Source organism: Acomys minous, assembly GCF_964271855.1.
Source record: "Acomys minous genome assembly, chromosome: 9".
Classification (NCBI taxonomy): domain Eukaryota; kingdom Metazoa; phylum Chordata; class Mammalia; order Rodentia; family Muridae; genus Acomys; species Acomys minous.
Genome location: NC_140490.1, coordinates 80,256,744 through 80,323,636, shown reverse-complemented (window position 1 = coordinate 80,323,636; position 66,893 = coordinate 80,256,744). Strand labels below are relative to the sequence as shown.

At 56.3% G+C, this 66,893-nt stretch overlaps 5 protein-coding genes across 13 annotated transcripts in view; 2 read left to right on the top strand and 3 right to left on the bottom strand.

Annotated features, from left to right (window-relative positions):
- FSTL3 (follistatin like 3) overlaps positions 1-3,077 on the bottom strand; it is a 5,236-nt gene extending 2,159 nt beyond the window's left edge. Inside the window, exons 1-3 of one of the 2 annotated variants that reach the window (XM_084795594.1) lie at positions 2,910-3,073; positions 1,568-1,753; positions 307-522 (exon numbers count right to left, since the gene is read on the bottom strand). In XM_084795594.1, the coding sequence (XP_084651720.1) occupies positions 307-522; positions 1,568-1,753; positions 2,910-3,006 (499 nt within the window). In that variant the 5' untranslated portion in view covers positions 3,007-3,073. Of the gene's footprint in view, positions 1-306; positions 523-1,567; positions 1,754-2,909 lie in introns of both variants that reach the window. The other variant, XM_084795595.1, reaches the window with a different exon arrangement.
- An 8,331-nt stretch (positions 3,078-11,408) lies between these two features.
- RNF126 (ring finger protein 126) lies at positions 11,409-18,522 on the top strand. 4 transcript variants are annotated; one of them, XM_084795572.1, is made up of 9 exons: positions 11,409-11,636; positions 15,523-15,581; positions 15,686-15,749; positions 15,927-16,171; positions 16,627-16,695; positions 16,762-16,831; positions 17,214-17,307; positions 17,389-17,504; positions 18,074-18,522. In XM_084795572.1, the coding sequence occupies exons 1-9, from the start codon at positions 11,559-11,561 to the stop codon at positions 18,221-18,223; spliced, it is 945 nt and encodes a 314-aa protein (XP_084651698.1). In that variant the 5' UTR covers positions 11,409-11,558; the 3' UTR covers positions 18,224-18,522. The 4 variants fall into 4 exon arrangements, with proteins under 4 accessions (XP_084651698.1, XP_084651699.1, XP_084651696.1 ...); XM_084795573.1 differs by having other exon boundaries at positions 11,603-11,727; XM_084795570.1 differs by lacking the exon at positions 11,409-11,636 and having other exon boundaries at positions 15,473-15,581; positions 15,905-16,171.
- Positions 18,523-19,615: 1,093 nt separating this feature from the next.
- FGF22 (fibroblast growth factor 22) lies at positions 19,616-22,059 on the bottom strand. 2 transcript variants are annotated; one of them, XM_084795627.1, is made up of 3 exons: positions 21,831-22,056; positions 20,451-20,554; positions 19,616-20,365 (listed from the first exon to the last, which is right to left on the bottom strand). In XM_084795627.1, exons 1-3 carry the CDS (start codon positions 22,015-22,017, stop codon positions 20,168-20,170), a joined length of 489 nt encoding a protein of 162 aa, XP_084651753.1. In that variant the 5' UTR covers positions 22,018-22,056; the 3' UTR covers positions 19,616-20,167. The 2 variants fall into 2 exon arrangements, with proteins under 2 accessions (XP_084651753.1, XP_084651754.1); XM_084795628.1 differs by having other exon boundaries at positions 20,176-20,342; positions 21,831-22,059.
- Positions 22,060-32,499: 10,440 nt separating this feature from the next.
- Positions 32,500-42,839, top strand: POLRMT (RNA polymerase mitochondrial). 4 transcript variants are annotated; one of them, XM_084795486.1, is made up of 21 exons: positions 32,500-32,639; positions 33,306-33,404; positions 34,501-35,036; positions 36,074-36,204; positions 36,308-36,494; positions 37,617-37,766; positions 37,899-38,063; positions 38,148-38,318; positions 38,588-38,809; positions 39,048-39,836; positions 40,151-40,273; positions 40,460-40,582; positions 40,679-40,858; positions 41,033-41,119; positions 41,292-41,405; positions 41,497-41,549; positions 41,638-41,736; positions 42,177-42,249; positions 42,354-42,445; positions 42,527-42,603; positions 42,690-42,839. In XM_084795486.1, exons 1-21 carry the CDS (start codon positions 32,552-32,554, stop codon positions 42,737-42,739), a joined length of 3,609 nt encoding a protein of 1,202 aa, XP_084651612.1. In that variant the 5' UTR covers positions 32,500-32,551; the 3' UTR covers positions 42,740-42,839. The 4 variants fall into 4 exon arrangements, with proteins under 4 accessions (XP_084651612.1, XP_084651611.1, XP_084651610.1 ...); XM_084795485.1 differs by having other exon boundaries at positions 41,280-41,405; XM_084795484.1 differs by having other exon boundaries at positions 37,563-37,766.
- Positions 42,840-42,852: 13 nt separating this feature from the next.
- Positions 42,853-63,636, bottom strand: HCN2 (hyperpolarization activated cyclic nucleotide gated potassium and sodium channel 2). Its single transcript, XM_084795500.1, has 8 exons — positions 63,054-63,636; positions 54,165-54,588; positions 52,806-52,967; positions 50,490-50,708; positions 48,793-48,939; positions 44,875-45,115; positions 44,574-44,738; positions 42,853-44,106 (listed from the first exon to the last, which is right to left on the bottom strand). The coding sequence occupies exons 1-8, from the start codon at positions 63,596-63,598 to the stop codon at positions 43,424-43,426; spliced, it is 2,586 nt and encodes an 861-aa protein (XP_084651626.1). The 5' UTR covers positions 63,599-63,636; the 3' UTR covers positions 42,853-43,423.
- Between the last annotated feature and the right edge of the window lie 3,257 nt (positions 63,637-66,893).

Sequence of the window (66,893 nt, the reverse complement as noted above, 5' to 3'; positions counted from 1 at the left end):
TCCCACCTGACCTGACCGGCACTTTTGCATAACCCTGCCCCTCCCAAAGGCTGGGTGCAGACACGGTAACTGGAGAGAGCCAATTTAACAACTTTTGGATCAGACTTGTGCAGGCACCGCCCCCGGAGTTCTGGAGTCCCGCCCCTGTTTGGTCCCACCTCCCACCGAGCCCCGCCCCTCAGCCGGTCCGACCTTGTTCTAGACACTGGGCAGGCCCCGCCCTCCCTAGGCCCCACCCACCCGCCCTACCTACTCTCCCGGGCCCCGCCCACATAGGCCCCGCCCCTCCACGGCCACGGCTCTTACTTTGGCAGCGGCCGCGGTACATGACGCGCAGGTCCGGGTGTCCGCGGCAGCGCGCGGTGCGCAGCTCGCACTCGTCCCGGTAGGTGGCGCCATCAGAGCCGCAGACCTGGAAGCCTGCGGGAAGCCCTTCGCAATCGGGCGCGCACTCGCAGTGTGGACGACCCCCGAACATGAGACATGCCTTGCCGGGGCCGCACTCCACTCCGTCGCAGGAATCTGAGGACACAGGACACGCGCAGGTGATTCTCACTTGTCACCGGCGTCCAGGCGCACCGTGATGCACAATTAATAGGTGCATACGTATTGGCGCTTCCACTAGGACCACCCCTTGGAGGCAATGGGGAGGGGCTCATTCAGCGCATCTTCGTATCTCAGGTGGGGGTTTCAAGTAACCAAGGCTAGCTTCTAATTTGCTCTGTGTCCAGGGCTGGCCTTGAACTGCTGATGGTCCTGCCTCAACCTCCCAAGAGCTGAGACTGGGACCTGCACCACCACTTCTGGCCACCTGTCTCTTATATTGTTCAGCCACTATTTTACACATGAGGAAACTGAGGCTGCTTACAGCTGTGAGCACAAGGGGACCCAAAGCATCCTAGCTTGAGGACTTCCTGCTGGACTGAGAATGGACACCTTCCCTCTGCCAGCTCAGTTGCTGGTGGGTCTGGAGAGCAGACCCTGGACTCTGTGGCACCCGTACAGGGCCCATCCTCACTCCCCAGGAGGGTGGGGAGGGCAATCAGGCCCTCATGCCAGGCCAGGTGATTCTTGAGATCCATGCTTTTCCCAGAAGCCAGGGGTGGGGTCTGGAAGAGATGCATGTGGCAAAGGGCTCAGGCTGATCAGAGGTTAATTCTACCCCAGAGGCCAGTGAGGAGGGCTCCTGGCCTTGGCCTTTAGGTCTGCAGCCCTGCCTGATGGCGCCCCACCCTCCTAGACTGACCCTAGACCGAGTGCACGCTTCCTTATGGGCTCCACCCAGCAAACTCCTAATCATCTCCCAACACCCCAGGTCTAATGCCCATTCCCTCCAAGTCCCTCCAGGTCCTTGCTGGCTCGGCCCTGAGCCAGGGGTGCCCTCCAATCAACGCTTCCTCCAAGGCAGAGGGTGTCTGGACTGTGGCCCATTCTGTTCTCTGGGGGTGGGATTTACGGTGCTGGTCCTTCCCACCAGGTGAGGTGGGATGCAGGCTCCCTGCGTGATGAAACCAGGGGTCTTCTCAGCCTTCTCACCCCTCCCCAGAGCCCCGGCCGCGGGCATCACCTTTGCATGGGAGGCAGTGGATAAGGCCCAGGAATGCTAGCAGGCTGATTTTATTGTCTGGGTGGGTGAAGTTGGACCAGGCCATGTTGATGTTGCCTGAAGCGCAGCACTCCTCCTGGCTGACATTTGTCTTCAGCACCAGGCTGCAGGTGGCCTCCCTGCCCTGCTGCAGCCAGCACACACCACCTAAGCGGAAGAGGAGGAGGGTGACTCTGTACCCCCCCATCTCCACCTAAGAATTTTCCTGTACCAGTGTTCTTTCAAAGTGTTGCAAAGTCCCAACCAACCCCAGACACCTGTGACCTAATGCCCCCTCCAGTTCAGAGGTGGCCATAGCTGTCATGGATGTCCTGCAGCCCTGGACTTAGGAAGGAGAGACAGAAAGCCATAGTGACGGCCCTGGCTCTGCTGTGTGGGGAACCCTCCTCCTCTGAGCCGCACCCCAGTGCTCCACCACCAGCTCCCGCCCGGCCTCCAGGCCTGAGAACTGGCACCCTGCCCAGCCCCTTCAAATGCCAGGCGCCTGGCATGTGAGGGTCTGTGGGCCTGCACTGGCTTCCCGCCTCTGCCCTCTGTCTAGACAGTGCCCAGGGCAGCCGAGCCCCCGGCCTGCAGCCGCCCCCCTTGCCTGATCCGCCTCTTACTCACTCCAACTGGGGAACATTCCCTCTGCGTGAGCTCACTCCCCTGGGATGGGGACGGGGGACAGGCCCTAGGGGAGGGGGCTCTGCTCCCTTGGAAGCTAGCAGCCCTGTGGGGCGGGCGGGGTAGGTGCTAGAACACAGACCCCCTCGGCTCTAGTCGTCACTCTGAAGTGGGGACAGCTGCATCCCCCGTATCAGAACTCATCCCTGTTCAGGAGACACTGCTCAATACCTCCCACGAACTGGACCCCAGCACCTCAGCAAACGCTTTTACAAACGGGAAACTGAGTCTAGAGCTCTCTCAGGTACACCGGTCCAAAGGAGACAGTCCCTCTAGGGGACCCTGACGCCCTCCAACCAGATGGCATGAGCTGGTCTAGCCATGGAGAGATTTCTCTCTGGGCTTAAGGGAGCCCCCCAGTGTCACTGAAGAGGTCCGTGACCCCGAGCCTCAGTTTACCCATCCTAAAAAACAGGGATGGAAAAGTTCTCATAAGTTTTGACTCTTTGGATTCATGGGAAAGCAGGTAAACAGTAAGAGCTCAATAAATATAAATGTCAGTCCTCTTTTAAGGCTGGAGGCGTGGAGCCCCGCACTCGCCCACCCAGCCAGAGCTTACCACAGACATCCCCCTGCCGCATTCCGCAGGCCACGTGGGTGGCCCGCTCTCCCGCCCCTTCCGCCCAGCCCCACTCACCGGGCGCAGAATCCCCCGAGTCCATCACGGCGCCTACGGATCCCACCGCCCAGACCAGGGCTCCCGAGAGCAGCGGCCACAGTGCCCCAGGACGCATGGCGAGTGTGGGGCAGCAGCAGGGACTCGGCGAGTGCTGGCGCCTCGGCCTATAAAAGCCCAGGGCGGGCGGGGCCGGCGGCGGGCGGGGCGGGGCGGACGTGTCCCCGAGGCGCAGGGCCTGCGCGGGGGTGGCCACCCGGGGCAGGCCCCGTCCCATCTGGGAACCAGACTGTTGTCTAGGCGAGACAGTACGCAGTTGGGTCAGGTCACATAACTGTTACCCGGAGGGCATATTCTGGGACATGGACACCCCCAGGGGTTCCTGTGCCTTTGGGGACTTTTGGTGGCGCCCAGGTGAGAGAACCCACCCGAGTGCGTCTGGAAGTCTGGGCTAAGCAAGACACTGGGGCTTGCCGTCTGGTCCCTTCAGCCTCCAGCCTGACCTTCACCCTGACAATACTCACGCTCGCAGTGTCCCCAGCTGCTCCAAGCTGCTTAAAGACTCGTACCTATCATTGTAGAGGTTGGGAGGCTGAAGCAGGAGGATTGCTGTGAGTCAAACTAGAGGTCCGTCTACAGCTAGCTCATGGGCATGTCTGTGGCCATGATGGGCACACCTGTCAGTCCAGCGACAGGAGGCGAAGACTGGACTATCAAGGAGTTCAACATCATTCTCAGCTACATAGCCCAGGCTAGCCTGGGCTACCTGAGACCTTGCCTCAAAAGGAGCAACCAAACCAAGCCAAACCAAGCCAAACCAAGCCAAACCAAGCCAAACCAAACCAGGGTTTAGGAGATGGCTCAGGCTTTAAGACCGACTGCTGCTTAAACAGGAGGGCCTGAGTTTTCAAACCTCCAGCATCCATGGAAAAAGCTGATAGTGTGGGGCAAGAGGGCCTGTAACCCCGAACTGTGGGGTGGAGACAAAATGGTTGCTGGGGCTTGCTGGCCAGCCTAGCTCCAACTTCAGTGAGAGACTCTCGGCTCAAAGGATTAAGGACAAGGGTGAGAGAGGATAGCTGATGTCTCCTGGCCTCTGTGGGTACATGTGTGCACATATATCCTCACACACCCAAGGAGGCACACTATAGAATCCCAGCACTTAGAAGGGCTACAGGTTCATAGGGAGCTCCAGGCCAGCCTGATCTACATGGGGAGTTCCAGGCCAGCCTGATCTACATGGGGAGTTCCGGGCCAGCCTGGTCTACATGGGGAGTTCCGGGCTAGCCTGGTCTACATGGGGAGTTCCGGGCCAGCCTGGTCTACATGGGGAGTTCTGGGCAAGCCTGGTCTACATGGGGAGCTCCGGGCCAGCCTAGTCTACATGGGGAGCTCCGGGCCAGCCTGGTCTACATGGGGAGCTCCGGGCCAGCCTGGTCTACATGGGGAGCTCCGGGCCAGCCTGGTCTACATGGGGAGCTCCGGGCCAGCCTGGTCTACATGGGGAGCTCCGGGCCAGCCTGGTCTACATGGGGAGCTCCGGGCCAGCCTGGTCTACATGGGGAGTTCCGGGCCAGCCTGGTCTACATGGGGAGCTCCGGGCCAACCTGGGCTACATGGGGAGCTCCAGGCCAGCCTGGGCTACATGGGGAGTTCTAGGCCAGCCTGGTCTACATGGGGAGTCCAGGCCAGAAAGTCTCTGTCTCAAAAACAGTCAGAATGGCTCAGCAGCCTGGTTTGGTGGGCCACCCCTGTAATGCCAGCTTTTGGGAGACAGAGGCAGGCAGATCTTGTCTATATAGTGAGTTCCAGGCCAGCCAGAGTCACATGGTGAGACCCTGCCTCAAAATAACCACCACCACAACAAAATGGCTCAGAGGGTGAAGGCGCTGGCAGGCCCCACAAGCTGAGTTCCAACCCCTGGATACAGACACTCGGGAAACACCAACCCCTGCAAGCTTTGTCCTCTGATCCCTGCAGCTGGCTGTGGCACACGTGGAGCTGACTCTCACTTCCCTCTCTCCCAGCTACAGCACCCAGCTTCTGGGGCAGAGAGAGCTTAGGGGCCATGGGGCTCTCATGGCTGAGGCAGTGTGCCTACAGCTCATGGGGGTAACCTCCCACCTAGGGGCCTCCTTTAAACACTCGCGTGTCCTAACACGCTGCCAGTGACCAGGGCTGAGCCACTTCTGCCCTCACCCAGCTTACACTTCAGATGACCAGCCTGGAGAGCTGGCTCAGCAGTCAAGAGCTCTTCCAGAGAAGCAAGGACCAGTTCCCAGCACCCACAGAACACTCTGTGGCTCCAGTGGCAGAGCATAGTGTCCTCTTCTGGCCACCTAAGGTACTGCACAGACACGGTGCACAGATAGGCAAGAAGCTGCTCGCGCATGTAATCCCAGCACTCGGGAGGCAGAGGCAGGCGGATCTCTGTGAGTTCGAGGCCAGCCTGGCCTACAAAGTGAGTCTAGGACAGCCAAGGCTACACAGAGAAACCCTGTCTCAAAAAACAAACAAACCCAGCACTCGGGAGGCAGAGGCAGGCGGATCACTGTGAGTTCGAGGCCAGCTTGGTCTACAAAGTGAGTCTAGGACAGCCAGGGCTACACAGAGAAACCCTGTCTCAAAAAAACAAAAATAAATAAAAATAAATAAAAAATAAAAAGAAAGAAAGAAAGAAAAAGAAAGAGAAAGAGAAAAAAACCAAAACAAAGAAAGAAACAAAAAAACAAACACCACAGGTAAATTCATTTATAACTGGAAGTACGGGGGCGGGAATGACACTGGGTTTCCTAAGGCCACCCTCCCCATTCGTATATCCACTACAGACCCCCTCAGGTGACATGTTCTCCCACTTGACATCACACAGTGAAGTCCCAGCAGATTCATCGACAGCAGAAACCATCTCCCCCCGCCCCCGCCACTGTAGCTACCCAGTGCCAGTGAGGGAAGATACTGACCTGGCCCTGGTCCCTGGCAGTCTCTCAAGGATGCTCCTAGGTTGGGCCAGGGCACAGGAGCCTGTGTTCTCACCAGGAGCTTATAGGAGGGAGTGAAGAGCAGGGACAGCGCTGACCTTGGCCGAGGCCTGACCCCTCATGCTGGACTGCTGTGGCCTAGGCCGCGTGAATCAAAGGGCCATTGTGTCATTGGCAGAGGTTCAAGCCCCGCTCTGTCCTGCTCCCACGTACTGGGAACCCATGAGGTCCCCAGGGACACCCTTGGCACGACAGTCCCGAATACAGCCTTCTCTTTCCTCCCGCCCAGCCCTGAGAGTCAAGCGTTCTGGGCACAGGATCCATGCTGTCTGCTCAGCTTCCCAGGCTCCCCTGTGACCCAGACTTAGGGGCTCAGAGGAAATGACAGGCCATGACCTCTGACAGCTCGCAGCACCTGGAGTGTGAAGCCATGCTTGAGGCTGGTCGGAAGGCCAGAGCCGACAGATTTGTGTATGTGTGTATGTGTGTGAGGAGGCCGGAGGCCAGCAAGCCCCAGCGATCCTCCTGTGTCTATGTCCCCAGCACTCGGTCACGTCCACACACCCAGCCGTTTCTACGGGTGCCGATTGCTCTACCGTGCAGCCTCATCCACAGCCTTCATTTCTTTTGATATAAAGTCTTGCTCTGTAGCTCAAGCTGGCCTGGGTCATTCTGTTATAATGAGGCACAAAGAAAGGATCTGTTAGCTGGCCGTGGTGATGCACACCTTTAATCCCAGCACTCTGGAGGCAGAGGCAGGCAGGTCGCTGTGAGTTCGAGGCCAACCTGGTCTAAAAGAGTTCTAGGACAGCCAGGGCTACACAGAGAAACGCTGTCTCTGCTGGAGTGACAGGAAGCCCTGGGTTCCATCCCTGCCCACCTGCTAGACTAGCATTCAGGAAACAGAGAACCCATGAGTGCAATGTCAGCACCAGCTGTATTTTGAGTTCAAGGCCAGGCTGGGCTACTTGAGACCTGCTTTCACATTTTCCTTCTTAAACTAGGCCTACCCCAGCCCCTCTAAGTTTCTGGGGGCTGGAAGGCTGAGGGCACAGCATCAGGTTGCTCCTGCCAGGCAGGACACAGAGCCAGTCGGGGCCGTAGCTGTGCCCCAACTCCTCCTCTGTAAGCTGATGTCAGCCTATGGTAAGTTTCTGCAGCACTTGCAAAGAATTGCTTTGCATTTTATTTCAATGGAGTCTTCTTATTTTTATTTATTTATTTGTTTGTTTGTTTGTTTTTGAGACAGGGTTTCTCAGTGTAGCCTTCCCTGTCCTGGACTCACTTTGTAGACCAGGCTGGCTTCGAATTCACAGTGATCTGCTTGCCTATGCCTTTCGAGTGCTGAGATTAAAAGTGTGCGCCACCAGGCCCGGCAAGGAACTCAATCTTAAAACAAAAACAGGTCTGCTTTAAATTTTCCTTAGGTGTATATCTCTATGGGTATGTAATGTGGGTGCAGATATCCACAGAGGCCAGCAGGAGGCACCAACACTCCCAGAGCTGGACTTAGAGGCAGCTATGAGCCACTTGACGTGAGTGCTGGGGGCTGAATTCAGGTCCTCTGCAAAAGTTGTATGTGCTGTTAACCAGCGAGCCATGGCTCCAGTCCAAGGGACCCCCCCTTTTTAAATTTTTTTTTTTGAGGGAATGTCTATTACAGAGAGCAGATCCTGTCCTCAGGGACAAAGGTTAGTTAAAGCGGATCACTGGGTCATCAGTCACCTGCTAGTCACTCAGCAGCGTGCCCCTGAAAGCCGAGCTCTGGCCAACGACAGGAGGGATGGCTCAGGAGGCGTAGTACCCAGCCTGCGGTGTCTGCACTGAGCGAAGTCAAATCACAAGTGTGGCCTTCTGTTTTGTTGCAGTGACGGACTTGCAAACTTTGTTTTCCATTTTATTCCCTGACAATTCTGGGGACAAATCTCAGAGTCTTTTTGTTTGTTTTTAAGATTTATTTATTATGTATACAGTATGCATCAGATCACATTATAGATGGTTGTGAGCCACCATGTGGTTGCTGGGAATTGAACTCAGGACCTCAGGAAGAGCAGTCAGTGCTCTTAACTGCTGAGCCATCTCTCCAGGCCCCAAACCTCAGAGTCTTGCTGAACAGAAATCAAATTTGTTGGTGTTCTTAGAGTCGTTTTTCTTATATTGACATGTGAATGTGTGTGTGTGTGTGCGCGCGTGTGTGTGTACATGGGTATACACGTCAGAGTGTGCCTGGGAGGTTAAAGAACAAATCTGCAGGGCTTGGAGCTCCCTTTTCACTAAGAGGGTCCTCAGGCCATCAGGTTGGGAGTATTCAACCCATGGGACTATTCTACAGGCCCCAATTGTGGCACCTTTTGTTTTTCTAGCACTCAGGACTGAGCCCACGTGGTGCATGTGGTCCACCCCTGAGCATACCCCCAGACCTCACTGGGGGATTCTGGCAGGGGCTGTAGCCCTAAGCAATGGTCCCCCATCCTCACTGGGGTTTCTAGGCAGGGGCTCTACCTCTGGGCCACACCCATGACTCTTTGCTTTTATTTTAAGACACAGATTCGCTAAGTTATCCAAAATGCCTTGGACTGGTGATGCTTTTGGCTCAGCATCTCCTGTAACTGGGATGACCTGTCCCCCTAATAAAGCAACTAAACAGGGACCTGCAGAGCTCGCTCAGAGGTTAAGAGCACTGACTGCTCTTCCAGAGGTCTGGAGTTCAATTCCCAGCAACCACATGGTGACTCACAACCATCTATAATGTGATCTGATGCCCTCTTCTGGCCTGCAGGTGTACATGCAGGCAGAGCACTGTCTACATAATAATAAATAAATCTTTTTTGTTGTTGTTGTTGTTTTTTGTTTTTTGAGACAGGGTCTCTCTGTGTAGCCTTGGCTGCCTTGGACTCGCTCTGTAGACCAGGCTGGCCTTGAACTCACAGCGATCTGCCTGCCTCTGCCTCCCAAGTGCTGGGATTAAAGGCGTGCGCCACCACGCCCAGCTCCAATAAATAAATCTTTAAACAGCTTCCTGCAGAGGTCGGGCGGAACGCAGCTGCTGTCAGGTAGGGTGCTGAGCACCTGGGCTCAGGGAGCAGGGAGAGGTGGGTGAGGAGTCAGAGCCGATGTTCCAGATACAGCTTTTCTCAGAGAACCCTTAGTCCTTCTGGGGCCGGGATACTTGTCACATGGGTAAGGCGAGCTTAGGGAGACAGTGTCCTTCTGCAAACGACTGCTCGGGAAGGTAGAGCTTTTGTGCGGCTGGTCTGAGGGAGAACGCAGACAAGCCCTTTAGCCTGAAGAAGGAAGAGGCCCTGAGGGTCTCAGGCTCTGCTCTGCAGCAGAGAACTTTGGAAGTCTTTTCCAGCAGGCGTCAAGGACCTAGGCAGGCACCTGTGTCTCTCGGTGACCGGTGGGACTAGACTCTGGGGATCTTCAGAAGCCTCGAGATTGTTCCCTCCTCCACAATCTGGTTTTAACCAGCCATAGAATTCACATGGCAAGCCGGGCGGTGGTGGCACACGCCTTTAATCCCAGCACTCGGGAGGCAGAGGCAGGCGGATCGCTGTGAGTTCGAGGCCAGCCTGGTCTACAAAGTTAAGTCCAGGACAGCCAAGACTACACAGAGAAACCCTGTCTCGGAAAAAAATAAAAAAGGAATTCATGCTGGGTGTGGTGGCATGTGCCTTTAATCCCAGCACTTGGGAGGCAGAGGCAGGCGGACCACAGTGACTTTGAGGCCAGCCTGATCTACAGAGTGAGTCCAGGACAACCAAGGCTACATAGAGACCCTGTCTCCAAAAACCAAAAAAAAAAAAAAAAAAAAAAAAAGAATTCCCATGGCCACCTGGTTAACAGTGGGCTCCTGTAGGCTCCATCACTTCAGCGCTGCTGGATCCTTGACCCCACCCTGCAGTGCAAGATTGGATGGACCTGGGTGGCCAGTGGCAAGCAACAAGGTGCAGGGGCCTGAGGTTCCCAGGAGGCTAGCTCTGCGAAGGTTCAGTGAGAGGCTGAGCAGTTGGCCCCAAGTCACACAGCAATGGCATGGTGAGAGGTCACCTCATGCCCATTACCCAGTAACTTTGAACAACTACCCTGAACTACTCCGTGGAGGGTATTTCCAGCGAATCCTGCCTGTTTACAGGACCCTGTGGCTGCTCTGAAGACTTAGCTGTAGCTAACTAGTTCCCATAGAGAGAAGCAATGTGCCCTCTGGTGGTCAAAACGCTGAAATGACTGGGAGTGAGGACAGAAAGATGGCTGGCTAAGTGGGGACATCTGGGGGGGGGGGGGGCGCGGGGACGTCCGAGGGAAGAATGCCCCGTGCTTGCAGGAAACCCACCTCAGAGCAACTCCTCTCTTTCCTCAAAACTCTGGTTCCAACGCCCCCTTCCTCACCCCCAGCAAGCCGATCTTATGGCATCAGAAACATCCACGGTCAGTCCCGTTCTCTCCCCCAGCCGCGTGGGGCTGAGGTGTTCGTGTGCCTTTCCGAGACGGTCGATGAGATGTTGAGTGAACAAGCAAATACACACAGGAACTAACCTCGGGGACACTCTGGGGCTAGCCAAACGACGCAGGCGTCATTCACTCCTCGAGGGTTGCACAGGCTGCCTCTACCAGACAACGGATCCCTTCCTCATCCTCATCCCCAGCATTTTGTGGGGACGCCTGATGTGTATCATCCAGACGGAATACTCGCTTCCGCCCCGGCGCTGTCCTTACGGCTCTCAAGGGGCACATAAGGCTATGGAGAGGGGCTATAGAGACCGCCGAGAAGACGACATTGCAGCCGAGACTTGAACACGAGAAAGACAGGTGCACGGGACTATAGGGAACTGTGCGCTTGGAGAGGCACAGACAGTGCGAGCAAATGGCATCAGAGGCAAGCTGGCCGGGTGGGCCGCACGGGGGCAAGGACGAGGGGAAACGGAGGCCTGGCAGGTTGAGGGACAAGGGGAGCCCCGTAAGCTCCACCCCTTGAGCGACCCCGCTCCGCCTCCGTACCTGGCTCATGGAGGTCTCTACGTCCAATGCTGGCCCTGCCGACTCACACAGCCTCGCACCCGCCTTCGCGCTTGCCCATCCTGGTTGCCAAGGAGACGGCCCGGCAAGCTTGAGGCCCCGCCCCTCGCAGGCTCAGCGGACCCTACCAAGAAGAGTCACCTCGCCACTTAGCCCCTGCGCCACCTAGTATGCCACCATGCCTGACCTCCCCCAGCCTCCGAGCCTGGCTTCGCCTCCGAAAACCGTTGCCAAGGAGATCCGCCATCGCGCCATCCTTGAACTTCCGTAATCTTCCTGCCTGACTCCGCCCCTCCTCCCGGTTGCCAAGAACGCTCGGCCCCGCCCACATCCGATGGGACACGCCCCCGAGAGGCTCTGTCGTTTTTTTGACCCCGCCTCTGTCCCGGTTACCTAGGAGACAAAGCCCCGCCGCCTCGCCGTCAGGCCCCACCCCTCACGCCCGGCCCCGGGTCTCCGGCTTCCGGCTGTACCTACTTTGTCCTAATGCGGCCACCGTTCTCCCGGAGACGGCCCCGCAGCGCGCTGCCCGCGTCCCTCCGCGAGCCCCACGCTCGCCGTGCGTGCCGTGCGTGCATGCGTGAGCGTGCGCGGGCGCGTCGGCCGGCGAGGGAGTAGCAAACGGCCGGCGGCAGGCGCCGCGCGGGGGGCGGGCGGCGCGGAGGCGGCGGTGGCCATGGCCGAGGCGTCGCCGCAGCAGCCCGGACGGTACTTCTGTCACTGCTGCTCGGTGGAGATCGTGCCGCGCCTGCCGGTGAGATCCGGACGGGAGGGCGGTGGGGCTGTGCGCGCGAGGCTGGCTAGAGGGGAGATTGGGACCCGGCGCGATGCGAGCGGCGTGGCGGGTAGGTCCGAGAACCCTGGGCGGCGGCGAGTCACCCCCGTGGCCGGGGCGGGGGGGGGCGGGAACGGGACACCCGGTGGGGATCGGAAGCCGAGCTCCGCTCCGGGGACGGCCGCCGAGCGCGTGGCCGGGACGCGGGGGCGCGCAGCGCGGCCTCGAGCGCCCGCCCGCCCGCCCGGGGCCTCGCAGCTGCGCCCAGAGTAGCCGCGAATCCGACGGCGGAGCTTGAGGGTCTGGGCCGGTGAGCCCTGGCCTCACCTGGCTGTTACAGGCCTTGTGTTATTGCTTCCATGTGGCTTTGACCGGCTGCAGCTCCGCGCCCCGGTTCCCACCTGGGTGTCATCAAGCCTCCCTGCTGCTTCCTGGGTCCCGAGGACCCTTGCCTGTGTGTCCTGCATCTTAGCCAGTTCAAGATGGGTTTTGGCCAGGCGCATCCCAATCCTGCAGGCTTCCTGAGAGTGACTGACTAGTTCTGTGCCCGGGATCCCCAGACCTCCCCTTTTCCCAGGTCAGCGTGGTCAGCCCTGTGCCTGGTGGCTAGCTCTTAGGTTTGTTTCTAGGGCAGCACCTTACTGCTCCATACCCAGGTGTGAGGCTCACTCTCGGGAAGGTTCTCCTCCCTGGCTTTCCCAGGCCAAGCATGCAGCATGCTCCTCCTTTTGGAGAAAAGGAAGTCTGCGTGGATCCTGGCATATGTGGTACCTAATCTGGTGTAAGCTATACCGGTTCCTTGCAGAGATGGTGGCGGAATGGCTTGTTGGGGTGAAGGGTGGTTGGTGAGAGCTGGTGTAGCCCTTTCTAGTCTCTCTGCACGCTACCCCTGGGTGGTGACATTGTGGCATTCCTCAGGGCAAGAATTATTCTACATGTGAAGCGGGGGGTACTGGTGGCTCACGCCTGTAATCCCAGCACTCAGGAGGCAGAGGCAGGCGGGTCGCTGTGAGTTCGAGGCCAGCCTGGTCTACAAAGCGAGTGCAGGACAGTCAAGGCTATACATAGAGACTCTGTCTCAAAAAACAAAAACAACAACAAAAAGAATTCTTCTACAGGTGATATACAAGAATTCAGTTTGGGCCAGGTGTGGCAGCGCTCAGGAGGCAGAGGCAGGCGGGTCTCTGAGCTGGAGGCCAGCCTGGTCTACATAGTGAGTTTCAGAACAGCCAAGGATACACAGAGAGACCCAGTTTAGAAAAGAAACAAACAAAAGGCGGCTTTAGAGGGAGTGGAATTTGGGGTGCCATGCACGCCCGAGATGTGGGAAAGTCCCTGATGGTCATTTCTGCTTCTCTGCTTCCTGTGCCTCTGCCCTGCCTCCCCACATCTGCCTTGATTTCCCCTCCCCTTCCCTCTCCTCAGTATTAGGGACTGTGCAGCCCCTGAGCATCATTGTGAACTCTGGGAGACGGCCTGAGCCCGTGTGCACTTGGCTGTTGGTTTACTGGTTGAGACCATGTGCCTGGCCAGGGCCATCCTGCGAGCCCAGCGACCCAGCACTGTTTTTGCAGGGAGGGGTGTTTAGACAGCAGCAGGCCTGGTTTTTATTTCTTTGGCTTTTGGAGACAGTGTTTCTCTGTGTAGCCCTGGCTGTCCTGGAACTCATTCTGTAGCCCAGGCTGGCCTCAAACCCAGAGATCTGTCTGCCTTTGCCTCCCAAGCGCTGGGATTAAAGGTGTGCGCCACCACTGCCTGGCCAGCATGGGTGTTTTTTGTATGAGCACCTGTCATGCTAAAGGGAGCTGGGGCAGGTCTGTGGCATCAGTGGTACGTGCCAAGTGCACGTTACAGGATAGGCCACTCTGAATGCGGTTATAGTGACGGCTGCTTCTCAGACACCTGAGTTGGTCTCCAGAGACACGTACTTCCAGTGGTGGCATTTTCACAGGGCCACAGGCACTTGGTGTCATTAGCTGCCCAGTATGCTGCGCATCCCAGACCAGCAGCGCCTTCTCTGGTCTCTCTAACGCAGTGGTCCTCAGCCTTCCTATTGCTGGGAACCTTAACATAGTTCCTCATGTTGTGGTGACCCCCTACTTCATAACTAATTTTGCTACTATTGTGAGTCAGATTATGTAAACATCTGATGTGCAGGTTATTTGATATTGGACCGCTGTGAAAAGGTTGTTCGACCCCCAGAGGGGGTTGTTACCCACAGGTTGAGAACCGCTGTTCTAATGGGTAACTTGTGTCGGTGTCTGTGCAGCTATGGCTGCCAGAGCTTCAGGGTGTTGGGGAGATGGCTTGGCTGGGAACCTGTCAGCAGGAAGCAGAGGAGTCAGCCAGAGCCGAAGGCTGTGGGGCGCTACGAGCCTAGACTTGATCGTCTGCAGGGTGTGTTGGTGGAGGCCATGTGATGTACAGGTGTACAGGTGTGGACATGGAGCGTCCATGGGCAGGCACCTGAGGCCTGGCTCACTTTGCCTGCTCACTGTCCCGTGGGCTGAGCATGAGGGGACCTGGCTTGGGCCCTGAGCAGAGCCACTCTTACAGACAGGGCCCCGGCATGGGAGAGGGCTCCCACCTTTCTGGTAAGAGCTGGTGCTGCGTGGACTCGTGAGACAGGTAGTGGCTGAATGTTTGAGTGATAGGAGGCAGGGCCAAGGCAGTGACACTTCGGCCAGAGATCCTTGGCAGTCAGTCCTCTCCGGCCACCTCAGCCCCCACCTTCCCCATAGGCACTCAGAATGGTCGCTCAGTGTGTGTTCCAAGGGTCGCCCTATGTCTTGTGGCTGTCCTACAGTCTCAGGTCTCTTAGCATGGTGGCGGTGGGGGTCTTCTTCTCAGGACAGGATGTCATTTGGACCAGGCAAGGCAGAATGGCCTCTGCTGGGTGACCCTTGGCATCAGCTTCTGTGAAGGGTGCCTGAGAGACATTTGGCAGTGGATGTGAGCTGACCCCAATCATGTCCCTGGGCTGTGGCCAGTGAGGGATGGCTGGATGTGGAGGTTGAGGCAGAGAGTGTGCCAAAGCATACGTGTTCTGATGTTGTACTGTGCCAGGCAGGGTGGGGCTGGTCTGACTTCTGCCCCACCTAAGGTGGGACCACCAAGCTCTGGCAAGCCCTGCCCAGTGCCTGCTAGCTGCCTTAGGTCAACTGAGTCACGCTGGCATTGCCCTGGTGACTAATGGCGTGCCCCTTCACATAGTCATGGTAGCACATTCAGCTGTGGAAGTGTGTCTGCAGGGGTGGTGAGCAGGCCTCGAGTCTGATTGTCCACGGGGCCACCCTCCCTAGAGCGTGTGCCATGTAAAGCCCACTGGTCAGGCCTGTGGCCACTTGCTTTAGGGTCTGTTCTGTCAGCGAGAGGCCTTTGGTCTTGGCTGCCTGCCTGCATCACTGCCTTAACACTTAATACTATGGCCTTGTGGGGAGCACGCTCTGCACCTGTTGGGGCTACCTGTGTGCACTGTTATCCCTTGAGGTGTCCTCTGAGGCCGAGGGCTCTGGCTACGTTTGCACAAGTGTGGCTCGCAGTTGGTCTTAGGAAGCATTGCCTGTTTTCCAGACCTTCTCTTGCTTTCCATACATTGGTCCCTAGGTGTCGGTGTCCCACCATTGTGTGTCTGAGAAGGGACTGCAGGTCCTGTCATTGTGGGGTGCACCGTGGCTCTCATCTTTACTGGGACTGGGAGGTAACTAGAGGAACCTAGGCTTGGGGAGGCCTGGCAGGTCTGCAGCTGCTGAGGCTGTGGGAGGCCATTACTGCCCTTGCTGCCCTGTGTCCCTCAGGCCCAGGTACACAACTACCTTATGTTGCTTGGGATGGATCGCCATACTGACCCCTGCCTCTCCCGCAGGATTACATCTGCCCGAGGTGTGAGTCTGGCTTCATTGAGGAGCTTCCAGAAGAGACCAGGTAGTGAGCAGGGCTAGGGGCTGCCAGGGCCTGGCCATCCCTGTCCTGAGGACCTGGGAGGGGCTTCACAGCACCTGACAGGCTCGCTCTTGCTCTCTCCCCAGGAACACAGAAAGCAGCTCTGCCCCCTCCACAGCCCCCACCGACCAGAACCGGCAGCCATTCGAGGTGAGTCAGGTCCCTGGTCCCAGGCCCTCCCCTGCCCTGCAGGTTGGCACATACCCGTCCCACACTTGGTGGTGCTCTAACTGCCCTGACGGTTGTCTTCCCATCTGTGGGATTGTTAAAGAACTTTCTGCCTTCGCTGTCTGTGGTACTGGCAGGCTCACTGCATCCTCTCCACAGAATGTGGACCAGCACCTGTTCACGCTGCCCCAGGGATACAGCCAGTTTGCTTTCGGCATCTTCGATGACAGCTTTGAGATTCCCACGTTCCCCCCTGGGGCACAGGCCGATGATGGCAGAGACCCTGAGAGCCGGCGAGAGAGAGAGCACCAGTCCCGGCATCGGTATGGGGCCCGGCAGCCCCGTGCCCGCCTCACTGCCCGGCGGGCCACTGGCCGGCATGAAGGCGTCCCCACGCTGGAAGGGTGAGTGGCCTGGCGTAGCTGGTGAGGACCCCACTACCACAGTGGGACATACAGACCCACTGGGACATGCATCTCCAGATCCCCCTCAGGGCCTCACCTGGCTGCCTATGGGAGCCATTTGGCCACCTCTCTCTTTAAACAGGTCCCAAAGAGTCTGGGTCACCCACAGTAGCTGAGTGCTGCACCCCAGCCACTGTGGGCCCACACCCTTGGGGCCATGATCTGTGGCTTCTGGCTACTGGGAGTCCCTGTGAAAAATGACTGCCTCCCATTGCACAGGGGGCACATGCCTGTCACCCCAGCACTTGGATGGTGGAGAAAGAAAGATCACTTTCAGTTCAAGGCTGCCTTGGTCTGCTTGCTGAGCTGGAAGCCATCCTGGCCTCCAGAACAAGCCTCTGCCTTGTGAGGTGTGCTGGCCACTGCAGGCCCCTGTGACACTGTCTCTCCCACAGGATCATCCAGCAGCTTGTGAATGGCATCATCTCCCCAGCCGCTGTACCTAGCCTGGGCCTTGGTCCCTGGTGAGTAGGGGACGGGTGCCCGGCCCCTCCCACCCTGCGCCCCCTGACCCGGCCTCTCCCCCCCAGGGGCGTCCTGCACTCGAACCCAATGGACTACGCCTGGGGGGCCAACGGCCTGGACGCCATCATCACACAGGTACAGCGGGCCATTCAGGGGCCAAGAGGACAGCCTCATGACGCGGATGGGCGTGGGCTCTGCACCGCTCTGCTGTCAGACAGCTCAGTGGCTGGTCCCCCTTCCCCTCCCCTCCTGAAGGATGTCTGATGCCCTGGGTGGGCAGTCTCCTGTGCCGGAGCTGTACATCTCAGATGGTCCTGAGGCTTAATGGGCCTGGTAGGAGCCGCCCATGGGAACCGTGCCCCCTCAGCCAGGCCTGGTAGAAGCTGCCCATGGGAGCTGTGCCCCCTCAGCCAGGCCTGGTAGAAGCTGCCCATGGGAGCTGTGCCCCCTCAGCCAGGCCTGGTAGAAGCTGCCCATGGGAGCTGTGCCCCCTCAGCCACGGCTTCTTGTCTTTCAGCTCCTCAATCAGTTTGAGAACACAGGCCCCCCACCTGCCGACAAGGAGAAGATCCAGGCCCTTCCCACAGTCCCTGTCACAGAGGAGCACGTGGGTATGCTCGCTGCGGTGGGTGGACAGAGTCCCGGGGACCTCCCGCTGTGGCCTGCCTCTCACCGCCCTGCTTCCTCTGCAGGCTCTGGCCTGGAGTGCCCAGTGTGCAAAGACGACTACGCACTGGGTGAGAGTGTGCGGCAGCTGCCCTGCAACCACCTGTTCCACGACAGCTGCATTGTGCCCTGGCTGGAGCAGGTGACTGTGCCCTGCACTCCCAGGCGGCCCACAGACATGGACCCTACCTGACCCAAGCCCAGGCGCCCTGCTTCCTTCTGACCCCAAGCCTGACTGACACACTTAACTTAGACCCAGTCACAGCTCTGACCGTGGCCCTGACCTGCTTGCCTGCCAGTCAGAACCCTTGGGCTCATCCTGACTGAAATCCTGACCTAGCCGAAGCTCACCTGACAGCACCATCCCTTAGCTCTGAGCCTGCCTACGATGCCTGTCTCCAGCCATGGCCTCTGACTGCTACTGGACCTAAGGCTGACCCCATTCTAGCTCTGGCTTTTCTCTGCTCCCAACCTGGGTCAGAGTATGTTAGTGCAGTGCTTTGCTGGCCTTGCTGATGGGCCTGTCTGCCACCCTGAGTATCTGCCATACGGCCATCTTATCTGGACCCAGACCCTGACTTTGCCCCAAGTTCAGACTCTGATTCTGTCACCCTGACTGACTTTAATCCGAGCTCTGACCCTGAGCCAGGCAGGTCATGACCTTGATTTAACCTTGTCCTGACCCCAGTCTAACCCTCCTCTCTCCTCAAGCACGACAGCTGCCCGGTCTGCCGCAAGAGCCTCACTGGACAGAACACGGCCACCAATCCCCCGGGCCTGACCGGAGTGGGCTTCTCCTCGTCCTCGTCCTCATCCTCGTCCAGCTCGCCCAGCAACGAGAACGCCACAAGCAACTCCTGAGTCCCACCTGGCCATCCCCCCGGGGCTCAGTCATCCCACACCCCAGGCGCCCCAGCACCGCCATGGCCGTGGACTGGAGGTGCTGCTCCGTGGCGGCCAGCAGCACCTGGCGGGCCCCAGGCTGCAGTAGGCTCGGACTTGGCCATGGCCGCTCCTGTTTGGAGGTGCACACGTGGGCCCCATGTTCCCAGCGGGCGCCTTCAGTCCGTCTTTAACCTCACCCTCCAAATGTTCAACGGCAGAAGGGTTTTTATGATTTTAAATTATTACTGCTTTGAAATAAATGGACGTTTGAGCCACGTGTGGCCATGCATGATCTGTGGAGTCAGCAGAACTGTCGCCAGGCCCAGCCCGCCACCTGGGAGGCCGGGCCAGCACCCAGCCAGCACCGGCCTCGGGACCACGAGGGTGACCAGCAGACCCAGGAACAAACTGCTCCGGCAGACGACTTCTTTTTTTTTTTTTTTTTTTTTTTTTTAAAGGGAAATGTGTGTTATCTGGAAAGCTATTTAAAATACACCTACTCAAAAAGCAGAGCCCATGGCTTGGCGTCTTCCTTCAGCCAGGGTACCCATGACTGCCTGGTGGGGCAGCTGTAGGGCGGGTTTGTTCTGGCAGAGGCCTGGTGGGACCCAGCCCTCAACGCTGTTTGCTAGGAGGCAAGATTTGAACTGCTGCTCTCAAGAGCTGCGTGGGTGGGAGGCCACCTGGTGAGAGACCACATGCTGGGCCTGGGACCTGGGACCCTCAGTCTCATACCACTAGGCTGCTTCTGCTGGGGTGATGGACCTGGAACCTCTCTGAGGGCCACCTACACCACGCCACCATTGCCATGGATGAACAGGTGCTAGCCCTCTTGCTCCCAAGCTTCCATGGAGGAGACCCGCAGCCTGCCCAGCCTGCCCTGAAGAGCCCAGAGGACCGCGTGCTGCTTTGTCCCCATGCTTGTGCTGTTGTCCTCCACACTGCCATGGTCTGGGGTCGGTGGTGCTTACCTGGCAAAGCCTGTCAGCCACATCCCGAACCCTGAGAGCCTCAGAGCAGGTAACCAGGCAGATCGCGATTCCCTGGAGATGCTGACCCGCCACCGTGTCATGCCTGGGACAAGCAGCCGTGCACGTTAGCCATTGTTGATGGGTCAGACTCTGACACTGGCCTCCCCAGGCTATGTTCTAAGTGACAGCAGGCTGATCCCTCCTGGTGAATCCAGGAAACTCAGGCATTGAACGTATCCCAGTGTCCAGAGGCGCCACATCAGCCTTTTATCACTGCACTGGGGAGGCAGAAGCAGGCGGGTCTCTGTGCATTGGAGGCCAGCCTGGTCTACAGACTGAGTCTAGGACAGCCAGGGGCTACACAGAAACCCTGTTTCAAAAAACAAACAAACAAAAGTAATAATAAAATTAATTTTTATGAGTACAAGGAACAGGGTCTGTGCACATGAGTGCAGGTGCCTGCAGAGGCCAGAAAAAGCCAGCGCCTCTGGAGTGGGGGGAGACACAGGTGACTGCAGACCCCCTGGAGAGCAGGAAGTGCTCTTAACTCCTGCCCCTACTCTGACTGTGTGGATGGAATATGTGTCATTGTTCCTGCTGTCCTGGGTGGGCCCTGCCCTCTGCCACAAGTCTACCTTGTCTCATCCGCCCAGTGTGTCCCCATCTCCAAGCCTTTCCATGCTGTGCCCAGAGCACACGTCAGGCAGAGCCCAGCCTTGCTCTCATCTCCAAACTCTGTGGATGGAAACTGTCAGGTGTGTGGATCTTGAGAGGGGCCCTGCTATGTCTCCCTGGGTGCCTGGCGGCCAGCAGGCACCCAGCTTGTGACACAGAGAAAGGCATGTATATAGGCCCCGGGTCCCTGGCCTGGGCCCCTTGCTGCCCAGCCCCAGATCTTCCAGGCCCTCTCTCTGTGCCACCCAGGCCTCCTGAACCATCAGCAGGCTCTTCAAGACGAGACCAGCACTGGCAGGAAGTGTGTGGACAGTTGGTGCCGACGTGTCCGCCTGCCTTGCCGGGGAATGCCCTGGCCATCCAGTGCCAGGAACATGGGTCGGCCGCGGTGCCTCCAGCGTCTTGAGGCGTATGTGTTGTAGCCATTCTCCTCAATTCGCTCCTGGAACCTACAGTCCACAGAGCAGGCCCGCTGCAGGGCGGGTGTGGTGAGGCTGGCCATCTGCCCCACCAACCGTCACCACCCAGTAGCCGTCCACTGCCCGCCCGTCACTCACCGACCCGTAGAGGCGGCCCCTGCGGTTCATGGCCACATAGAAGCCCGAATACACAGCCTTGATCACCACAGTGCCCACACGGACCGAGCGGATCTCAACAATGCCTGCACGGGAACAGGGGGGCATAGTCGGACAGCAGCCACACTGGGCTCCCCAGGCCCCATCACCGCTGTGTCCCCAACTCCAGCTGGCGTGGACCCTGGAGACTAGACATGGCACTTCCCTGGATGAAGAGGAGCCTGTCTGCAACCTCCGGGAGCTGAGGAACACAGGTTGGCCAGCAAAGACCTGGGGAGCCCCGACGTCATAAACAACGCGTGGGCACCAACTGTATGCCCTCTGCTTCATGGAACTTACACAACCGTGGGTGGGTGGTGCCAACTGGACCCACTTCCAGAAGGGAAACAGGTCCAGGATAGGAAGAGCCAGCTTTGGACCTCATCTGTCCATTCAACCCGCCTGGAACGTCCCCTTGACAAGCCCTACCAGGATGAGTCCGGCTTTCCTCACAGGGAACGGCCCACCCCCACTATGGGTCTCTGCATCCTGTCCCTCTTTGGAAGCTTGAAGCACCAGGCCGGAGACATAAGTCACAGCATCCTTCCACCATCCCTAACCCCCTATGGAATTAGTGCATTTGCTCCATCTCAGAAGGCTGGAGACCATGGGCCATCTTGGTTAGCACCATGTGGTAACTACCAAGTTAAGGAGGGAAGTGCCCCGTCCACACAGAGACTGTCACCTATCACCCCATCCCCAGTGGGAGCAAACTCAGTACTGAAGGGCCAGGTCACTCAGCTGGGCCTCTTCCCCAGCCTGGGGCCACGCCGCCTGGCTGTGCTACCACGGATGGACCTGCCCAGCCAGTCCCCTGTCATACCCTCGTCCTGTGTGGCCTAATGAGGGCCTTGGAACCCAGATGAAAGCCACTGGGATGGGCAGTTCCCTGTCACCTGTCCAGGGCCCAGCTCAAACCATCCCAGGAACTCCTGCCAGAGTTGAGCACCAAGGAAGCTGGTTGTGACCATCAACCCCAGCTTCCTCCTCACCACCGCCTTGCCACATACATGCCACAGGCACTTATGGAAGGCCATCTGTATGCAAGGCAGGGCTCGGAGCAGACCCAGCTCCATTCCTGGTCTCTTAGCAAGACCTTGAGATCAGACATCCGTCCCTCTTGCCTCATTTGCCAAATAGGGGTGCCTGGCAACATAGGGAATCTCACTTCAGGCAGGTCTCGACCCAAGGGGGGGCGGGAATCCCGTCTCATCAGTTTGCCCCTGTTCGTAGGCCAGTGTCCCCACCCAGCGGTCCTTGCTTTGCCAAGGAGGAGCCCCCACGGGAGGTGTGCCCATCTCGCCCTGCTGCCCCAGCACTCACTGTCCTGGCCGTGCCGCCAACGCGTCCCCTGCACACGTCCACCAGGGTCCACACGCAGGAAGAAGTGGGTGGAGGAGAAGAGGCGGCGCCAGCGCACGTCGCCCTCCAGATGCGGGTACCCGCCCGGGGCGCCCGGTGCCCGCGCCAGCAACAGCCAGACCAGGCCCAGCCAGAGGCGGCGGCGCATCCCGACCTGTGCCCGGCGGCGCGCGGTGGCCGGGCTGCACAGTCGGGGGCGTGGCTAGGGCCGCTGCGGTCCAATGGGCGTGAGGGGGCGGGGCCGCCTCGGCTCCACGCGCGGGGACGGTGCGCTCCTGTTTGTCCCCCTAGGCAAGTATTGGTCACCCCTGGGGTATGGGTGCGGGTGTGGAAAGGGAGACAAAACGAGATCTCAGAGGAACAGAGATTGAAGACAGACCAGAGATGGAGAAAGACTGAAAACAGAGAGATCACGAAGAATCAGAGACAAAAGACACTGAGAAGACAAAAGAAGTACAGACAGACACACGCTGTGTAAGAGATGGACAGGTGACAGTGAGGTAAACCAGATTTCAAGTCTCAGTCTGGCCAGCCTGGGCCGAGCATGCACAGGACAGCGTCTCCTCCTTTATGTAGAGAAGTCTGAGGCTACCCTTGCGGAAACCATGCAGGGGAGGAGCGGGAGGTGAACCGTAGGCAGAGTGGACAGATGCGGGAACCTGTCTTTGGGCAGGAGGGACAGACAGGTATGTCACCACCCGCTTTGAGCACTGAGGACGAGGACAGCGTCTGGGCAGCAGAACTACGGCGGTGTGTCCACCCCCACACCTGCAGCCACACTCATGCCCGGGAGACACCGTTGTCACCCGCACCTCCAGCAGCCAGTGGCTCTGACCGTGGGTGCAGTGACCTTCCGATGCGGTCTGGAGTCACTGGTGCTGGGGAACCTCGGTCCTCAATGCCAGTCCCCTCCCCCTAGCCCCAGGTGGCACCTTTAATTAGCACCTGGGTGAGGTTCACTGACAAGTTTACCTTTTGGGGAACCCTCTGGAAAGACAACCAGTCCTTCAGGTGCCAGGATTCCTTCCTGGTGGCTCAGTAGATCCCGACTCTCCCTGCACCTGGGCAGGTCACAGCAGAGGGTGGTGCCCAGGATAAAAGACACCAGCGTGTCCCTATGCCTGGGTCCAGCTGGGGCTCACACTGCACACACACAGCCCAAGGCCCTGTGACTCCTCCGGACCGTCCACACCTGCGTGCTTCCTCTGTGAGGAGGGCTGGCAAGGGAATGTTGGTCTGGAAGGATACACTGAGCAAGGTACCCTGGAAAACACAGTACAATGGCACCTAGCCACTGTTGGCGTGTGCTTTTGTTGTTGTTGTTATTGTTTAGGTTTTCCAAGACAGGGTTTCTCTGTGTAGCCCTGGCTGTCCCGGACTCGCTTTGTAGACCAGGCTGGCCTCGAACTCACAGCGATCCACCTGCCTCTGCCTCCCGAGTGCTGGGATTACAGGGTTGTGCCACCATCCCCGGCTTTGGCACGTACTTTTAAAATCTATTTTTGTTTTGATTTCTTTTTGTTAATTTTTTTTTTTTTTTTTTTGGTTTTTTCGAGACAGAGTCTCTCTGTGTAGCCTTGGCTGTCCTGGACTCACTTTGTAGACCAGGCTGGCCTCGAACTCACAGCGATCCGCCCACCTCTGCCTCCCGAGTGCTGGGATTAAAGGTGTGCGCCACCACGCCCAGCTCTTTTTGTTAATTTTTAATTTATTATAATTTATTCATATTACATCCCGATTGTTATCCCTTGTTTTGAATTCTTATATCTCTTTTTCTCTTCTCCACTCCAGTCCCTTTCAATATCCCAACACCAAGTAGGAGAGAAAGTTTCCTGAGAAGAAGGCGCGTTTTTTTTTCCTTAGATACTTTTTGTTGTTTAGGGTCATTGGGTTCCTTGGGGGGAAATCCAATCCTCATTTCAGGACATCTTTTTTTTTCTTTTTTCTTTCTTTTGTGTTTTGTTTTGTTTTTGGAGACAGGGTTTCTCTGTGCAGTCTTGGCTGTCCTGGCTTTTAACCTCTCTTTCCAGCCCTGAACTCACTTGGTAGACCAGGCTGGCCTCGAACTCACAGTGATCCGCCTGCCTCTACCTCTGCTTCCCAAGTGCTGGGATTAAAGGCTGAGCCACCCCTCTCGGTTCACTTCAGGACATCTTCAGGTTTTTGTCAAACTGCATCAACAGCAACCAGGACCAGCAGCAGCCTTACTCCTCAGAGCCGCCCCCCCACCCCCCATCTCTCTCTGGTCTGGCATTTCCTGTCACTGGCAGAGACCCCACTCCCACATGAGGCAGTTCACAGCTGACAAACATCATGTGCCCTCTCATGAGGTGGTTATCAGCTGTGGACAAACTGGAGCCGCCCCCATAGCCCACACCTGGGATTAAAACAAAAACATGTGCACATATCGCAACCCAAAACTTCCACAGCAGGCCACTTTTGCTCCATGGCGGAACTCAGCGCTCCTCTCTCTGGGTGAACACCTCGCACTCCTGGAGACTTTTGCATTCCATGTGTGAGAGGCCAGGTTGCACATCTGGGAGGTGTCTGACTTGGTTTAATTTAATAACAGCTCATTGAAATATAATTTGCATACCATACAAATCACTCATTCAAAGCATAAACTCAGTCATTAGTGCAAAAGCATTGGGCAACCATCGTCTGTCAAACTCCAGAATGTTCCATCATCCCAAAGGAAGCCCTGGCCTCTTTTTTTTCTTTCTTTCTTTCTTTCTTCTCTTTTTTTGGTTTGTGTGTTTGTTTTTGTTTTTGTTTTTCAAGACAGGGTCTCTCTGTGTAGCCTTGGCTGTCCTGGACTCACTTTGTAGACCAGGCTGGCCTTGAACTCACAGAGATCCTCCTGCCTTTGCCTCCCCGAGTGCTGTGAGAGAGACCCTGTCTTGAAAAACAAACAAACAAACAAACAAACAAACAAAACATCACAGCTGTGGAGGAGCTGGGGTTATGTCACGGCTGTATCTGGCTCACTCTTGCTCTCTTTCTCTCTTCCTGTCCGCGAGGAACAGAGCAGGACCCTGGACTGAAGCTTGGATTTTCAGTTGAAGCTGACGCAGACCTGGACTGACCCACAACTTTCCCTCCACATTTGGCCTACTTGTTGGACCTCTCTGAACCTTCTTCACAGGTGAAGGAAGCACAAAGACAGAACAGGAACCAACTGCATCTCTCTCTCTCTTTCTCTCCAGGGTCTCTCTGTGTAGCCTTGACTGTCCTGGACTCACTCTGTAGACCAGGCTGGCCTTGAACTCACAGCGATCCACCTGCCTCTGCCTCCCGAGTGCTGGGATTTAAAGACGTGCGCCACCACGCCCAGTCCTGCTTCACTGTCTCTCTCTCTCTCTTAATACTTTATGTTTATTTTATGTGCATAGGTAGTTTGTGTAGGTAGTTTGCTACTTTGTGTGTTCTTCTTTTTCCAATTACCACCCTGGTTTCACCCTCTAACTCTAGACAGGAGAGAAAGGAGGATAGAGAGGAAATAGGAAAATCCCTGAATCTAACTTCTTTCCTTTTGTTTCTTATTTGACCTCAGCTACTAACAAACCACAAACAGCCTCCCTAAACAACCAACAACCACAGACCCTCCTTTCAGGTCCCAGCATTAATATACCCTCTAAAAAGTTCGCAGAATTCCAAACGTCACACAACCACATAGTTATCTGCAGCTGGCAAAACCACACCTCTGCTAGAGCTGCTGTGGAGGGTCTGAAGCAACCCCACATCCTCACAGCTGGGATTAAAACAAAAGCACGTTGTTTATTTATTTTTTTTGGGGGGGGGTTGTCGAGACAGGTTTCTCTTTGTAGCCCTGGCTGACCTGGTCTTGCTTTGTATACCAGGCTGACCTTGACCTCGCAGAGATTGGTCACAGAGTTCCATTTTGGTGTTAACACATAATACATATTATGCAGACAGATTTAATTACACAGTTTTCCCCCCCTATAACTCAGTGTCTCTCGGCTGCTGCTGTTCCTTTCTCATTAACACACAGATTTTTTTTTTTCCAGTCTGGAGCATTAAGAAAATTTAAAGTCCTCACTTGGGAGGCAGAGGCAGGTGGATCTCTGTGAGTTCGAGGCCAACCTGGTCTACAAAGTGAGTCCAGCCCAGCCAAGTCTACACTGAGAAACCCTGTATCAGAAAAAAAAAAAGAAAGAAAATTTAAAGTTAGCAGAGCAGGGGCTGGAGAGATGGCTCAGCAGTTAAGAGCACTGGCTGTCCTTCCAAAGGACCCCGGTTCAATTCCCAGCACCCACGCCATGGCTTACAACCATCTATAATGTGATCTAATGTGCACTGTATACATAATAAATAAATAATTTTAAAAAATGTAAGCAGAGCACTGTTGATTCTATCTCTGGGAAGGTCTTCATTTTACCATTGTTTTATAAACATTTCCTAAAAGTGTAACTAGATCTCTCTACACTGCTTGTCCTATAGGATTGTGTGGTATGCCAGTAATATATTTTATGATATAATATGGAAAAATGTGTTTAATTTTATTAGAGACACGTGCAGGGGCATTGTCAGTTTTAGTGTGCATTGGTAACCCGTGGTGACCATTACTTCCAGTTACGGAATCAGGCTTTCCAGAACTCAAGGCAGATGCTCATTGAAACCCTGGAGAGATGGCTCAGCAGTTAAGAGCACTGGCTGTTCTTCCAAAGGACCCCGGTTCAATTCCCAGCACCCACATGGTGGCTCACAACCCTCTATAATGTGATCTGATGCCCTCTTCTGGTGTGCAGGTGTACATGCAGGCAGAGCACTGTATACATGAAGGAGAGGTAAACATGGTTTTTGTTCCGATCCCACGTATGGGATGGGGAACAGACTTGTGAGAGAACAGGTGATGTTAATCCACTAGAAGACGAACCACCTCATGTGGGAGCTTGATTGTGGCCAGCTGAAAAACATCTGTGGACAGACTCTGGGAGGATGCGCATATATATATGTACACACACACACACACACACACACACACACACACACACACACACACACACACACATATATATGGGCCAAAACAGGAGAGGGGAAGCCGGGCGTGGTGGCACATGCCTTTAATCCCAGCACTCGGGAGGCAGAGGCAGGTGGATCACTGTGAGTTCGAGGCCAGCCTGGTCTACAAAGTGAGTCCAGGATGGTCAAGGCTACACAGAGAAACCCTGTCTCGAAAAAACCAAAAACCAACCAAACAAACAAAAAAACAGGAGAGGGGGCTTTTGGAGAGACTTGGGATAGTTTTGGCTGTTCATCGCTCCACTTTGAGATGCTCCTAGAGAGAACTGCTTGAGGGAAGGCTTCGGGGCTCTGGGCTCCTGCTGAGGTTCCGAGTTTTGGTTGCTCCAGGTTCCAGCAGAAGAAATCCTGCTGACTACAGATTCCTCAGAACTGATATCCTTACAGGCTCATTATTGTTTTCTTTAATCTCCTTTCCCTATTGCTTAGGTTAGTCAGTTTATGAGTGAGGTACTGTTGGTTTATAAGTAACAATAATATAATTAAGAAAATTGAGCCTACATATACATTTTTTTAAAATCCTGAATATGTATCAATTACCATTGATGTACAAAAAGTTTGGTGTACAAACTTTAGTTTTCCGAATTCTGCAAAATGAAACATATCCTTCTCCAGATTTCATTTCTTTTGCTGCCTTTGGGGTTAATTCCAGTGAGTAATGGGGCTTGATTATAGATTATATAAGGACCACGTAGGACACTTTTTTGTAAATATGCAATTTTTTTTTTTTGGAGACAAGGTTTCTCTGTGTAGCTTTTGCTGTTCTAGACTTGCCTTGTAGACCAGGCTGGCCTCGAACTCACAGCGATCCGCCTGCCTCTGCCTCCTGAGTGCTGGGATTAAAGGTGTGCGCCACTACGCCCGGCCTTCGTCAATTTCTTTCCTTTTTTCCTTTTCTTTCCTTCCTTCCTTCCTTTCTTTCTTCCTTCCTTTTTTTTTTTTTTTTTTAAGATTTACTTACTTGTTTTATTTATTAGTATACAGTGTTCTTCCTGACTACCAGAAGAGGGCACCAGATTTCATTGTAGATGGCTGTGCTCCTCAATATGGTTGTTGGGAGTTGAACTCAGGACCTCTGGAAGAGCAGAAGGTGCTGTTATCTGCGGAACCATCTCTCCAGCCCCTGCTTTCTTTCTTTCTTTCCTTTTCTTTTTTTTAATTACAAACGCAGGGGAACTCCATGGCTGGTAGCGTCTTCTATATGCTGAGCTTCCAGCTGGGCTTGTACCAGCTGCTTAGGTGCCTGTACATTTTCCTTGGTGTAGGGTTACTGATCTACCCACTGCCAGGGCCATTGGCACTTCATCAGCGGTACCCCATTATAAATTTGGAAACTCAATCTCTGTTACGTCCCGTGTTTAGACAATTTTCACAGTTTGGGGTTGTTTTTGATGACTCATATCAATACATTTCCTAGGGACATCTACCATCTCACCCCTTTTTTTCATTATAGGCTGTCTCTGGAATTTGCGTAATATTAATTTGAGTACCCCAATGCTGGGGGGCTGGGCTGGTGCTCTGTGTATTCAGATGGTAAACTGTGGGCCCCAAGAACTGGCTGGAGTCCAGACAAGTGCGTTCTCATGCACACTCAACTACGCTGTGTAAACTTTGCTCCACGATTATCTCTGATTGGTTAACGGAAAAGCTAGGCATCTTCCAGCTGGGCAGAAGAGAGGCAGGCAGGGCTTCAGTTCCCAGGCTTGGAGCCTCAGGTCGGGACCAGGAGGAGAAGGAAGAAGATGGAGAGAGATGTGGCCTGAAAGACCGGATCCAGCCCAGACAGGAAGAAGACTGACTTGGGGCATGTGGCTGGAGGCAGCCAGACTGGCTTAGACAACTAGTTTAAACTGCACCTGCCCAGTTATTGTGCTTAAAGCTGTTTAAATAAATCAGTAGGTCTCTGTCCCATTTATTTGGGAGATATCTGGATTAGAAAAACCGGAGTTAATGGATTTCCTACAATACCTCGCTTTTGTAAAAGATCCCTTCCCCATAAATGTATGGGCATGTAGCTTCCTGAGGCCCTAACTTTCCAATTTGACTTTCTGGTCCTACACATTTACCCCATCAACCACTTGTTTTGTCTGAGATAACTTTCCAGTTCCTATAAACTGCATAAATCTTTTGAAGTGGCCATTCTGAGTTCCAAGATTTTTTTTTTTTTGAGACAGGGTTTCTCTGTGTAGCGTTGGCTGTCCTGGACTCACTTTGTAGACCAGGTTGGCCTTGAACTCACAGCGATCCGCCTGCCTCTGCCTCCCGAGTGCTGGGATTAAAGGCGAGCGCCACCATGCCCGGCTCAAGATTTTTTTTTTGGTTCTTCAAGACAGGGTGTCTCTGTGTAGCCTTGGCTGTCCTGGACTCTCTCTGTAGACCAGGCTGGCCTTGAACTCACAGCTGTCTACCTGCCTCTGCCTCTTCAGTGCTGGGATTAAAGGCATGCGCCACCACAGCCCGGTGAGTTCCAAGATTTTTGTTAAAAGATAGTTACATCAGCTCATCACCTTCTGTATCCTCCAAACCTTCTATTTCTTTTTTTTAAATATTTATTTATTATTATGTATACAGTGGTCTGTCTGCATGTACACCTACAGGCCAGAAGAGGACACCAGATCATATTACTGGTGGTTGTGAGCCACCGTGTGGTTGTTGGGAATTGAACTCACGACCTCTGGAAGAACATACAGTGTTTTTTGTTTGTTTGTTTTCAAAGATGTATTTATTTATTGTGCACACAGTACTTTGTCTGCATGTATGGGTACCAGATCTTATTACAGATGATTGTGAGTTACCATGTGGTTGCTGGGAATTGAACTCAGGGCCTTTGGGAACCTCTGAGCCATCTCTCCAGCCCCAGACAGTGTTCTTAATCGGTGAGCCATCTCTCTAGCTCCATAGGACATACTTTTAATTTCTCCTTTGAAATCTTCATTTATGATTCCTTGATGATGGGAAGTCAGCCCACTCCTTCCCAAGATCATCCCACTGTCCCTGAGGGCAAGAGACCATAAACCCCAGCAGTTATTTTATTTTATTTGGTTTGTTTTTTTGAGACAGGGTTTCTCTGTGTAGCCTTGGCCATCCTGGACTTACTTTGTAGACCAGGCTGGCCTCGAACTCACAGCGATCCACCTGCCTCTGCCTCCCAAGTGCTGGGATTAAAGGCGCGCGCCACCGCCCCAGCCGGCCCAGCAGTTATTTTATAACATTGGGTTTTGGAGGCTGGAGTGTGGTGTTTGTCCGTGGCCAGGTCCACAGCAGCACTGCCAGCACGCATTAAATGTCCCATACCAAGTGGAGGTTTTTCAATTTGCACGTAACTTCTTGACTGAAAAACAGTGGGTAATTTTTGCTGCTGGGCTCTGAGCCAGGCCCCCAAGGCAGTTTCCCAATGATAAGAAATTACCTGGAGTGTCTCTTTTGGATCAGCACTCCTGGGTCTTTGCCACATTGCATAGACATACCCATCGCCTCCAGAAATGGCTCATCCACTTTTTCCAGCACACAAAGTATTGTATTTCTCACAGTTAACACACTGGGCATTTTGATATCCGAGACCTTTAGTTTTAGCTTAACCTGTTAGGTTAGCACGGTACATATGAGGACCAGTATCGGTCACATCCCTTATTGTTTGTCATTAAATCCACTAAGCGACGTTGTTCTGCATGAGCATCATCAAACTGAACGTGTTCTTGTATCTCAGAGCACCGCCCCTCAAGCAGCAATTGGTCTCTTACTCTTTTCCCCACCTTTGCTCTATTTCACTGCTCAACATTCGCAGCTTCCTCCTTCAAGCACGTTAAACACTGCAACTGTGGGCCAGCCTCCCTTACAGTATATTTTGAGTAGCCTAGTTAAGTAGAATTTTTTTTCCCCACATGAGGCTAGTGCATCCCATATGAAATCACAGACTCTTTAAACTCCTTAGCCCTATCATTTCTTTTCTTTTTTTTTTTTAAGATTTATTTATTTATTATTATGTATACAGAGCTCTGCCTGCATGTACATCTGCAGACAGAGGAGGACATCAGATCACATTAGAGATGGTTGTGAGCCACCATGTGGTTGTTGGGAATTGAACTCATGACCTCTGGAAGAGTAGACAGTGCTCTTAACTGCTGAGCCATTTCTCCAGCCCCTGCCCTATCATTTCTATAGCTCTGCCATCTTATTTAACCTTGTTCCCCCGCCATTTGGCAGGCACTGGGAAAGCTGGTGGTGATCAGGTGACCCCAGGCTGCCCCTCCTGTAATTCTGGCTGGGCAGCTGGTAGGAGATGAATCTTTTTCTCAAAACAGGCTGTTTCACCACTGTCCTCCCGTCTTACTCCAGCTTTCTCTGACCCAGCTGCCCTCGGGCACAGCTCCCTTCTGTCTTTCCTCCCACAGAAGGCTCCCGTCTCTTGCTCAGTCACTGGGACTGAGCTGTGTTGTTCTTTCTTGTCCGCGGCTCCTCAGGTGTCAAGTGCTTCCACTTCCATCCAAAACCTCTCTAGCTGCACAGCCAACTCGGCTACATCCTTTTGGGAAAGGAGAGAGCAGAGTGACCCCTTCCCTCCCCATGTCAGTCGCAGACCCTCACTTCCGCCCAAAACTTTCCCAACTGCTCAGCCAGTCTTTCATGAAATAAAATATATGAAGAAGAAGAAAAAAAAAAAAGAAAATCCCCTCTGGGAGCAATTTTTTTTTTTCCGAGACAGGGTCTCCCTGTGTAGCCTTGGCTGTCCTGGACTCACTTTGTAGACCAGGCTGGCCTTGAACTCACAGCGATCCACCTGCCTCTGCCTCCCGAGTGCTGGGATTTAAAGACGTGCGCCACCACGCCCGGTCCTGCAATGATTTTTTTTGTTGCTGGTCTCTAGAAAAAAATTCATTCCTTCATCCCTTGCCACCTTCTTTATGGCATTGATCTTCACATTGGGTGGCACTTGTAGCTGGTCTTTGTAATTTTGTGGGTCTTTCTTTTTACCACCTGTTATCAGCCCTCCCCCCACGCCCACGCAACCATTTCACCCCCTATCACTACTAACAAACCACAACCAACCTCCCTGAACAACCAACAACCACTGACCCCCGCCTCTTGCGGGGGGCCATCGCATTTATACACCCTTTGAAGAGTTCCCAGAATTCCAAACCTCACACAATCATGGAAATCATCTGCAGCTGGCAAAACCACACCTGCGCTAAAGCAGAAGGCAAATTATAGTCGGCTGCTGCGGACACACCTGGGATTAAAATTAAAGCACATTTGTCAGCCGGGTGTGGTGGTGCACGCCTTTAATCCCAGCACTCGGGAGGCAGAGGCAGGCAGATCGCTGTGAGTTCGAGGCCAGCCTGGTCTACAAAGGGAGTCCAGGACAGCCAAGGCTACACAGAGAGAGACTTTGTCTCGAAAAACCAAAAAATAAAAAAAATTAAAAAATTAAAAAGTTAAAAAAAAAAATCAAAGAGGGAACTTGGACCTGAAAAGAACGAATCGGAAGTGTTTCTGCGCATGCCCTCTTGGCACCACACTGCGCGCTTTCTCATGGGAGTTGTAGTTCTTTTCCCGCGGGGCCAGCCGTACTTACCTTCCCGGCAGTGGCAGAACTACAAGTCCCAGCCGGCGACGCGTGCGCAGTGCGGGCGGCGGGCGGCATGTCGGCGCTATGCTGGACCCGAGGCGCGGCGGGTTTCGGCCGGGCGCTGAGACTTTCTGGGCACTGCCGCCAGGCTTCGGAGGAAGGTAAAGCAGTGTCGGACCCGGGGCTGTGATCTTCCCTTCCTTGGGGCCCGGTCGCCCCCAACCTTTGCTCTTTGACCTATGGAGGAGTTTCTGGGAACCCACTTCGCTGGGGCACTAGTCCTCTGGGCGCTCTGACTTGACACTCGCTCGCATTTGTAGCCCTCTTGCCCACTGTTGGGGACCCACGGGTTTGGACTTCAACCTTTGGCTGCTTTTATTTAAGAATCCTTCTGCTGGATCCTGCACCAGGACTCTGGCCTGCTCTGCCCTTGAACTTGTCTTTTCCTGGGTCTTGATTTATTTGGGGAAGGTTTATTTATTTATTTATTTATTTGAGGCATGGTTTTTTCCATCTGGCTATGCCGGATACTGAATTCGAACTTGTGGCCTACCGCTTCCCGCCTCCCGAGTGCTGGGATCCCTGGCCTGTACTACCATGCATGGCTGCCCTTGGCTTTTGATGCCATTTCTTTCTGGGCATGAGGTAAGTTTGAGGCAGGACCTCACACTAGCCTACGGTGACCTGGAACTCACTCTGTAGCCCAGGCTGGACCCCAACCGGGGACCCTCCTAGCTCAGCCTCCAGAGTGCTGGGGTGCTAAATGAGTGGTCACCCAATGCGGATGCAGTGATTTCTGTTTTCTCCCCCTCTGTGTCTCTTTCCAGGGATCCTCAAAGGCCTCTGCGGCTCTAGGAGAAGCTCTGTTGCCAGTCCCCGTGAGCAAGATGTGCAGAAAGAGTGTGGCCATGCTGAACTGCTGGAAGGTGAGTTGGCGTCCCAGGCTCCTTACGGTGAGGCCGTGCGGGAGTGGGCGGCCCGCTGTACCTGGCCACATCAGGGCAGCATGTGTAATGTGGGACAGAGAGGTCCCCGAGCAGGCAGCGGTGCCTGAATGTACAATAGGTGGTCTATGGCTTCCTCTTTTGTGCTGTGCTGGTTCCGGGGGCCTCTCACTTCCAGAAGGACAATTTGGGCCCCTCAAATTAGACCTGAGCAAGTATCTGACATCCACTTGTTGGCACGGTCTCTGCTCAGGTAGGAGAGTCTCTAGTTCGAGTTCTGCACAGTCAACGTGTAATTGAAACCCAGTTTCAGCCAATCTCTCTCTGTCTCTGTGTCTCTCTGTTTTTTGTTTGTTTTGTTTTGTTTTTGAGATAGAGTAGCTCTGGCTGCTCTGTAGCAGGCCAGCCTTCAACTCAGAGATTTGCCTGCCTCTGCTTCTGGAGTGCTAGGATTAAAGGCTTTGGTATTGTGGCTGTTCGTATGCTATGATCTCAGCTTTGGCCTCTTCATGTGCTGGCTTAGTCACTTCCAAAAGCTGTGTCACAGGTGCTCCCTGTGTAGTGCCCTTTGGAGTAAGTGTGTGTGTGTGTGTGTGTGTGTGTGTGTGTGAGAGAGAGAGAGAGAGAGAGCGCAGCTTACTTATGGTACTGAGCCAGAGATGGCTTTTTGTTTTTTTGTTTTGGTTTGGTTTGGTTTGGTTTGGTTTGGTTTTTTGAGACAGGGTTTCTCTGTGTAGCCTTGGCTGCCCTGGACTCCCTTTGTAGACCAGGCTGGCCTCGAACTCACAGCGATCTGCCTGCCTCTGCCTCCCCATTGCTGGGATCTGCCCGGTAAAACGGATGGATGTTTGCTGGGTCTCTACTGAGGCGTGTGTTGTCCCATGCCAGAATGTGCAAAGGCGCTGGCTGATGCGGGAGGCCTTAAGGCTGGGAGGCGTGAAGGAGGGAGAAGCAGGCCATGGTGAGCAGGTGGGCAAGGTGTCTGCCAGGAGAAAAAGTTCGGGGTGACCCTGGGATCTAGGCTCAGAGCATCATGAGATGCAGGTGTGGTTCAATTCCTTCCCTCTGCTCTCTGCAGTGCTGGAGGCTCGGGTGCGGCAGCTCCAGGCAGAGAGCACCTCCAAGGTGAGGCGCAAGAAGGTGCCCACGGACTGGCCCCCCCAGGACTGCAGCAGCCGCTGGGCGCAGAAGCTGGAGACCGAGAGGCGGGTGACTTGGAAGCGCCGGGAGGAATTTCTTGACCTGCGGCAGAAGCAAACCGGCGCAAGGCCGTCCCCTCCCTTTCACAAGGAGCCCCGACTCTGGAGCAAGAAGCTGTCCGGCTGCCTGCAGCGAGGCAAGAAGGGGGTGCCCGAGAGCTCGGAGGAAGAGCAGCTGGCCCAGGCCCTGCAGGCTACCCTGCCGACCTCGGCCAGGACGAAGGCCCGTGCTGCGGTAGAGCCACAGAACCTGGGCTTCCAGCAGAAACTGCTGACTTTCTTTGAGTGCTGTGTCTGCACCGGCCATGTGCCCCTCGCCCACCACGTGCTGGTCACTCACCACAGCAGGCGAGAAAAGCAGCGACTGCTCACGCTGGCCATGTATAACACAGTGATGCTCGGCTGGGCCCGCCAGGTGAGGCCCGGCTCAAGTTTTCTGCCTTCTGATGGGTACATTCCTGTAGGGTTTTCAGATAGGAAACACTCTTCCCGTAAGCTGGGTGGTAGTGGTGCACGCCTGTAATCCCAGCACTCAGGAGGCAAAGGCAGGTGGATCACTGAGTTCAAGACCAGCCTGGTCCACACAGTAAATCCCCATGTGTGTGTGTGTGTGTGTGTGTGTGTGTGTGTGTGTGTGTGTGCGCACGTGCACGCGCACGCGCACGCCCTGCTGTCCCAATGGCTATGGAACCTTGGGGGACACGCTCTATGTTCCACAGTATGGAACTTGCTCTTTCTCATAAATCTCTTTGGAAACTCAGGGTGCTGTGAGAGCTCGGTGTCTTTGGTGGAAACTCAGGGTGCTGTGAGAGCTCCGTGTCTTTGGTGGAAACTCAGGGTGCTGTGAGAGCTCCGTGTCCTCAGTTTCTTCCCCAGCAAGATAGGAGAATGTCAGTCTAGAAGTTCAAAACCAGCCTGAGAAATACAACACTATCTTATTTCAAAGAGAAAAACAGAACAAAATGGCAATGAGAAGAGAAAGTTGAGCTGCACAAGGCGGTGCACGCCTTTAATCCCAGCGCTTGAGAGGCAGAGGCAGGCAGATCACTGTGAGTTCGAGGCCAGCCTGGTCTATAAAGCGAGTCTGGGACAGCCGAGGCTTACACAGAGAAACCCTGTCTTGAAAACAAACAAACAAACAAACAAACAAAAAGAGAGAGTGAGAGAGAAAAGAAAAAAGAGAGGTAAGACAGACAAGGTGCATCTCTGAGTTTGAGGCCAGCTTGATGTACATAAGCCAGGCAGCAGTGAAACACACAGGCCCTGAGGTGTAGCTCAGTGTAGTGCACATGCCCGTCCTGCATGAGGCCCTGGTTCCATCCCCAATGATGCAGTGTCTCTCAGAAGGACTGTGCTGCCCCCTCCTGCCAGGTTCCCTCACTGGTGGGTGGGTTCCTAGGGAGCACAGGGGATGGGTCCAGGCCCTCAACCCCCCCTTCCCCCCATCCCCAGGGCTCCTTACAGGAGCTGGTCTATGTGCTTCTCATGCTGAAAGATGCTGGCTTCACCCCAGACCTGTGGTCCTATGCGGCTGTACTCCAGTGCATGGGACGCCGGGACCAGGACGTCCACACCACCCAGAGGTGCGGCGCGGCAGGACTATGCTGGGGTACGCCCGCCCCCCCTTAGGTCCCCCGAACCTCGAGTGCTGAGTTTGCGCACCCCCCCCCCCTTACATTGCCTCAGGTGTCTGACGCAGATGAAGGAAGAAGGCCTCCAGCCCGGGCTGCTCTTCACAGAACTCATCCTGGAAGAGGAGGACCGAGCCATGCTCCTGAGAGCCATGGTCAAGGCTGAGCCTGCCTTCAACCCGCCGCCACAGGCCCCAAACCCGGTCAACAGGTCCACTCTGCTCAGGGAGGTGTACGCCAAGGTGAGCCAGCCCCACTTTCTGCCCTTCCTGCATCAGGAAAGCTGGACAGCAGGCACACTGTCGATTCATGCCTCTGCAGGTGAATCCCACGAGTCGGCTTCCTCTGGGTTGTCCCGTTCTGGATGTGTCCTATCGTGGAGCCCCTTACTGTGGCCTTTTGTGGCTGGTCACTCATTATAGTGGCCTCCAGGTCCCTGCACTCTGTGGAGCCGTGGCTCAGTGGTATAGCCATGTGTGGGTGGGACATCCTGTGTGTCCCTCATCTATGCAGTGGGCTCTTCCTGCTGGTTGTCGGCAGTCAGGTCCCTCTGTCTGCACAAGCCGTTGAGTACATAAGCTTTTTTTGTTTTTAACTTTACTTTTAAAAAAAAATATTTTTATTTAATTTTTAAATTTATGTGCATTGGTGTGAGGGTGTCAGATCTTGGAGTTACAGACAGTTGTGAGCTGCCATGTGGGTGCTAGGAATTGAACCCGGGACCTTTGGAAGAGCAGATGGTGCTCTTAACCACTAGCCTCTACTTTTTTTTTTTTAAGGTTTATTTATTTATTATGTACACAGTGTTTTGCCTGAACACCAGAAGAGGGCACCAGATCTCATAGATGTTTGTGAGCTACCATGTGGTTACTGGGAATTGAACTCAGGACCTTTGGAAGAGCAGACAGTGCTCTTAACCTCTGAGCCACCTCTCCAGCCCTAAACTTGACTTTTTTGAGGCAGGGTTTCTCTGTGTAGCCTTTCTCTGTGGAACTCACTTTGTAGGCCAGGCTGGCCTTGAACTCACACAGATCTGCCTGCCTCTGCCTCCCGACTACTGGGATTAAAAGCATGAGCCACGATGCCCAGCTTTAAGATTTTATTTTTAAGTTTATATGTGTGTTTAGGGGTAGTCTCAGAGGCCAGATAAGGGTTCTACAATTCCTGGAGCTCCCGGTACTTGTGAGTTACCCTGTGGGTGCTGGGGATTGAACCCGGGTCCTCTGTGAACAGCACTTTCAATTCTTAGTGCTGGAGGGCTTTACTCTGGGCACACGCTTGGCAGAGGCAATAAGGGGGCTTCTTGTCAGGGCACGGTGGTCTGTCTCCCGGACGCAGCCTCATTGCTTGCCTGTGCCTGGCAGGAAGGCCCCGCGTCCTACCCGAAGCTGCACCTTCCCCTGGCGACCCTGGAGGACCTCTTCTGCCAGCAGCTGCGTGTGGAGCTGAGCTCTAACGTCTGTGTCCAGTCAGTGGAGAAGCCCCCAGTAATGACCAAGGAGGTCATTGAGGCGGTAAAGGCTCACCCTGAGGCCACCGGGCCCCGTCGTACCCTGTCAAATTTGGAGCTGTGACCCTAGTTGGGGCCCTGCGAGGTTCGGCAGGGGCGCTCCATGCTCAGGGTAGTGACAGCTGCTCTCCCACAGCGGAAGACCCTGAAGAAACTGCAAGCGCTGTGGCAGGCAGAGCTTCTGCGAGTGCTGCAGGAGACCAAGGCCACCATGGCCTGGCAGGCACGCGAGGGCCAGCCCACCCTCTACCCCTTCCTGTGCCTGCTCAGTGAGGGGGAGCTTGTGAGCGTGCTGATGCAGGTAAGCCGGGGCTGGAGGCTGCCGGGCGGAGGGGCCGGCAGGTGTGTGCCGGCAGCCGCAGCTAGGGCTGCTCTCGCACACCAGGTTCTGCAGGTCCTGCCGGCGCAAGGCGAGCCCTTCAGTTACCTGGCCTATAACCTGGGCGTCCGCGTGTTAAATCGGCATTTGGTGAAGCGGAAGCAGGTCACCAACCACGTGCAGAAGCTGGGGCAGCAGTATTCACAGTACCTCCGGCTGCTGGCTTCAGACACACAGGTAAAGTGGGCGGGGCTTCCCGCTGACCCTGGCACTCCACCTCTATCACCACACATGGCGCCCGCCCCCTTCCTCCATCACACTCCTCAGGCACCCCCATCTCCAGCCACCTCTGGGAAATGTCGGGCGGCAGAGGCAGGTGGATCACCGTGAGTTTGAGTCCAGCCTGGTCTACAAAGCGAGTCCAGGACAGCCAAGGCTACACAGAGAAACCCAGAAAATTCAAATGTGGGCAGCCCCACAGCTTTCCTGACCAGCTCTCCCTGCAGGTGACGCCCTGCCTGCCGCGGGAGTACTGGGAATCTCTGGGCCCACTGGAGGGCCCGCTGCAGCAGCCCTGGTCCCTGGCGGTGTTAATACAGCTGGGCAAGCAGCTGGCTGAGCTGTTGGTGCAGGCAGTGCAGATGCCACGCAGCCTGGTGGCTCCGCAGAGTACCTCCCGCCTCATCCCGGTGCTCTACCACGTTTATTCCTTCCGAAGCTACCGCCAGGTAATGGTGCCCACAGGGCCAGGGCCAGGGCGGGGCCTCCTATGAGGGCACAGGGCAGCATGGCCACTCTGGGCAGCACTGCGCTGCCATCCCTATCTGTGCTGGGATGCGTGTGTGAAGAGCAGGATGGGGTTACGTTAATCTGAGGCGCTGGGTTTTTTGTTCTCTCTGCGTGGTGGCCGAGAGGCAACAGTAAGCAGCCTTTTGGCCATACCTTTTGTGTCTGCTCTCCGCCTAGGTAGGCATCCTCAAGCCTCACCCTGCCTTCATGCAGCTGCTAGAGACGGCAGCGGAGCCCACACTGACTTTTGAGACCACAGAAGTGCCTATGCTGTGCCCGCCACTGCCTTGGACATCGCCACATGCTGGAGCCTACCTGCTGAGCTCTACCAAACTAATGCGGGCCGTGGAGGGTACCACACAGCACCAGCGTCTGCTGGACAACTGCGCCCCTGCCCAACTGCACGGTGCCCTGGATGCGCTCACACAGCTGGGGAACTGCGCCTGGCGTGTCAATGGGCGCCTGCTGGACCTAGTGCTGCAGATCTTCCGGGACAAGGGCTGTGCCCGCCTAGGCGTGCCTCCCCCACGCTCAGAGGCACCACAGCCGGCCCAGCGCCACCCGTCACCGAGCTCCACGCCTGTGCACAAAGCCGAGCTGCGGAAGGAGCTAGCGCGCTGCCTCAAGGCGGCTCGGGAGATGCACAGCCTGCGCAGCGAGGCCCTGTACCGCCTGTCACTGGCGCAACACCTGCGCCATCGTGTCTTCTGGCTGCCTCACAACATGGACTTCCGTGGCCGCACCTACCCCTGCCCTCCGCATTTCAACCACCTGGGCAGTGATCTGGCGCGTGCGCTGTTGGAGTTCGCGGAAGGTCGCCCACTGGGGCCACATGGCCTGGACTGGCTCAAGATCCATCTGGTCAACCTGACGGGCCTCAAGAAGCGTGACTCGCTGCGCATGCGCCTGGCCTTCGCAGACGAGGTCATGGAGGAGATCTTGGACTCCGCGGACAACCCCCTGACGGTAGGGAGTCACGCACTCCCCTCCCTGGCTGCTCCCACCTCTGCCACCTCACTTTCCGTGTCCCTCCCAGCTTGTCCACTCCGGCTTGGACTACCTCCTTCAGATGCTCCCAACCCTTGACCCCAGCTGCCCACATCCCTCCTGCCCACCATGTCCCCGCTCAACGCCACTGGCGGTATCCTACCTAACCCAGCAGCAGCTGCTGGCTGTCACCCGAGCGGCCCTCCTTCCCTGCTCTCCGTTACACATGCTTGCCTGTGTCACCTGAGCCGGCCTGTGCTGACTCTGAGGCCCATGGGTCCTACCCTCCAAAGGGCCGGAAGTGGTGGATGGAAGCTGATGAGCCCTGGCAGACCCTGGCCTGCTGCATGGAGGTGGCACAAGCAGTCCGCTCTCCAGACCCCGCCGCCTACGTCTCTCACCTGCCAGTTCACCAGGTGAGCATGCACACCCAAGGTGCCCTAGGAACTGGTGTTTACAGTAGGGTCTTACCTTAAATGGTGTACTGCTCTGTGGGACCAGCCTCGTGGTGCAGTGCTTTGTGAGGGGGGCCGGTCCCCAGTCTCCCGAGGACAAGGTGCTCCTTGCACCAGCCTCAGCTCATGGGCACCCCTTGTGGCCAGGATGGCTCCTGCAATGGCCTGCAGCATTACGCCGCACTAGGTCGGGACAGTGCAGGTGCCGCCTCAGTCAACCTAAAGCCCTCGGACCTGCCCCAAGACGTGTACAGGGAGGTGGCAGCACAGGTGGGTGCCAGGGTGCCCCTTTCCCTCGAGTGCCTGGATGGGGTCTCTGGTGGGGAATTGACGTTACAGCGCTCCCCTGCCCCCGCCCCCTTCCAGGTGGAGGAGTTCCGCCTGCAGGACGCCAAGGAGGGCCTGAAGGTGGCGCAGGTGCTGGAGGGCTTCATCAGCCGCAAGGTGGTGAAGCAGACGGTGATGACCGTGGTGTATGGGGTCACGCGCTACGGCGGGCGCCTGCAGATAGAGAAGCGCCTGCGCGAACTCAGCGACTTCCCCCAGGTGTGCAGCCTGCGCGCTCCCCACCCGGGTGCGGCTCCCTCTGCTGAGCCTGAGCCTGCTTCTTCTGAACAGTTCTAGTTCTGTAAAGCCTGGGTGCTGGCTTTGGGGCACGGAGAGCGGCAACCTGCTGGCCCTGCCCACCTGCCTCTCATGTCTACCACCGGGTCCCCACAGGAGTATGTCTGGGAAGCCTCACACTACCTCGTGCGCCAGGTCTTCAAAAGTCTACAGGAGATGTTCTCCAGCACCCGGGCCATTCAGGTGTGCCCCTGCCTGTCCTGGGGGGGGGGGGGGGAGGTCAGGTGCATCCCTGCCTGTCCTCTCCCATGGCGCGAGGGTGAGGGGGGCGTTCAGGTGTGTCTCTGCCAGTCCTCTCCCATCCGGGGGCCCCTCCACCCCACGGTTCACTTATGATGTACAGTCACCCCCGCAGCACTGGCTGACAGAAAGTGCCAACCTCATCTCTCACGCGGGCTGGCCTGTGGAGTGGGTCACGCCCCTGGGCATCCCCGTCATACAGCCCTATCACCGGGAGACCAAGGTCCAGGTATTTGGAAATGCCTTTCCCCTCCTCCTCCCTCCTCCCCCTCCTCCCGGCCCAGCGCTTGGCTCACCCGTCCCCCAACCTGTGTCTGCAGGTCAAAGGCGGCATCCAGAGCATCACCTTCACCAGCTCAGTAGATGTCAACCAGTGAGTACGGGACTGCAGGGAGCAGGGGGAGGGGCAGGAAGGGTGCTGGGCCCGAAGGGCACCAGACCTAGCACTTCTGGGTCCACAGGAAGCCCAACACTCTGAAGCAGAAGAATGGCTTCCCGCCCAACTTCATCCACTCCCTGGACTCCTCCCACATGATGCTGACTGCCCTGCACTGCTACAGGTGGGTCCCAGGGTTGGTGTGGACCCAGGGGACAGGCAGGTACCTGCTACAGGTGGGTCTCAGGGTTGGTGTGGACCCAGGGGACAGGCAGGCACCTGCTATAGGTGGGTCCCAAGGTTGGTGTGGACCTAGGGGACAGATAGGCACCTGCTACAGGTCAGCCCTGGGGTACATGGAGAGAGCCTAGGCTATATGGGCACTCAGTGAGATTTAGCTGCCTGGGACATGCCAGGGACAGAGGGTCATGTCTGAGGGTGTATCAACTGTCTCCTTAAACGTTCACTGCTTAGCACATGGGGGGAACCTGGGTGAGCAGAGCCCTGGCAGTGTGCCCAGTGCTGGCGCCCACCCTGGGGCAGCAGACAGACAGCATCCTGTCAGAACGAGGCTGGGGCAGTAGCTGTACAAGCAGCCACCTTACTTGGGCTCTCCCTGCCCAGGAGGGGCCTGACCTTCGTCTCCGTGCACGACTGCTTCTGGACACATGCTGCTGACATCCCGGTGATGAACGAGGTGTGTCCGGTCCCTGTCCCCCCAGTGACCCCACAGGCACAAGATGGGGCCTTGATTCCAGGAGTCTGTACCATGGCTGACTCAGAGCCCGCCCCTCCCCTCAGGTATGCCGCGAACAGTTCGTGCGCCTGCACAGCCAGCCCATCCTGGAAGACCTGGCTAAGTTCCTGGAGAAGCGCTTCTGCTCCGCCTCCAGGTGAGCTGCCTCTCTTCTTGTGGCCCGGTCCCTTGCCTGCCACCTGCTGCCCTACTGATGTCTACCCCAACCTGTTTGCAGCACCAGGTCCCTGAAGTCCTCAGAGCTCGCTCTGGTCACCAAGCTGCAGGAGACGTTACAGTCCTTGCCAGAAACAGGTAAGGGTTTTAAAAGAGGCATGCGCACTGGCCCTTGTGGCACGTCGGTGGCCCCGGCCTAGCGCCATGCTCTTTTGGCTCCACAGGCACCTTCGATCTGGGGCAAGTGATGAGATCTACCTACTTCTTCAGCTGACACGCCCCGCGTTGATCCTACACCTGTGCATAGTGTAAATAAAGTCTACGTCCACCTGTGCCGGCCATCAGATTCTGGCTCGCGCAAACCCACCAAGGAATCAGACGCTGCGCTGGGCGCCAATGCTGTCGTTTATTGCGCGGAATGGGGTGTGGGTTAATGGGGCGTGGGGGCCGCTGCTGCCTCGTCAGTACATTCATGGCGACGGCGGGGACCCAGCCTTGCCCCCACGCCGGCTTGGCCATGAAGCCCGCCCCTGGGTGCCCGAGGGAGGTCACCACAGACGCGAGGGCAGGGGCCGGCTGGTTATTGCGTGAGCTTGCCGGGGGCAGAGGAAAGCCAGCGGGCCGAGTATTGCACTTGATCCATATCCCTCCTTGGCGGCCACCGCACATGCGGGGCACAGCCAGGTCCTCGGCCAGGGCCGCCCCCGTCCCCGTCCCAGGTTGGGGCTGAGGCACCGAGGTGATCGCGCCCCTCCCTTTCCCGTGCGTGGCCGCCGCTGGGGCAGGGGCGATGGGGGTGGGCGCAGGGCGATGGGGGGGACAGCCGGGCGCAGGGCCGCCCGCCGCCTAAGCTACCTACGTCCCTCTATGGCTTCTGCACGGGCACGGGCGGGCGGCGCGAGGCATGGCTTTGGTGTGGATGACGGCCCCGCCCGGCCCGCGGGGCGGCGCGCAAGGGTCACAAGTTGGAAGAGAGGCGCGAGCGCGCAGAGTCCAGCGGGTCGAGGCCGCCGGCCGCGCCCGGCGAGGCTGAGTCCCTACGGTCCGGGCTGGGCGCGGCGGTCCGGGCGGTGGGCGCAGGTCCCAGGCGCGGCGTGGAGCTGCTGGCCGGGCGCGCGGATACCGCAGGACTGGGCGTAGGCGCCCCGTGTGGCAGCGAGGGCTGCGAGGCGGACAGCGGGCGTGAGGCGCGGCTCAGGCGGCGCGCCGGTAGTGCGGGCCCCACGCGCGTGGCCGGAGAGCCGGGCGCACCGTAGGGTGAGGTCCGCGGTGCCCGGGGGCTGGAGGGCGCGGCCGGGGGGCTGGCGGCTGGTGGCCCCGGCGAGGCTGCAGGAGGCGGAGGCCCCGGGGGCGCGCGGCGCACAAGGCGTGGGGAGCCGAGCGCCAGGGGACCCACAAGCGGGCGCGCCACCTGTGGGCAGAAGCTCATCGCCACAGCCTGCTGCAGCGTGGCGATGGCCGAGGTGACCTGTGGCGGTGGCGGTGGCGGAAAGAGCCCCACACGCTGGCCCAGCTCTGCCTGCTGCACCATCTCACGGTCGTACTTGACGATCTCCTGGATGATGGCATTCTCCTGGTTGTTGAACACGCCGGAGCTGAGGTCGTGCTGAACCTTGTGCAGCAAGATGGAGTTCTTCTTGCCTGTGGGCAGAGGGAGGGGTGGGGTCGGGGTCAGTGCCGGCCTGGGCACCTGCCTAGCAGCAAGCACGAGGACTGCGCCTGCTGCGAACTGCACAGCTAGCTCGCACGACTACATGCAGCTGGCATGTTCTGCGCACCCACTGTGTGCAGATTCCAGGGAGTGTCTGTCATGTGCAGGCACATGACCTCTGACCCATCCTGCCCCGCTGCACTCAATCTGATTCCTCTATCTTGTCATCCGCGAGGACTCCCTCCACCCCTCCCCACCCCACATGCCCCACACAGGCCACCAGCCTCCTCCCAGATGTTGCTCAACACACCTAGCATAGTCTATACCAACAATGTACCTCCAGACCTCCCCTGTTCACCCCGGGGCAACACCCTCCCCCTCCCCCACGCCACCCGGACACCCCTCAGCGCCCCGTGCTTTATGTATGCCCGTGCTCCCCCTTCCCCCGGCGGCTCACCGATGCGGTCCAGGCGATCGATGGCCACGGTCTCGAAGGCACGCCGCATCATGGGGTACTCCTCCAGCACCTCGTTGAAGTTGTCCACGCTCAGCGAGTAGAGGCGGCAGTAGGTGTCAGCCCGCACGCTGGCTGTGCGCCGGCCCCTTGTGAGCAAGCAGATCTCTGCAAAAACAAGCGTGGAGCCTCAGCGGCCCAAGCTGCGGACAGCTGCCCGCCCAGCACGCCCTCCAGCTGATGGACCAAACCCTCCTGGGGCCTGAGCTGTCCAGATATCTCAGCCTTGCCACGGGGTACTCACCCCCAAAATAGGAGCCATCCGACAGCTTCATCTCCTTGTTGCCCTTGGTGAGCACGCTCACCACCCCGTGCTGGATGAAGTACATCTTCTTGCCAATGGTCCCCTCTCGGATGATGTAATCACCGGGCTGGAAGACCTCAAACTTAAGCTTTGTCAGCATGGCGGTGACGAAGTTGGGGTCTGCGTTGGCAAACAGCGGCATGGACGCCACCAGCTTCCGGCAGTTGAAATTCACGATTTCCTGCAGGTGGGAGGGAGGTTGGCTAAGTGACTGGTAAGGAATCAGGCCCTCGGATTCCTCTGTGCTACGCGGTGGCCCCTCCCCCCATCCAACTTCCTAGAGAGATACTGGAGGCCAGGGCAGGAGATGGGCTCAAGACATACAGGGTGGCGCAGGCCTTTAATCCCAGCACTCGGGGAGGCAGAGTCAGGCGGATCGCTGTGAGTTCGAGGCCAGCCTGGTTTACAAAGCGAGTCCAGGACAGCCAAGGCTACACAGAGAGACCCTGTCTCGGAAAAACAAACAAGACATACAGGGAAGTCCCCACAGCACCAGGGCACAGGCAACACCGGACTGGAGAAAGCCAGAATAGCTAAAGAGAAAGTAAAAGTGGTCTCTCGGGGCTGGAGAGATGGCTCAGTGGTTAAGAGCACCACCTGCTCTTTCCAGAGGTCTTGAGTTCAATTCCCAGCAACCACATGGTGGCTCACAACCATCTATAATGAGATCTGATGCCCTCTTCTGCAGATAAAGCACTCGTATACTATTTTTTTAAAAAGTGGTCTCTTTTTCAGCAGTTAGGCTGGGTGGGGCTCAGGGGGCGGTGCTTGCTCCTGGCCTGCCCTGGGTCCCATCCCCAGCGTGTGTAACCCAGGAGGTCAGCATGCCTGTCGTCACAGCACTGTGGGGGTGGGAGGATTAGGAGTTCAAGGTCATCCTCACCTATACAGGGACATTCTAGGACATCCTGAGCTACATGAGATCCTGTCTCACGGAAACGGAACCCTTGTGAAGGGAAGGGGGACCACGCCACATGCGTCCTCGGCCTTTAGTTAGGGCATTCATTCTCTCATTGTTACATACTCAATGTAACTCCCAGCCAGGCCGAGGCTTGCTTGTGCTGCTTAAACAGCTGGGTCTAGGCAAGGTCATTGCCAAGAACAAACAAGCAAATCCCAGCAAGAAACCCGTGGCGAAGGAGACCAGCCTCCGTGACTCACTTGTCACTGTCATGACAAGGCTGGCTGTGAGCACAGGCCCTGCCAAGGGGGGCGGGGGGAACTCTGAGGAACGTGTGAAAAAGTGAGCATCCAGGCCGGGCTAGTTGGCTCAGGCCTGCCATCCCACAGCACTGGGGGGGGGGGGGGCTGAGGCAGAAGGATTGCCTCAAATTTAAGCCTACCTTGTGATGACAGTGAAACCTTGTCTCAAAAATGAAAAAGGGAGCTGGGCGTGGTGGCGCACCCCTTTAGTCCCAGAACTCGGGAGGCAGAGGCAGGTGGATCGTTTGTGAGTTCGAGGCCAGCCTGGTCTACAAAGGAAGTCCAGGACAACCAAGGCTACACAGAGAAACCCTGTCTTAAAAAAAAGAAAAGAAAAGAGTCATTGGCGGTGGCGCACACCTGTAATCCCAGCACTCGGGAGGCAGAGGCAAGCGGATCTCTGTGAGTTTGAGGCCAGCCTGATCTACAGAATGAGTTCCAGAACAGCCAAGGCTACACAGAGAGACCCTGTCCCAAAAAACAAAAACAAAGAAAAGAAGGAAAGAAAAAGAAGGCTAGGAGGAGATGGCTCCACAGTTACAGGCACCGAGCTGTTCCAGACGACCTGGTGTCAGTGCCCTCTTCTGGCTGCTCCTGGCACTGTGTGCACGTGGGGCCCAGACAGTCACGCAGCCCAAACACCCATACACATAAAATGAAAACAAAAATTTATTTAAAAAAGAAATGTTGGACTGGAGAGATGGCTCAGAGGTTAAGAACACTATCTGCTCTTCCAGACCTCCCTAGTTCAATTCCCAGCAACCACTAGGTGGCTCACAGCCATCTACACTGGGATCTGATGCCCTCTTCTGGCCTGCAGGTGTAATATATATATATGTGCGTGTATATGTATGTATGTATCTATATACATACATACATATACATACATACATATATACACACATATATATCACAAATAAATAAATAAATCTTTGTTTATTTTTTTAATTTTTTGGTGTTTCAAGACGGTTTCTCTGTGTAACAGCTCTGGGTGTCCTGGAACTCACAGAAATCCCCCTGCCTCTGTCTTCCAAGTACTGGGATTAAAGGCATGCGCCACCACTGCCCAGCTTATTATTTTTTATTTTTTTATTTTTTATTTTTTGGTATAAATAAATAAATCTTAAAAAACAAGAAAGAAATGTTTCCTTTGGGCTGCTGGTAAAGTTTTGGAACTGGAGATGGATGCCTCTGCTATAAACCTGTGTACTTCATGCACTCTGTGGCCTGTGAGCCACAAAGGATCAAGGGAGAGTAACAATCCAATATTGTTGACTATCTCCAAGTCTATTAAGCAGAGGCTGCCTCCTGGGATGTGCCCACATAGCCCTGGGCCCCAGCCCAGAGGCTCCCAAGGCTCTGCACAGGTACCTAGCCTCCCAGCCTTGGCAGGCGCCTCCTGAAAGCCCCTCGTGAGGGCCTCTGCCCTGGCCATGCCCCCCGCCTGGGAGTAGACATCCATGCCCTTGGCTCTGCACACTTGCCCCACACTGACTATCATCGCTGTCCCTCACGTCTCCCCAGCACCCCTGACTGACAGCAAGCCTGCGGCTGAGCCCTGGAGCCCTGGAACCTGTACATGGGACTTTTTTTTTTAAATGGAGTCTTTGAAGAGTTATTCAGGTGAAATCAAGCTTTAAGGGACCCTTGTGACCGCGGGGGAAGGGGTACAAAGCGAGGACAGCACTGGGGGATGGCTCAAGTCAACGAAGTGCTCGCTACCTAAGCACCTCAACACACGCGTAAGAAGCTTAGCATCCCAGGTCTGGGGAGGCAGAGACAGGACCGCCCCCCACAGACTTGCTTGGTCAGCCTGCCTAGCTGAATGGCTGAGCTCCAGGCCAGAGAGAGACGGTATTCTCAATGCCTGAATCCAAACTTGTCTTCTGGCAAGGCTGTGTGCACCTGCACACACACAGACACGTGCACATGTGCATTTAAAGACAGCTGGAGAAAGCGTCTGTTGCTCAGGCATGGGGTCTGGGTCCCAGAACCCACATCTGGTGCCTCACAGATGGCTGTGACTCCAGCTTTAATGGGTCAGACACGACTCCTGCCCTCCATGGGCATCTGCACAGACACTGGTGGGTGCTTGCGTACGAATGCATGCACACCAAGTAAAGTCTTTAAAGGTGGGGGGCTGGAGAGATGGCTCAGAAGTCAGAGCACTGTTCTTTCCAGAAAGCCCGGGTTCGACTCCCAGCACCAACATGGTGGTTGACAACTGTCAGGAACTCCAGTTCCAGGGAATCTAATATTCTCCTTGGCCTCCGCAGGCACCACATATGTACTTGGTGCAGAGATATACATGCAAAGCCCCCACACACACACATGAGCTAAGTAAGGACCCTGGATGACGGGAGAGGTGGAAAGGACCCTCCCCTAGGGTTTTGGAGCGATCACGCCTGCACAGATGCGTGTTTCACGCCTTGCACCTGGGAGACTTCGTGCTTGCAGCTGGCAGGCAAGCAGGCGTTGGCCTAGGAGGGCCTGGGAGACTTGCCCAGCTGGGCTTGAACAGGCTGCTCAGATCTGACCCTGTGGGTCCCACCTGCGCCCTGTCAGCTTGTCCACGGGACCCTGGGCACAGGTGGGTGTGTGGGCTGCTGGGATGTGGCTGAGACTGCCCAGGTCCTGTGACTGCAATCACCTCACCTCACGCAGTGGACTGTTGAGCTCCCCGAGGATACTGTCCTCATCAAACATCTTCCCCTGGTACCGGTGCTCGTAGTAATCGTGGATTTTCTGGCGGAAGTCGGCAGGCAGTTTGTGGAAGGACATGTACTGTTCTACTTGCTTGTACTGAGGGGAGGAGAGCAGGGTCAATGTTCACCCCAGAGCCAGGCCTGGCCCAGTGCCACCCAGCGTGGTCCACGGAGATGACAAGCCCAGCAACGCAAACCACAAATGATAGCTGGCCTCAAGTTTGCTATGTAGCCAAGGATAGATAACCTTACACTCCCGATCTTCCGGCCTCTGCCTCTCAAGTGCTGGGATGCCAGACATGGGCCACCACAGAACGTTTCTGATGCCAGAGTGGAACCTAGGTCTTCATGGATGCTCGGCCAGCACGGCAGTCACTGAGTCCCCTCCCCAGGCCAGCATGGTGGTCACTGAGTCCCCTCCCCCAGCAAGCACAGCGGTCACCAAGTCCCTTCCCCAGGGTCTCACTCTGAAGCTCAGGCTGGCCTGAAATTTGAATTTAGCTTTCCAAGTCCTGGCGTGACAGCTTGAGACACCACGCCTACCCAGCAGATATATTTGTGTTTAAGCCTGATCTTGGTCAGGTATAGTGGTGCGCCCCTTTAACCCCGGCTGGGGGTGGGTGGGTCAGGAGTTCAAGGTCATCCTTTGTTGCATAGCTAGTTTGAGGCCATTCTGGGTTCTGTGATACCATATCTATCAAAATGTCTTTATTGTGAGGCAGGCTGTGCTGGTGCGTGCCTTTAATCCCAGCACTCAGGCAGAGGCAGAGGCAGGTGGATCTCTCTGAGCTCCAAGCCAGCTTGGTTTAGAGTGAGTTCCAGGGCAGCCAGGGCTGCACAGAGAAACCCTGTCTCGAACCCCGCCTCCCAAAAAGCCAACAAATAAGTCTATTGTGTAGGCACCTCGGGTGCCTGGCTCATATTTCCGAGACGCGGCTATATATAGCGTCAGCATCAGTATGCATGCTGAGTCCCATCCACAGCCCTGGCCTGGGACCTGGGGACCAACACAGAGGCAGCCCCTCCTTAGCAGGGCTGGGGTGTGGGTGCCAGGCTGTCCCCAGCACAGTACCCCAGGGCTGCCCCAGCCACAGCTGCCCTTATCTCAGCGGACCCCGTGACGACGGGTGGGTGGCAGCACCAGCTCATGTTTGGGTGCGAGACCGAGGCTTCCGGACGAGGGCAAATGGCACAGAGCCCAGCTGACCGGGTTAGCACTGTAGGGGGCGGGGAAGAGGGACCCATTGCAGAGAGCAAGGGTGCAGGTGCCATGTGGCCTAAAGCAGCCGCCCCTACTACTGGCCCTGAGGACACACTCCTGCAGAAGGCAGACGGAAACGGCTGACAACTACTCTTTCCAGAGGTTCACCCTGCTTCCCAGCCACCCTCATGGCACTGATACCCCAGAACACTCAGAACTGGACCCCAGGGACTGGTCTTGTTGGTTTGAAACTCCATGGGTTCCTGTCCCCTTCCCTCATCTGTCCCCGATCTGGCTCCTTCCTGTGAGTCTGTCCTGGTTTAAGGAACCCTTAGAACCAGGGGGTTACGTGGCCCCCTCAGACTCTAGGTAAGCCACCTCCTCATACCCAGGGCAGGCCCATCTCCTCCCAGCTCAGACCGGAGGCACGGCCTCCCGCCCCTGACCTTCTCCTGGTATTGCCGCCGTGAGGAGTCCAGGGACTGGATGAGCGCCGTGGCGTGCCCGATGAACATGGCGTAGCAGGTGGCCCCCACGATCATGCTGAGCATGGTGAGCCAGATGTCCGTCATGCTCTCGGGCGCCTGCCGCCCGTAGCCGATGCAGAGCATGTGGCTCATCGCCTTGAAGAGCGCAAAGGAGTAGAGCTCGCTCCAAGAGTGGTTCTGCAAGGTCAGCAGAGGCCGTTCAGGGAGGCCCTTGAGCCCACCTGCCCCCTCCCCCAGCCCCCACCCCCGTGAGCACAGGATGGGGTGAGCTCCCCATGACCAGAGGTAACCAAGGCAGTCTCAGGCAGAGGACACGGGCAACAGCAGGGGCAGGCCTGATGCCACCAGGGGAGACTAAGCCTCACAGGGGTTGCACTCAAGGTCAAGAGTGTCCACTTTGGGTCCTTGGGACACTGGGATAACATCCGAGGGGCAGAGAGGGGAGCGGTCCACCCCCAGATGTCCTCAGTTGACCCGGCCAGGAAAGGGGGGGCACTGGGCCCATGCAGGAAATGGAACTGCTTGTGCAGGCAGCGGCGGGACAATAGGCTCCTCAGCCGGGGCAGCTGTGCCAGGCTCCTGGGAGGGGCCTTTGTGGGTTCTCCCTCCCCGGCTGCAGACTCCACTGATGCCTGAGTGCTGTGTCCTGACTGACACACACACCAAGCTTCAGTGAGGCCCTGGCCTGGGGTGTAGCCCTCGCTAAAGACTGTTCCCACACTTTCACTGTTCTGAGATGAAACCTTACTAAGGCCTCAGAGATGCTTGGCGGGTGCTTGTCACTGAGCCATGTCCTCTAGCCTTCCTGCCAGCCCCTCGATGTGGGATTCTAGGCGGGGCTCTACTGCTGAGCCACCCTCAGCCCTTCTTTTTTTTTTTAAAGATTAAAAAAAAAAAAAGATTTATTATGTATACAGCATTTTGCCTGCAGGCTAGAAGAGGGCACCAGATTCCGTTATAGATGGTTACGAGCCACCATGTGGTTGCCAGGAACTGAACTCAAGAAGAAAAGCAGTCAGTGCTCTTAACCTCTGAGCCATCTCTCCAGCCCCACCTCAGCCCTTCTTTGCTCTGTTCTGAGACGGTCTTGCTACTTTGCCGGTGCTAGTGTTAAACCTGCTATCGGCCTGCAGCTGCCTCTCTCTCTTAGAAGCTGCCAGAGACTCTTTTCAACTGTCTGTGATACAAACATGGGGACAACAGGCACTAGGGGTTGTTATTTTGTAGGGCTTGTGGTAACAACTTTCCCCTTTGAAGGTTGTTTTGGTTTTAACTACATTTGCATAAAGACAAAAAGGGAAGCTGGTGGGAGTACACACTTGTCACCCAGCACTCTAGAGGTCACCCTCAGCCAGCTAGTGAGCCTGAGGCCAGTTGGGACTGGAGAGATGGCTTAGCAGGTAGGAACATTGGCCGGTTTTCTGGAGGGCCTGAGCTGGGTTCCCAAAACTCACATGGTAGCTCACATCCACCTGGAACTCCAGCCTCAGAGGGTCTGATGCCCTCTTCTGGCCTCCAAGGGCACTGCACTCATGTGCACATACCCTCATACATACACATAATTCAAAAACAACAACACATAAACCTAATATGAACTCTTTTAAACAAACAAGTAAGGGGGTTATTCATCTGTTAAGAGCACGTGTTGCTCTTGAAGAGGACACCAGTTCAGTTCTCAGCACGACGCACATTCATAAATTCAGGTCTAAGGGATCTGACATCCTCTTCTGATCTCTGTGGGTCAGATATATACACACACACATACAGGCAAATACATTCATAAAATGAAATAAGTCTAAAATAAAATAAACTTTTTTCTTTCTTTTTTTTTTTTCAAGATAGGGTTTCTCTGTGTAGCCCTGGCTACCTGGAACTAGCTCTGTAGACCAGGCTGGCCTTGAACTCACAAAGATCCACCTGCCTCTGCCTCCCAAGTGCTAGGATTAAAGGCCTATGCTGGCATGCCCAGCTTAAAAAAACAAAACAAAACAAAACTTTAAGTAAAACATTTTTTGAAGTAAGAAGATCACTGAATAGCGTATCCGCATGACACGAAAAAATGGAGCTGCGCTGCCTCAGGGGGCTCCTGGGTACCTTGGCAGGCGTCAGCCACCAGGGCAAGGAAGGCTGAAGGATCCCCAGGGGGCACTAGTGGGCACCATCTGTCACAGCAGGTAGGAGCTTTGCTCCCTACAGAGGACCTCAGGCAGGCCCGGTGGGCGGGCACGGGGCCCAAGGGCAGGCTGCACTGTCGCTCTGCCAGAGGGCACTTACCACCATGTTGTTGATGGACACCCAGCAGTCGCTGGGGAAGTCCTGCAGCATGGGAACCAGGAACTGTAGGCAGCCGTCCCAGTGGCACAGCAGGAGCATCATGCTGATCAGATTGCAGATGCGCATCACCGCGCTTGCCAGGTCGTAGGTCATGTGGAAAATCTGAGAGGGGGCACGGCGGACACCTCTGTTTGCTCTGAATTCCCATCAGCCTCACCCGTGACCCATCATCCTTCCCCAGGCCTGTCCCCACCCACTGGACCCACCCTCCAAGTTCCAGGGGCTCCAGGGTTAGGAGTCATGGGGCTTGAACCCACAACCCTGAGATTAACAGTCTCATGCTCTACCGACTGAGCTAGCTGGGCTACAAGGAGTGGGCAGATTCGGGGCTGGAGCCTGGGGTCTTGAATTGGGAGGGAGGTGACTGCAGAGGTCTGAGCTTCTTTCCCCCACATCTTACAGGGCACAGGAAGAGGCATGGTAAGAACTCGGTGAGGCTGTCTGAAGGTCTCCCCAAAGTCCAGTGTCCTGAAGGTACTAGCCCTGACTCCAGGGGGTAGGAGGAGTTCAATGGGGTGGGGGTCCCCAAGGCTATCTGATCTCCAGCCCTGCCCCTGAGCCTATTACTACAGTGTGAGTTGTCCCCTGTCCTGATCCTTCACCTAGAAATGAGCGTCATCCCCCCCCCCCCTACAGACTTGCACATCTCCCTGTGATCTAACCCTGGGCTTTCCATGCCAGACAGACCTGAGGTGTGGCCCCTTCCCTTAAGGCTCCAACAGTAAGAGTCCTGCCCTGTGTTCTTGTCAGCACCCCCCTGCAACCTTGCTCCCACCACTTGTGGCACTCAAGGGCCCAACCTACAGCTTTGACTCTACCTTCAGAGGCCCATCTTAGTTCCTGATAGAGGCCTTAGCCCCAGTTCCTCTTCCGGCCTCAGCCTTGGCCACACCCACAACCCAAAGCCAGGATGTCCCAGGATTGGCATCCATGTGGGCCCCACCTCCACAACTCTGCAGCCTTGACCCAGGCACAGCCCAAAGTCCTACAGCCCTGGTTTGTTTCTTGTGACCCTGCCCCTCAAGACCCCGCCCTGGTAATACTGACGTCTATGTCTCTCACGGGCACCCCAAGTCAAAGCTCTGGCCCTAAAGCCATGGCCACACCCACGCCAAAGTCCCACCTTCAGGTCATTGGCTCCATCCACAGAATTACTTGGGTTCCACTCAAGCCCAACACCTAAAACCCGACACCCAAGTCCCTACCTGCAAACCCCGCCCCTAATCCTGCCCAAACGCAGGGTACTCAAGACCACATCCTTGGGGCCCCGCCCACACCTGTCTTCTCCCCGCCCCTCACCTCCTCCCACTGGTGGATATAGCGGATGAGCCGAGAGAGCCGCAGCAGCCGCAGCAGGCTGAGGATCTTGGTGAAGCGCACGATGCGCAGGGCGCGCGCCGTCTTGTAGACCTCGGAGTCGATGCCCTTCTCCACGATGAGGAAGATGTAGTCCACCGGGATGGACGACACGAAGTCCACTACGAACCACGTGCGCAGGTACTTTTTCTTTATCTTTTCGGGGTCCAGGATGATCTCCGTGTTGTCCTCAATAACGATGCCGGTGCGGAAGTTCAGCACCAAGTCCATGAGAAAGAAGGTGTCCGAGACCACGTTGAAGACGATCCACGGTGCAGTGGTCTCGTCCTTGAAGAAAGTGATGCCCACAGGGATGATGATGAGGTTCCCCACCATGAACAGCAGCATGGTGAAGTCCCAGTAGAACCTGGCGAGAGGCAGGATGCTCACACCTCCTGGCTTTGACCCCGGGAGTCCCTTCTGGGGCCCCACCCCAAGGTTGTCCTATCTGGGACCCAAACCTAAGGGTGGGGATGGGTCTCTGGACACCAACAAGGTGATCTCTTTCTAGGGCCCCAACCCAAAGATGGGTCTCCTAACACTAAGGCTGGTTTCCAGAACCCCACCCCAAGATGGTCTCCAACCCCAACCCTACGGTGGTCATTGGAATCTCAACTTTAGGTGGTCTCTCTTTGGGATCCTAACCCTAAGAGGCTTTCTCTCTCTGGGACCCCAACCCTAAAAGGGTCCCTCTCTGGGACCCCAACCCTCAGGTGGTCTCTCTCTGGGACTGCAAGACTAATGGGGGGTTCTCTCTGGGACCCCAACCCTAAAGGGGTCTCTCTCTGGGACCCTAACCCTAAAGGGGTCTCTCTCTGGGACCCCAACCCTCAGGTGATCTCTCTCTGGGACCCCAACCCTCAGGTGGTCTCTCTCTGGGACCCCAACCCTAAGGTGGTCTCTCTCTGGACCACAACACTAATGGGGGTCTCTCTCTGGGACCCCAACCCTAAGGGGTAGGTCTCTTTGAGGGACCCCAGATCATAAAGAACCCTCCTGATCCCAGGCAGGCAGGGTCCCCCTCTCTGACCCACTCTGACCTTGCCTTGACGGTACCTCCAGACCGCAGAGAAGGCTCAAAATAGATTAAACAGTTCACATGACCAAAGAGGGACAATGTGCCCGGCACAAGCCTGGCCTTCAAAAAGGTTGGGAGCACCTGGGAGCTGGGAGGTGGCACACCACTGGGTGTGGGCGGGAGGCTGAAAGCCAGGTAGGGGTACAGGGTAAGGGCTTGTCAGGCATACTCGTACCCAGCAAGAGCTACAGGGACCACACCGTAGTGAGGCGCAGCTCTTGCAAGGGACAGCTGGTCACCTCAAGAAACACCTTAGAGAGCCTGGTGGCCACAGATGTCATCCCAACACTTGAGAGGAGGAGGCAGGCGGGTCTCTGTGAGTTCGAGGCCAGCCTGGTCTACAAAGTGAGTCCAGGACAGCCAGGGCTCCACAGAGAAACTCTATCTCAAAACAAACAAACAAACAAACAAACAAACAAAAATGGAGAGTGGTCTCCCCACCCCTGGACAGTGCCAGCCCCTTTGTATTACTGGAGGTCTGGCATGACCCTCTGAATTTGGGGCTCCCCATAGGCACAGAGCCCACTGTTTCTAGAGCACACAAACTGGGGCACTCCCCGGAATCAGCTCAAAGGAGTGACGCGTCACGGTGCAGCATCGTCGTCTGTGTGCTGGCTCCTTCTGCCGGCCTGTACCTCATGGGCACAGTTATAAACATGCCCAGCGGGCGACCAGCACTTCACTTTAGAGAACTGAGCTCAAGGAAATAGTCCAAAGAGAGAGAGAGAGAGAAAAAAAAATTTTAAGTGGTTTGTACTGGGGCACTGACGGCAGCTCAGACTGTGAGAGCCAAGGGCTGGACAACACCCAGTGTCTCCGGCACATCTCTGTGCTGGCACCTGCCATGCACGAGTGACCTTGGACAAGCTTCTCTGCTTCTCGGGAACTTTAGTCTCTTTGTCTTCTTCAGCCCAAAATGGTGTGTGTGGTTGTGTGTGTGTGTGTGTGTGTGTGAAGCCCTTTTGTGGAGGATCCTGTTGACCTGTGAAGCTCCTCACACACCCTCTTGGTGAGGACAAGACCTCCAGAGCCGAGGGATGGGGGTGGGGGAGGGGGGGGTCATCAAACCTCAACAGATTTAAAGATTTCTCTTTTGTTGAACTGGGCGCAGTGGTGCATGTCTTTAATCCCAGCACTTGGGTGGCAGAAGCAGACAGGATCTCTGTGAGTTCGGGGCCAGCCTGGTCATGCATGCCAGAAGAGGGTACCAGGTCACATGACAGATGGTTGTGAGCCACCATGCGGGTTGATGGGAATTGAACTTAGGACCTCTGGAAGGGCAGCCAGTGCTCTTAACCTCTGAGCTATCTCTTTGGCCCAAGAGTTCTTTTTAAATTATATGTATGTTAGCCAGGTGTGGTGGCATGCACCTTTAATCCCAGCACTCAGGAGGCAGAGGCAGGTGGATCGCTGTGAGTTCGAGGCCAGCCTTAGTTGTTTCTAGTTCCCCCCAACCACAGATGGTTACCACCAATGGTGGTGGTTTCTAGTCCCTGTTGACCTCTGGTTGCTCTTTCGCAACCTGGACAAAGGGAGTCCAGGACAGCCAAGGCTACACAGAGAAACCCTGTCTTGGAAAAAACAAACAAACAAACAAACAAACAAACAAAAGTATGTGTATGTTTGTCTACCTGAGGCCCTGTGCATGTGAGTGCAGTCCACGAGGAGGGCAGAAGTGGGCGTCTGACTCCCCTGGAGCCGGAGTTACAGGAGATTGTGAGCCAACCCACTGAGGGGGAAAGAACCAAACTCCACTTTTCTTTAAGAACACTGCTGAGCATCTCTCAGCCAAAAATAACCGCTTTAATTTTTGGGCACGGATCTGGACAGCACTGGTGTCTCAGGCCATGATGAGAGATCCTGTCACTTGGCACTCTGAACTGCTGTCCCCAGAATCCGTCATGAGGTTTGGCCCCAACCTCTCCCTCTCTGGACCGAGGATGCCTTCCTTCTCTTTGGAGAAAGAGCCATTGAATAAAACAAGTGCGAAAGAGCAACCAGAGGTCAACAGGGACTAGAAACCACCACCATTGGTGGTGACCATCTGTGGTTGGGGGGAACTGGAAACAACTAAGGATGGGCCAAGAAACCACCAGGGGGACCCAGAAACCACCGGGGGGGTTTCAGTGGTTATGGGAAGGAGGCTTAGAAACGGTTAGAGGGGCCTGGAAACAGTCTGAAGAGCCACAGCGGACACCTAGCCTTCTAGGCTGCAGCTCCACGTCTGCTTCTCGTCCCTTTCTGGGGTGGTCAGGGCCAGGCATACTTCCTACTGAGGCCCAAGGCTTGCCCAGAGGGAAGGGGGACCCAGGAGTCACGCGGGCCTGTCTTCTATCCCCAGCCACCCTGTCTACTGGCTGCATCTCCAGATCACACAGTATATGCTTGGAGAGGGAACAGGTAGGGTGGGGTCCGCCTGCTTTAACCCAAATGTTCCCCAACCTCATCCTCACCAGTCAACCTGGTCCCCACAGATATCGTCAGAAGGAAAGGGAGGGCTCAGACGTCCCATACCAAGGGAAACAGGCCAGGCACATCTGGATCCCCAGGGCTCTGCGGAGGTCCCCTCCCCTCCCCTCACCTCACCAGCCCCAAGCCGTGAGGCAGACATCCAGCTCGAGGGTGGTGGGTGGATCAGACACAGCTCTGACATCTCTCCCAGGCTGTGCACCCTTAAGTAGTGTCCCACCTTCTCCGAGGCTCCAGGTCTTATCAGCCCCACCTCTAGCAGGGACCTCAGGGACCTCAGGGACCTCTGGGCAGAGGTCAGTCCCCTGGAAGGTGTCAAGGCAAGAGAATCAAGAAGAGTTCAAAGACACCCTTAGCTACACAGTGAGTTTGAAGCCAGCCTGGGCTACAGGAGAGCCTGTCTCAAGTCTCAAAAGACAAATAACAAAACAAACTCCCCCAATAAAGAACAGTGAGTCCTAATGACATCACCTAATTCTATGAGAACTCTCTGGAGCTGTGGCCCCGGCTCCTCTGGGAGCGATTCTGGATGGCTAACACCAAATGAACTCTGTTTCCCCTCCACTGCCCTGCCAGTCTCAGCTCTGAAGGGAAACTGAGGCCCATGGATCATGGGGTAACATAGAAAAGCCCCTGCTGTTTTCAGCTGGATTCTTCTGGGGGTGGGTCTCAGCCCCCACTGGGACAATCCTAGGAGCTGGTAATTGAGCCCTTAAAGCCAGGCAAGGTCAGACCATGATGGCCCAACAAGGGCAGCCACATCACTCCAGGCAGACCCCAGATGTGGCCAGAAACCGTCTGCGATGGCAGATCCAAGCACAGCTGGAGGGATTAGAGGCGGGAGGTTGGGGATTACTGGATCAGGGCCTGAGCCCACCGAGTCCCCAGAGCAGGTGGCAGGGAAGACAGCTGGAGTCCCAGGTGCAGATGTTTGTAAAGGCCCATTGTATGCCAAGTGCCCAGGGACAGTGGAGGGACACACACACACACCCGCGCCCCAACCCCAGTTCCTATGGGGGGTTGGTTGAGGGGGAAATGCCCATCGGGCCGTATTTGCACTGTATGCCACGGAGGGGCCTGGGTAGGTGCTTGGAGGAGGTGGCATCTCCCCTCCTGAGCAGCTGGTATGAAGGCCCCGTGCCACCCACCGTGGGGCTTCCCAGGTGGAGGCAGAGGGATCTGCAGAGTGCTGGGAGATCCCGGCCTGGGCAGGTGTGGTACAGTCTGTCCCACTCAACTCAGGAATGATGTCAGAGTGGGGGATGGGGGGGTCATCTGATACTGTACTCGAGTGTGTCGGAAGCTGAACCGAAGGGTGTCTTAAGGGCAACCGAGGCCAAGTGGAGGAAAGGAGTCCTCCCCCCACCCCCACATTGGGGGTACCTAGGAAGAGGAGGCCTTGACCATCCTGATCTCAACCCCTCCCCCAAAGACTTTTTTTTATAGCATTGAGAGTTTTGGGGTCCCAACACTCCCACATGTGGAGGCAGGTGCATGCTTAAAACCCAGATCCTCGTTGATAATGCGATTTATTGTAGGGCCTCGATACAGGGCACATTTCCGGGGATTTACATGCAGGGAGCAACATCCTGACCTCACACTGACCCCTGGCCATCCAGTAACGGGATGTGGCTGGCCCAGGGACCAGCGTCCACAGGGCTGCGCTGTCTGGCTTTCTCCTCTTTCTCTCCAGGTATCACACCAGCCTAAGCATCCAGGCCTGGAACACTTTCCCCAACCCCTCAAACTTGCTTCTCCATAGAAGCTTCTCAGGGCCAGGGTTGATGTTCAGGAGAAGCAGACATACTGGGTGAGGAGGCAACTGCCTGTGATCCTAGCACCTGCCAGGATGAAGCAGGAGGATTGCTGTGAGTGGAAGGTTATCCTAGCTGCAGAATAAGCTCTGAAACTGGGAAGTCTATGGTGCCACGATCTCTTAGCAGGTGCAAAGCCTGGGCCACGGTTCCAGCCACACCGAAACTGGGCTTGGTGGCACCCTCCTGTCCCCCAGCACTCAGGGGATCAGGATTTCAAGGTCATCCTCCACTAGAATAAGTTTAAGACAAACCTGAGTTTCAGGAGACCCTGTCTCAATAGCATCCCCATTTTTTTTTTAAGAAAAAAAACAAAACAAAACAAAACAAAAACAGTGGGGAGGAGGAGGTAGTCACTGGATGAAAGTGCTTGCCACTACACCTGACTAACTGACCCTGGGACCCAGGTGGTAGAAGTGAGCCCTGACTCCACTGGCTCCACAAGTTGCCTTCCTCCGCTAACACATGTGGCACCCACACACATAGCTCACAAATGTAATAAAAATTGGAATGATAACTTTTAGCTGTTGGCACACAGTTTGGACAAAGTTCTATCAATCAGTTGGAAGAGGAGAAGAACCTCCCAGACACCATCAGACAACCCCCTTCCCCAACACCACAATCCTCCTTACATCTTGGGAAGTCGAGGCAGAGGCCTAAAGTGGTCCCCAGGCACCTTGCAGTCCTAGGGGACTCCGGAACAGAATTCTGCTAAGAACTTGGCTCCTCTAAGTCCCTGAGGAAAGCATGCTGCAGGCAACCAGTGCCCAAGGGCTCCGACAACACACAGACCTGCCTCCCTGGGCGCCTTCCCCTCCTGCCCAGGACGGGGTGGGCCAGTTCCTAGTCACCAACCAGTAAAGTCCCACCTGGATGTCAGTCAAGTCACAGGACAGAACCCCTGGGCAACCCAGTCAGAGCCAACAGAGGGAGACACTCAGGCCCTGTATAGGGAGAGGGGTCCCTGCCCTCTGCTCTGCATAAAGATTTTATGTACATACATACACACATATGGTTTTTCCTTTCCCAGGCTTGGGGGTGGGATCCCCCCTCCTTTTATGTTACATTAATTCTGTTGGCTACTCAGGAAACTGAGGCAGAGGGATGCTAAGTTCAAGGCCACTGGACAGCTTAACGAGACCCTATCTCAGAACAAGAGTGAGTAGAGAGTGAATTTCGGGTGTGCGGGGGTTCATCAGCAGAGACGCAGCCTGGTTTCACCCCAGATGGCCAAATTCAATCAATTTACTATCCACCAGTCAACTGTTACCTGGTGTTTCCAACAGCTCCTAAAGGCTCTGGAGACAGCCTTGGTCAACATCTGATAAGAAGGTTCTAGACGGGGCACAAGTCCCCAGACATGAAAGGTGGCGGCCCCATGAACCGGCTGTGAGACCTGAAGGCCTCACTGACTCCTCTGAGGCCAGGAACAGCCTCTCTCCTCTTCTCTGTTCGCTCATCCTCTATTTTACAGTCTAGTTCTCCAGACAAGACTCCTGCCTGTGGACCTCTTCATACTCCAGACACTCTACCAGCCACAGCCTGCACAGCCCTCCACCCACCCCTGCATCTGCACCCACAGGTTCCTCCACCTGCATCTGCACCCACAGGTCCCCCCCCCCCGCATCTGCACTCACAGCCCCCCCCAGCATCTGCACTCACAGGTCCCCCCCCCCGGCATCTGCACCCACAGGTTCCCCCCCGCCCGGCATCTGCACTCACAGCACCCCCATATCTGCACCCACAGGTTCCCCCCAGCATCTGCACTCACAGGTCCCCCCCCCGGCATCTGCACCCACAGGTCCCCCCCCCGCATCTGCACCCACAGGTTCCCCCCTGCATCTGCACCCACAGGTTCCTCCCCCTGGCATCTGCATCCACAGGTCCCCCCCCCAGCATCTGCATCCACAGGGCCCTATGGACAGGAACTCAATTCCTTCTCCTCCCAGCCTCCCCTCCCTACCCACCCCCAAACCGGCCACATGTCCCCACTTCAGGCAAGAAGCCAAGCCTAAGTAAGTCTGGCTTTATGTCCCCCACCTGTAGCCTGGGATGGGAGGGGGGGTGAGTAGCCCCCCACAGCCTGCCCCTCTGCCCTCCCTCCCCACGCCTTTCTCTGGCTGGCAGGCGGGCACTTGACTCCATCCACACTGGTCAACCAGGAAGTCTTGGCAAGCCGGCCCTCTAGTGTCATTTCACAGGTGGGAATAGAGCAGTTCTCAAGCCTGGGAGTCTGTGGAGCAATGCTCAGCCTGGCACTCAGGCTGGGGTATGGGGACAAGTCCTACTGGCCCTATCCCTGGGCATCTTCCCCACACTCAGGTTCCTGGTACAAGTGACACTCTGGTCTCAGGGAGGCTGTTCCTGGGCCTCTGTTTGCTCAGTTATCGAGCCCTGGAGATAAAGCGGGATGACAGAAATGAAGTCACCAGCGAACCATCCTTGTTCAAGAGTCAGTGTCCTGGGAGACTCATGCCTTAGGGAGAAGGGATCAGGGTACCAGAAGAGCAGGCGCCTCCCCAGGTCTCGGAGCTGTCCGTGGTCCTGAAACTTCAGGCTACACTTTGCCGGGACAGCGGAACCTTCTGTCCACAAACCTGCACCCTGTCGCCGAACGCAGCTATCCATCCCTACGGCCGCGGGTGTGTACATCCACCCGGGACATAAGCGCGCGCGCGCACAGCCAGCATCCCAACAGGTACTTTTGGAGTCCCACCAGCCACACCCCTAGGGACTCTCCCCTCCCCTTGATCCGCGGGCACACGCCCCCCACCAGGACCCCCTCAGGCAACACATCACAAGCTTGCCGGGGAAAGGAGAGACAGACGCAAACACTCGGGTCATGGCCTTACGCCAGCGCCTACCGCTGCTCGCAGCAGCCAACTCAGGCAACGTCCAGAACCACACACCCGGGATGTGTGGGGACTCAGGACGCGCCCGCCCTGGGCGCCAAAGAGGAGACCGTGGGAACGCGCGGCGCCCGCTTAATAACCCCCTCCCCGAAGCCTCCCCGGCGCGTCCTTTCCATGCGCCCTTCCTTCCTTCTTTCCTTCCTTCCTTCCCCTCTCTTCCTTCCTCCTCCTTTTCTTCCTTTCTCCTTTCTATCCATCCTCCCATCCTCGCTCCTGCTCCACGGCCTACGGGCGCCCACGTTCCCCTCTATTTGTCCTCTCCGCCCCTATGCGCTCAGACCCTGGCTCTGAGGCCGTGGCGCTCGCCCACCTCAGCCAGGACGCGCGGGAGGGGGCACGCCAGGGACCCCCCTCACCCCAGGCCTCTAAAAGGGCGGAGCCTCTGCACCCCAGGGTCTCTCGGGGGCGGGTCTGGGGCGCGCCCGAGGTCACCGCGAGGGGACTCCCCCCATCTTCGGCCTGTGCCCTGAATTGCCACCACCCCGAGGTCACCATCCGGGACGCGGCGCCCCGCCCTCTCCCGGGCGCGCCAAGGACGGGCCCCTCCCGGAGGCGGCACCTGAAGTCGCTGTAGGGGTGGATGATCCAGGCCCCCGCCGACTTCACGCGCTCCTGCTCGCGCTCTACGGCCTTCTGGCTGCCGAACATCCGCAGGGAGAACTTGTTGACGCCGGGCTGCAGGAGTGCTCCGAATTGGCGCTGCAGGAAGCTGGCCTGGCTGCCGCGCGGCTCGCCCGCCGGGCCCGCCTCCTCGCTGCCCGCCTCCTCGGCCGCCACGGGCCCCGAGGCCGCCCCGCGGCATGAGAACGACACCTTGGGGCCGCGCGCGGGGCCCTCAGGGCTGCACTGCGGCTCCCCGCGCCCGCACTCGCCATTCGCGCCGCCCTTGGCCGCGCCGAGGGTGCAGGAGCTGTCGCGGCTGCAGAGCCGGGCGCGCGGGCTGGGCTCGTCGGTCGACTCCGGGTGCGAGGGGGTCGTGGGGTTCGGGGGTGGCGCGGGTGGTGGCTGAGGGGGCGCGGGCGGCGGCGGCGGTGGCGGCGGCCCCGGCGCAGGGGTCGCGCCCGGACTATCGCCCGGCCGCCCGCCGCCCCCGCGCGTATCCATGGCGAGGCGGCGCCGGGCAGTGCGGAGCGGAGCGGCCGCCGCCGCCGCCGGCCGAGCCCGAGGGAGGGCGGAGCCAGGGGGCGGAGCCTCCGCTCGCGGGGGAGGGGCGGGGGCGTGAGCCCCGCCTCCACCTGCGCTACCCCCACCCCCACACGAGAATGGATGGGGGAAACTGAGGCTCGGGTCAGCAGGCAGGCTCCAGGTCAGTCAGCCCCTTAAGGCCTTGGAGATGAGATCAGGCTTGATTCCCCAGGGGAAACTGAGGCCAAGGACGCACCCAAGGTCACCGAGCACAGCTGGCCAGCTCTTGCCTCTGCGCGCCATGCAGGCCAGGATCTGGTCCGCTTTGGGGTTCCTCCGCGGTCACCGCGGGCGGAGCAACCGCTGACGCTCACCCCACGGGTGCCAACCCCTTTCTCGGCTCAAGGTGCCAGATTCCATAATGAAAGTGTGCTCCCAGAGGCCACCAGATCTCTGGTTCTGTCGCTTTCACCCCTTTCACGACAGTAACCTAAGAATATGTGTGGGAAAGGCTGAGATCATTCTTGGTTCGAAACTCAGCCCCTCTCCAAGCCCTGCTTGTGGGGAAACTGAGGCACAGTCAGACAACAAAAGCATAGTAGCTAGAACCTCCCGTGGCTTCTGGCGACCTCACACCCCAAAAGATGCCCTTCAGTGTAGTAAGGGCACCCAGGTTTGGTGGTCCTTAGAGATCTCCAGAGGATCCAGCCGCAACTTGTGCGTCTGCACACGTACCCGCCCCTCTACCCCCGACCCCACCCCCACACGAGCTCTTCTCCGCGCCCTCTGCTCAGTCCTCAGCTTTTTTCCACTCTCCAGCCCAGCTCTGGGGAGAGACTGGCTCCTGGGGCAGGGGTGCTGAGGTTGTGGCCTGAGGCTGTGTGGTGAGACTTGAGGCTGATTCTAGATGCCCACCACAGAGCAGGATTTTATGACGGGCTAGGGGAAGGGAGGCAATACAGCGGAAGGGTCCCTGGGAACTGGCGAGAAGACAGTTCTCATGCAGTGGGCCTTCTTTTTTGTCTGTTTGGGGGCTTTTTTTTTGGGGGGGGTTGCTTTTTTATTTTTTGAGACAGGGTTTCCTCTGTGTAGCCCTGGCTGTCCTGGACTCATTTTGTAGACCAGGCTGGCTTCGAACTCACAGTGATCCACCTGTCTCTGCCTCCCGAGTGCTGGGATTAAAGGCGTGTGTTACCACGCCCGGCTGTCTGTTTTTTTGAGACAGGGTCTCTCTGTGTAGCCCTGCCTGTCCTGGAGTCACTCTGTAGACCAGGCTGGCTTCAGACTCACAGAGATGCACCTGCCACTGCGTCCCGAGTGCTGGGATTAAAGGTGTGCGCCTTCGCGCCTGGCTCTTTAGACCTTCTTATGTCCCCTCTGGGTATCCTTAGATTCCCCTGACCCCCACCCCATTTCCCTGGAACCACCTAAATTCACGCTTAAATCCTTCTGACCCCTCATAGACTCTCCTGGCTGCTTCTGGGTCCCCTTTAGCCCCCCTTAGATCTTCCTGGTGCTTCCTAGCTTCTCCTGGACCTTTCTTACTCCTCATGGGTCCACAAGGTCCTGGCAGCTTCACTGTTTTTGGCTTGCCCTCATGCCGAATTACCTATACCAAATTAGTTGAGTGTCACAGGGATGGAGCATGACTTGTGCCTGCTCACAGTAGGTGTTCCGTGGTGTCAGGGGCGCGCCCTGCCAGATGCATGTCCTCATCTGACACCAATGGGCTGCCCCGACCCGGGGGACTCCGGAGCTGCCCCTGCCTCCACTTTTGAACATCAGAGTTGACAGTGCCAGGCTGTGGCCCGCCCCAGGGCACATGCCTGTTCCAGATGAAGGGGGATCTTTTATGTTCACCCTGGGAAGATGTCAGCCGGGCAGGTCGCCAGAGTGCGAGGGAGGAAAGGCGGGGGTACTGGCTGTCAGAGGACCTGCCATGCTCGGAGACTACTGTCAGCCCAGGGGTCATAAAGGATGGTGAACTTGGGGGATCTTGGCCTGTGTCTGCACTGGGGGGACGGGGGTCTTGCTATTCGATACCTGGCTGCCTGGTGTTGTCCCTACCCCGCACCCATGCTGACACCTGCCCCAGTGGTTTTGCATAAGATTTTTGCATATAAATGGCTGGCCCTGGGCTGCAGTCACAGATTGGGCTGTGTGTGCTTGCATGTGTGTTCACATACCTGTGGGCTTTTTGTTTGTTTGTTTGTTTGTTTGTTTTGAGACAGGGTCTCTCTGTGTTAGCCTTGGCTGTGTCCTGGACTCACTTTGTAGACCAGGCTGGCCTCGAACTCACAGTGATCTGCCTGCCTCTGCCTCCCGAGTGCTGGGATGAAAGGTGTGCGCCACCACGCCTGGCCACACACTTCTGTTTGGGTGCAGAAACCAGAGGTCAAGCTTGGGTGTCTTTTCTCAGGAGCTGTCCACCTTACTTAACTACTTCGCTACTTTGTTTTTTAGTGTATTTCTCTCATTTTTATGTGTATGTATGTACATGTATCTACATGTATGTATGTATGGCCCTTAATGAAGCCAGAAGGTGATGTTGGGCCCCCTGGATCTGGGGGACCAAATCAAGGTCCCCGGGGTGAGCAACACATGCTCTTACACCGCTGTGCTGTCTCCACTGTCTGGTTTTTTTGCAATTTGTCTTATGCCAGGTTTAGCCCTATAACTTCCCCACAGCTACACAACCTTGTTTTTGTTTTTTTTTTGTTTTGTTTTTTTCAAGACAGGGTTTCTCTGTGTAGCCTTGGCTGTCCTAGACTCTCTTTGTAGACCAGGCTGGCCTTGAACTCACAGCGATCCGCCTGCCTCTGCCTCCCGAGTGCTGGGATTAGAGGCGTGCGCCACCACGCCCAGCTCTTACACAACCTTATCATGACCTTTAGAAAAACAAGCCAACTGATGACCCTCGGGATCAAATGTTTGATTTTGTTTTGTTGTTTGAAACAGGGTTTCTCTGTGTAACAGCTCTGGCTGTCCTAGAATTCACTTGCTCTGTCGACCAGGCTGGCCTCGAACTCACAGTGATCCACCTGCCTTCAGATTAAAGTTGTGCGCCACCACTGCCTGGCTCTCCTCACTCATCCCACATCCCCTCAGTTTCTATTCAGTATTCCTGCATATTTTGGAGATAGAACTAGGCCAGGGAAGGGCTGGGCTGTCAGGAAGCTGGCCCCAGCAGCACTCAGCAAACACAAGTTGGGCTCCTTGGCTGGCAGGACCTGGGCTGTAGGTTTCCTGGCCTGAAGGGCAAGGCTCAGAAAAG

Bases quoted from the DNA above. Each gene is read 5' to 3' on its own strand.
- RNF126 (XM_084795572.1), top strand. From the start codon at position 11,559: ATGGCCGAGGCGTCGCCGCAGCAGCCCGGACGGTACTTCTGTCACTGC. The intron at 16,172-16,626 runs GTGAGTGGCCTG...TCTCTCCCACAG, and splicing joins GGCGTCCCCACGCTGGAAGG to GATCATCCAGCAGCTTGTGA. The intron at 16,696-16,761 runs GTGAGTAGGGGA...TCTCCCCCCCAG, and splicing joins AGCCTGGGCCTTGGTCCCTG to GGGCGTCCTGCACTCGAACC.
- POLRMT (XM_084795483.1), top strand. From the start codon at position 32,552: ATGTCGGCGCTATGCTGGACCCGAGGCGCGGCGGGTTTCGGCCGGGCG. The intron at 32,640-33,305 runs GTAAAGCAGTGT...GTCTCTTTCCAG, and splicing joins CCGCCAGGCTTCGGAGGAAG to GGATCCTCAAAGGCCTCTGC. The intron at 33,405-34,500 runs GTGAGTTGGCGT...TGCTCTCTGCAG, and splicing joins CCATGCTGAACTGCTGGAAG to TGCTGGAGGCTCGGGTGCGG.
- HCN2 (XM_084795500.1), bottom strand. From the start codon at position 63,598: ATGGATACGCGCGGGGGCGGCGGGCGGCCGGGCGATAGTCCGGGCGCG. The intron at 54,589-63,053 runs GTGCCGCCTCCG...GCCTCTCGCCAG, and splicing joins CACCCCTACAGCGACTTCAG to GTTCTACTGGGACTTCACCA. The intron at 48,940-50,489 runs GTCAGGGGCGGG...TCCTCCCCTCAG, and splicing joins GGCGGCAATACCAGGAGAAG to TACAAGCAAGTAGAACAGTA.
- FGF22 (XM_084795627.1), bottom strand. From the start codon at position 22,017: ATGCGCCGCCGCCTCTGGCTGGGCCTGGTCTGGCTGTTGCTGGCGCGG. The intron at 20,555-21,830 runs GTGAGTGCTGGG...GTTCCCGTGCAG, and splicing joins TTGGCGGCACGGCCAGGACA to GCATTGTTGAGATCCGCTCG. The intron at 20,366-20,450 runs GTGAGTGACGGG...CCCGCCCTGCAG, and splicing joins GGGGCCGCCTCTACGGGTCG to CGGGCCTGCTCTGTGGACTG.